This window comes from Ptychodera flava, chromosome 13 (assembly GCF_041260155.1).
Source record: "Ptychodera flava strain L36383 chromosome 13, AS_Pfla_20210202, whole genome shotgun sequence".
Lineage (NCBI taxonomy): Eukaryota > Metazoa > Hemichordata > Enteropneusta > Ptychoderidae > Ptychodera > Ptychodera flava.
In genome coordinates this window covers 28179761-28251849 of record NC_091940.1, presented here as the reverse complement: position 1 = coordinate 28251849, position 72089 = coordinate 28179761, and the positions used below count along the sequence as shown (strand labels likewise).

The 72089-nt window shown below is 37.8% G+C and overlaps 2 protein-coding genes and 1 long non-coding RNA gene across 3 annotated transcripts; all 3 read left to right on the top strand.

Moving 5' to 3' along the window:
• Positions 1 to 26766: 26766 nt before the first annotated feature.
• LOC139148046 (zinc finger protein 26-like) lies at positions 26767 to 29344 on the top strand. The gene is made up of 2 exons (XM_070719316.1): positions 26767 to 27385; positions 27642 to 29344. The coding sequence occupies exons 1-2, from the start codon at positions 26950 to 26952 to the stop codon at positions 28682 to 28684; spliced, it is 1479 nt and encodes a 492-aa protein (XP_070575417.1). The 5' UTR covers positions 26767 to 26949; the 3' UTR covers positions 28685 to 29344.
• Positions 29345 to 38285: 8941 nt separating this feature from the next.
• LOC139148047 (uncharacterized) lies at positions 38286 to 62100 on the top strand. The gene is made up of 3 exons (XR_011555861.1): positions 38286 to 38534; positions 57203 to 57378; positions 61631 to 62100. It is a non-coding gene; the product is annotated as an uncharacterized lncRNA (long non-coding RNA).
• A 161-nt stretch (positions 62101 to 62261) lies between these two features.
• Positions 62262 to 63221, top strand: LOC139148547 (histone-lysine N-methyltransferase PRDM9-like). Its single transcript, XM_070720034.1, has 2 exons — positions 62262 to 62266; positions 62396 to 63221. The coding sequence occupies exons 1-2, from the start codon at positions 62262 to 62264 to the stop codon at positions 63219 to 63221; spliced, it is 831 nt and encodes a 276-aa protein (XP_070576135.1).
• The last annotated feature ends 8868 nt before the right edge of the window (positions 63222 to 72089 follow it).

Here is a 72089-nt window from a genome sequence, read left to right as displayed (position 1 = left end):
CGCTGATTAGTTTCAGCTGTAGCTAGCTCGCAAAGTCGACAACATTAACGGAGTCAGATGACACAAGAGCGGCTTTAACTCTGCATGTGGGTCAAAATAAATTAACAGAAAATGCCCAGTTATAACACACTACCCTGCCTGGTTTGAAGCATTTCATTGCAGGAAAACAAAAATACTTAAAGCTTGTTTCAAAAAAAGTTTCAAATTGTTACAATACAGTACAACATACCGTGGCCGAAAACGACACAAACCCTCTTCAGTTTGTAATTGCGTCGTTCTGTTTGACCTGCACTCTTCAGTTTGTTATTGCGTCGTTCTGTTTGAGCTGCGTCGTTCTGTTTTGATCTGCACTCTTCAGTTTGTGATTACGTCGTTCTGTTTTGACCTGCTTCGTTCTGTTTTGACCTGCACTCTTCAGTTTGTAATTGCGTCGTTCTGTTTGAGCTGCGTCGTTCTGTTTTGATCTGCACTCTTCAGTTTGTAATTGTGGCGTTCTGTTTGAGTTGCGTCATTCTGTTTGACTCTGCGCTCTTCAATTTGTTTTGAAAATAACACGGAAGTACTGGAGCAAACATTTTTGTAACAAACATTGAACGGTCATTTGGAGAAGACCATTGCAACGTGCGAGTCTGTTATTTCCATTATATTATCAACGAACCTAAGAAAACCGTCAAAATTTCCTAAAATTTCAGAAGCGAACGACAACTGGGCCCCAGAAACTGAGCAATACGCGACGCACTGTCACGCCCGCTGTAAAAAATTGGCAAATCCGGGGATGTTTTCAGAAAAAAAGTATCTCAATTTGACCTACAAGTGCTCCATTTTATTTTGTGATTGATTATGATTTACGTTTCAGCTGTAAAGTTACGATAGTTTGAGTTCTTAATCTTATTATTCATATTCACGGGCATGTGAACAAACCATTACTGTGTATTTGTAGTCCGTCACGTGGTTCAGCTGGACCAATCAAAATGCGACGGGCAGGGCATGGTAATATAATGAGTAATAACCTCTAATTATTGTGTATATTGTGAGTGCGTATCATGTTTGATTTTGTTTTATGTAAAGTGTTGATTAGCCTTGGCGAAAGTAATAAAGAAAAAGCAACTCCAAACATCGTTCATACCTGAATTGTTTGTGTATGATTTTGTGTATGTGTGTATCATGTTTAGCTGTTTTATGTAAAGGGTTGATTACCCATGGCTAGACGTACCCGTAATTTACGTGTCTTGCTGTTAATTCGCATTGGGGCGGAGAGACTAACGTTACCCCTGCGATCCTTTGAAGTTACGTTTCGAAAACAAAGTTTTCTTCATCATTTGTTTAAAGCCCCAGTATTTGTAACTTTTAACAATTTTTTTCATATTTTTGATTAAAATGACATCCTCAGTATATGAAAGTAGACCATAATTAATACTGACTCGCATGGTTTGCATGCCCAGCCCGCCTCACGATTAACAGTAAAAGGAGTGAAAAATGACTTCTTGTCCGGACCAGAAGTCAGCTTTGTTGACACACGAAACGAAACGTAATCACACCACCGCGCATGCTCAACCACATCTACGCAAGATTTACTGTGGCGTCCGTAGAAACTATACGCTCTTCGAAAAGGTCTGGTCCATCGAAACTGGAGACTCAGCTAAAAACGCGCGAAAGTTGGTGAAATACCGGAAAGATATAATATGTAAGTGTTTACAGATTGTTCCGACTATAATGAGCCATGCAAACAAACGTCTTGAACAGCTAAACTAACGACGGAGGCAGTCGATTGTAAGCTTCATGCAAGGCATTGCACGTTGTGACCGACGGTATGGAGATCAAGTTTGCTGAATGAATTGAGAGAGAAAAACATATATGAATAAAAATTCAACACTTCACCATCGTAATCATTGAACTAGTCGTTTCTTCAGTATGGAGTATAATAAAATTTCGTTGAAAATAAATGACGGGACTGATTCTACTCCGTCTACTCGAACGAAGTTTTGTGTACGGCCAGGCTAAGCTGCAGGCAACACAGCCTATCAACTTCGCATATCGTTGCCGTAATTGAAAACGCTCAGAAAGGAAAAATTATATCTTGAATGCAGTACAAAAGTCTTACTTATTAATTTAAAAGTATTTCCAAATAATATCGATCGTAACGGGTATCTAATCCTCACAAGGACTACAGTGGTACAAATATCAGCTAGCTGCGATGCGAGGGAGCTCCAGGCATGGTAGAAGTTCGAACACAAGAGAGATCCCGGCCTCACTGCAAAGTCGTCCCCTGCGCACCCGGCCCGACAGCAAACTAAGCGCTTGGTTTGATTCTGTTGTTTACATATTTTTGTATAAAATTCATGATACATATATCTGACTTTCACAACTGTACAATTTGCTTAGGACTGTGATTTTGGCTGTAGTCTACAGACGATCGGAAGGAGCTAAGGCAAGCCCCAAATTTGGCATACAGTCCATGTAGCCGACAATGAGATGCAAATGATATGCGGTCAAGGTCTCCTCAACTAACTTTCAGCTGGTTCTTCACTTTCGACTATTTTTATAGTATTTTTTACAAAGGCACAGACTTATTCTACCTGCAACTTAAAACAGATAGTGATTTTGTAGCTCATTCTTTACTATTTTTCATAGTTTTTGGTAGCCGGTAACAGACACTTCGTGTTCGTGTCGGCTACATGGACGATCTGCCCCAAATTTGCATGGACAATGCCCGGGACAATTATAGACGCAGCTCGATGAGAAAGTCATTCACATAAGGGGAGAACCATTTGATTTCTTGGGGGGAGGTATGGAGGATTTTGAGAAAAAAAAATTGTCGCCAGGTGAGATAGAAGGAAAAAAAAATTGATCCTGCCATGGCCTGAGAAAAAAAAAATTGTCATAACAGACAAAAGTGAAAAAAAAAATTGTCACAATGCACCAGAAATTAGCAAAATTTGGAAACCCTGTTCTCATGTATTCTTTGCCGGCGCGCCGCAAATGTTTTTACCACAAGCAATTCTTATGTTTTTTCCCAGCACTTATGATATAAGCATGCACTACATAGGTCTACTTACACCTCAGTGCACTCAATGTTTTCCTTCCCTTTCCTGACCCAAGAAATCATATTTCAGGATTTCTGTTGCAATATCTCAATGGCATAGGCACTATCTAAAGGGGACTTTTTGACTTCTGTAAATTGTGAAAATTTTAAAAAAACAAGACAGGAGTCAATAAACTAGTGTTAAAATCAATATAGTATTCTCTCAATATAAATATATTAGGAAGATGTAGAAGTTGACAATGAAAAATTGAGGAACAACAAATGTAATGAAATACAAGGGAGAGGGTCACTAAAAAAATTGAAAACTTCAGGGGGCGTTACTCAAAATGTGGAGAGGAATAAGGGGGACGGGTTACTCAATTTATTTTGGCGAAATAAATTGAAACACATCTCAGATTGCACCATTGCACACATCCATTTCTCAAAATTTTCAATGCGAGAGGGGGGCACCCCCTCTCGTGCTCTCCCCCCTTGGCTTTTCTAACAGTGTTACTGGTAAAAGACAAATTTAAAATACCTATCGGATTGCACTTAACTGCACCTTGGCGCACATCAATTTCTCAAAATTTTCACAGGATCTAGGACAAAACTGAACTGTTGTGAATTCATCCTTTATTATCACAGAGACATGTTTCCATTTACCTCACTTCAATGACCATTTTGACAGTTAAACATACCATATTCATGCTTTTCATTAGAAGCTGGCAGCTGGAGATGACACAAGAAGGTCACAAATTTTCCGTTCCTGTATATTTATTTATCTTCAGTCTCTGGCAAACAGAACTGTTTTTCACAAATTGTATTGTCATCGTTTGGTTGTTGAATATTGTGACACAAACACTGACCATGCATAAATGTAAAAATATTGCAGTGTTCAATGTCATTTCAAACAGTTTTGCCAAATGCAAAATAACCTGAAACTCCTCTCAGATTGCACCATTAAACACATCAATTTCCCAAAATTTCCAATACGAGAGGGGGAAACCCCCTCTCGTGCTCTCCCCCTTGAGGTGTTCTAACAGTTTCACTTAGTAAAAAAAAAAAAAAAAATTAAAAAACACCTCTCAGATAGCACCAGACTGCACCATTGCACACATCAATATCTTAAACTTTCCATGCAAGATACGGGAAAGTCCCTGTGACACTTTCCCCCTAAGCCTCTCGCGTGTTCTCCCCCTGTACTTTAAAATTCTGCCCGGTCAGATATCCTAGTGAAAACCTTGTCATAATACCCATCCAAATTAAACAATATACTATATGGTTAGATACTGCGTGAGCTTTTATATCTTTATTTTATTGTGACTTGCAATTTCATTTTGATGGGTTCACCTTTTTTGAACTATCATGAGATAACTGATGATAGTCTAGCAGAGTACATCAGGATTTCAAAGGTGTTTACTGTTAAATTGCTGTATTTTGTAAATTTTACAAATACATGTATTTGTATTTAACTTTTCTAAGTGGGGGGATCAGTCAAAATTTCAGAGTTAGAGAGGGGAGTTACTCAAATTCATCACGGTTGACGAGGGGGGGGGGGTGTGTCACTTGAAATTTCTGAGTTTCAGGCCGTAAATAATGACGGCTCCCTTATATACAACGCATCACAAACTTGATGACAAAGAAAAAAAAATTTGCATTGCTACTCCATTTGAAAAAAAAATTGATGCAGCTCTGACAGTAGAAAAAAAAAATTGCTGTCACTGTAACAGGAAAAAAAAATTGCTCCCATACCCATTCCTCTATACCCCCCCAAAATCAAATGGTTCTCCCTAACCTACATGAAGTGATCAATACAAAACTTTTAAACATCACTGGTTCTGAAAGTTTATGCTCAATGGTTCTGACCTACGGACTTTACACTGCGGCGTTGTTGTTTTTTGTGTTTGGCCGGCTACTAGTCCTGTAAGGCTGTACTACATGGAGGTAGTACACTGTACAAGTGCAGCGGGGCCGGGCCGAGATTGGTGTGGGGCCTGCAGCAAGGTAAAGTTGACAGCGTCCATTGCAGAATGCCCGCGTGTTATCCTTTCGCGTTTGGAATGAAATTACCGCTGTATTCAGAATGCCTTTTTACCAGTATAAAAGCTCAAAAACTGATGCATCAAGAGCCAAGAGTCTGTAAATTTCTTAGCAGTAGCTCCATTGTTTTTTTCTAAATTTTCGCTGAGATACAGCAGTGCGTATACAGGTCCCGATCGTTGTGACTCAGGCGTTCACAGCTGTTTAGGGAGCCGTCATTATTTACGACCTGGGGGTCAGAGGAATTACATTAGAAACTCCGAAATTTTGAGTCACACCCAGCCAACCATGATGACTTTGAGTAAACCCCTCTCTAACAGAAATTTTTGCTTACCTGAGCCCATGTAACAATATGTAGATATAAAAGCTCACCTAATAAGCAGTCTTCGACCATATAGTATTGTTAAATTTGGATGGGTAGCATGTCATTATGGTATGGTTAAATGTCCAAATGGTTGTTGAACTCAAGTCAATTAAAATATACATTCCTATGGTAATATAAAGGATGGATTCACAACAGTTCAGTTTTGCCCTAGATCCTGTGCACTTATAGTGATATCTGTCGAGAACATTTCTCCATGACCGGCCTCTCCTTCCACCTCTGGTAACGACTGCAGAAAACTACTGTGTGACATCATCATCACCACTGTCGATCCTCATCTTTACTGTCGCTGGTGCCATTGAGTACATGAACAACGATATCATTCTCATCGTCACTATCTTCTCTTCATAATAAGTATTGCTAGTAGTATCAGGTACTTGGAGTTTTTGCCTTGCTTCATCTAGTTGATATTTATTTGTTCTGGTAAAGTATTTATTTTCCTTTTATTTAATATGTATCAGAGTAAAATATTTATTGTCAACTCATCATTATGCCATTGAGGACAGAGTAAGACAAAGAAAAAACATTTTGAGCACCCCCTTACAGCTTTCAAGTTTTGAATGACCCCCAGGTCGTAAATACTGACGGTTCCCTTACTTGCTGCCAAAGGCCATCGCGTTCACTGCATTCGACAGCCTACCATACATTGCCAAACTATGTTGCTTCGATTTCGCAATCACCTCGCCGCTAAAGCATGAATCAGATGAAATTTATTACTTCAAGTTACTCAATTTTGATGGCTATTTGCCTGCAGAAGTGAGCAAAGTGTATATAGTGTCGTCTTGATTTTACATCGGTACCCAGAGTTCTGAGTGACCAACTGCAGGGTGTGTATGCCGACTGCAGTTTGAATAATCCGTATATAACGCGCAAGGTACCAGAATAGAATGTCAGCCGCCTCTGCCAAAGTTCTTTATCCTCTGAAACACAGTAGCAGTACGTATTTGAACAGAGAAGAACAAAACAAAACCATTCGCAGGCCTTTCAGCCGGCGACCATGGGCGATTAGGGGAGAACCATTTGATTTTTTTTTGGGGGGGGGGTATGGAGGAAATGGGTATGCGAGCAAATTTTTTTTTCCTGTCACAGTGACAGCAATTTTTTTTTCTACTGTCAGAGCTGCATCATTTTTTTTTCAAATGGAGTAGCAATGCAAATTTTTTTTTCTTTGTCATCAAGTTTGTGATGCGTTGTATATAAGGGAGCCGTCATTATTTACCGCCTGAAACTCAGAAATTTCAAGTGACACCCCCCTCGTCAACCATGATGAATTTGAGTACCTCCCCTCTCTAACTCTGAAATTTTGACTGATCCCACCCCACTTAGAAAAGTTAAATACAAATACATGTATTTGTAAATTTACAAAATACAGCAATTTAACAGTAAAGACCTTTGAAATCCTGATGTACTCTGCTAGACTATCATCAGTTATCTCATGATGGTTCAAAAAAGGTGAACCCATCAAAATGAAATTTCAAGTCACAATAAAATAAAGATATAAAAGCTCACGCAGTATCTAACCATATAGTATATTGTTTAATTTGGATGGGTATTATGACAAGGTTTTCACTAGGATATCTGACCGGGCAGAATTTGAAAGTACAGGGGGAGAACATGTGAGAGGCTTAGGGGGAAAGTGTCACAGGGGCTTTCCCCTATCTTGCATGGAAAGTTTAAGATATTGATGTGTGTGCAATGGTGCAGTCTGGTGCGATCTGAGAGGTGTTTTTTAATTTTTTTTTTTTACTAAGTGAAACTGGTAGAACACCTTAAGGGGGAGAGCACGAGAGGGGGTTTCCCCCTCTCGTATTGGAAATTTTGGGAAATTGATGTGTTTAATGGTGCAATCTGAGAGGAGTTTCAGGTTATCTTGCATTTGGTAAAACTGTTTGAAAATGACATTGAACACTGCAATATTTTTTTACATTTTATGAATGATCAGTGTTTGTGTCACAATATTTAACAACCAAACAATGACAATACAATTTGTGAAAAACAGTTCTGTTTGCCAGAGACTGAAAATAAATAAATATACAGGAACGGAAAATTTGTGACCTTCTTGTGTCATTTCTCCAGCTGCCAGCTTCTAATGAAAAGCATGAATATGGTATGTTTAACTGTCAAAATGGTCATTGAACTGAGGTAAATGAAAACATGTCTCTGTGATAATAAAGGATGAATTCGGATGCGAAAACGAGGCTGCACTACGGAGCAGAGCTATCGTTTCGGTCTGTACTAAAGCAGTTGTTTACCTGTTATTTTGGCTATTTTGGTGCAAAATTCAGCCATTAAGTCTTTGATAAGAGGCTTGTCGTTCGAAAGAAAGAAGTTCCGAGGAAATATCTGAATACAGCGGACAGAAATTTGGTGGCACAAGTTTTGAACTTTCGGGCTTCAAGAACCGGGCCGAGAGTTTTGACAATGACAAGTGGACAAAATTACGTAAGCAGATCCTTTGCACAGGTGCTGAGTGGAGAAGCAAATACCAATGAAGGCACACACAACGTCAAACCGGTCTTTTTGAAACATCATGATGTTAGCAGTGCCGAACCCAACACCTCTTCTTTATCAGGACCTGAGCTAATTAAAGCTATGGCAGAAGTGATCGATCCGGTAGGTATCACCGGAATTCAACGAATCAGGGGACTATGGCAACTGTATGTGCAAGACAACGCGGACAGAATTATTCTTCTGACTAATGGGCTGAATCTCCGCGGTAGGAAAGTAACACTTTACGATGAAAATCCATTCATCTCATCGAGAAGGGAGCTTTTGGACCGTATAGTAGTCAGAAATTTACCATTGTCAGCTGATGATTCGATAATAGTACAGAAACTTCATGAAGTGGACATAAATGTAAAGTCGATCACAAGAGCTAAGTGGAGGATCGACGGAAAACTAACAAATATCGATAACGGAGACCGTTTTGTCTTTGTTGAGAAGTTGAAAAAGCCAATACCATCGGACTGGCAAGTTAGAATGGGGAACTTTATTGTAAATCTTCTGTATAGAGAACGACAAGACAGGAAATCCCCCGAAGAGCAGAGTAAAGAACCGTACTGCTATAATTGCCTACAGTGTGGTCATGTAAAATCAGTATGTCAAAATCCTGTGGTATGTAGGCTTTGCAAGAGCAGCGGACACATGCGATCAACTTGCCCAATGAACCAGGTGGACTTTCAAAGTATGGCCAGGAGCCCGGAGAAGTCTGAGAGTGAAAGTCGGGCAGAAGCTGAAACAGAAGAAACTACAGTGAGCGAACAACCGAGAAAGGAGATCGCAAAAGGAATTGCACGGTCAGAAAGGAGCAGTCGATTCAACCGAAAATTACAAGCTTTGTAGCAGATACGAGCAAAACAAGAACAATGGCGGGAACAGGTGATGCAAAGCGTAAGCATGCCAGCACATCAACAGAGTTGTCGACATCGACTCAAATGTCAGATATAGACGCTGAGTCCGAGAGATCAGCTTCTGAAGTAGCTGCTAGTGATTTGCGCGGTACAGAACAAAGACGAAAAAAGAAACGATGAAGAGAAAGAAACCTCAACGTCAACGTCAAAGAAGGCGATAAAAGCTTCAAGTAAGATTTTCATTCTAAAAACACCATGCCTATGTTGCAAAATGACTTGCATTTTCTGACGTTAAACTGTAGAGGTTTAAGGGCACGTGACAAAAGACAACAAATATTTCAATGGTGCCGAGAGCAAAGAGCGGACATAGTAATATTGCAAGAAACCTATTGGGACGACGATATTTGAGAGAAATTAAACAAGAATGGAAAGGTCTGATTTTCAATTCGTTCGGTTCACATCATAGTCGAGGGGTAGCAATCATGATAGATGAAAAGTTTGAAAGTGACGTGTTGTATTCAAAAGATAGCTATGATGGTAGAAAAGTGCTTGTCTCTCTAGAGATTAAGGGAGAGGTGTTTACTATTGTAAATGTTTATGCTCCAAATCAATTCAGAGAAAGAGAGCAGTTTTTCACTTCCTTAAAGCATTGGATTGATAAACATGCCAATAACAACGGTTATGTTCTGATAGGAGGAGATTTTAATACAGTATGGGATGCAAAGCTTGACTCAAGAGGATCAAAATGCCACACAGTGCAATCACAAAAGCTAACAAAAATAACGAAATCTTTCAAGTTGTGCGATGTTTGGAGGGAATTAAACCCCAATAAATCGCAATTCACGTGGAGACAAATGACAAGAGGTCTTGCGAGTCGATTAGATTATTGGTTGATCTCGCAAGAGCTTCTGTCCTGTGTTAAATCTGCTGACATCCGCCCTGCAGTAAGGGCAGATCATAATGCCGTGTCTGTAAAGTTCGTTTTGCAGCAAAGTCACAAGGGCCCAGGGTACTGGAAATTTAACACCAGCTTGCTTCAAGAGAAGGAATATAAAAGTAAAGTGAATGGGGTTATAAATAACACTATCGCTAATCATATAAAATGAAAGATACGAGAAATTGCTTGATTTAATAAAATTAAAATTCGTGAAGTCAGTATCAAATATGCGAAAGAAAGGGAAAAGAAACGGAAAGATAGGAAAATAATTCTCCGGGATAGAATAGAAGAACTTGAAAATTTAATTTTTATGGGAAAAAACAATAAGGAAGTTCTTCTGAAAGAATATGAAGATAAAAGGAGGGATCTAGAACAAATATATATAAACAAACTACGTGGGATTCAAATTCGCTCCAGGATAAAGTGGTACGAGGAAGGTGAAAGAAATACCAAATACTTCTTGGGATTAGAAAAGAAGAGATCAAGAGAAAAACAAATTGATAAATTAGTATTTAAGGATAGAATAGTTACAAAGATAGATGAAATATTAATAGCAGAAAAAACGTTTTATGAAGAATTATATACATCAAAAAGTGCCGACGATGCAGATGTTAACACATACATAAATTCCATCTATGTCCATTCTAAACTTACGCAAAAACAAGCACTAATGTGTGAAGGGCCAATAACTGAAAGGGAATGCATGGAAGCTCTGTCTCAAATGAAAAAAAATAAAACGCCAGGTCCGGACGGGATTCCCATTGAATTTTACAAAGCGTTTTGGGAAAGTTTAAGCACAATATTAGTAGATGCATTCAATGAAAGTTATAAAGAAGGAGCATTGACACTGTCACAATATAGTGGTATTATCACACTTATCCATAAAAAAGGGTCACGACTTGATTTAAAAAACTGGAGGCCAATAACCCTACTGAATCATGACTATAAAATATTATCATGTGTCTTAGCAAATAGAATGAAAAAGGTTCTACCAAAAATAATCAATACAGACCAGGTGGGTTATATCAAAGGGCGTTTCAGTGGGCAAAATGTTCGTCTAATTCAAGATATTATAGATTATTCAGAAAAGAAGAAAAAAGAAGGAGCGATTTTATTCTTAGATTTCTGCAAGGCATTTGATACTGTAGAGCACAATTTTATGTTCACTGCCTTGGAGAAGTTTGGTTTGGGAAAAAACTTCGTAAAATGGATTAAAATAATCTATGCAAATTGTACCAGTTCAATAATTAATAATGGTTGGATAACAACATCTTTTAAGTTACAAAGGGGAATCAGACAGGGATGTCCTCTTTCGGCCCTGCTATTTTTGATAGTTGCTGAAATTCTCGCACAAGCGATAAGAAATGAAGAAGATATTGGTTTTAAAGTTAATAAGACAAGCATTCAAATAACACAATTAGCAGACGATATGCAAGTATATGTTAGTAAAGAAAGGTCATTAACAAGATTGTTAAATATAATTGACCAATATGGAAAGTACTCGGGATTGAAATTAAATAGAGACAAGACTGAAGGATTAAAACTTGGAAAATGGAGGAAAAGAAATGATTTAGGTTTGATTCCATGGCCAGAGAAACCGATTAAAGCACTTGGGGTTTACTTTGGATATAAGAAAGATGAAGTGAAAAAATTAAATTGGGATAACAAACTTGACAAAATTGAAACCTTACTAAATGGATGGAAGAAAAGATTCTTGACAATATTTGGGAGGATTACAATCATAAAAAGTCTGGCATTGGCAAAAATATTATACTTGGCTTCAATGATCGACACCCCAGAAGACATAATAAAAGGCTTAATTACATATTTACAGATTTTGTTTGGAACGGTAAAAAAGGGAAAATTAAAAAAGAAATTATTATTAATAAATATGAAAAGGGAGGTCTTAAAATGGTTGATGTCAAAACAATGATTAAAGCGCTCTTGTGTAGATGGGTTCAAAGATTAGCAAAATGTGGGAATGAATCTTGGAAAGCTGTTGCTGAGTATCACTTTAAAGACTTTGGTGGTACATCATTGGTTTTTCATTTAATCTTGATCAGAAAGGTCTCTGTTTTATAAAGAAAAGATTACCAGTTTTTTATGCCAACGTTTTAATGAGCTGGTATAATGTTGTCATGCAAGATGATACATTGAGAAAAACGCCAAATGACATAGGTGAACAGGTCATTTGGGGAAATCGCTTCATTACATGTAATAAGAGAGTCATGTTTTTCGTAGAATGGATTGAGTCAGGTTTTATCTATGTGGCAGATCTATTCGAAAATGGTGTTTTTATCAAACAAAACAGTGTATTAAGTAAATTGCATAGCAAGAAACAGTGGTTAATGCAATATATTACTCTGAAAAATGCCATACCACGTGAATGGAGAAATATCATGTTGATGGCTAAGAATGCATTATTTGTTCGAAGAAAAAACAAAACAACACTGAGAAAAAATTATCAAGGAAAATATAGAGATGTATACCAATTCACATGCAAAGATTTATACTGGAATCTATTGGAAAAAAGTGCTGTCACTTCATATGCACCTATGATCTGGACCAACAGATTAGGAACTACATATAACTGGAAGCTTATTTGGACAATAAAAGTGAAAAACATGGTTGTAAAAAAAATATCCCAATTTAATTATTATCTGTTACATGACAAAATACCACACAAGTTAAATTTATGGAAATGGAAAAAAGTACAACACCACAGTGTGAATTATGTCATGTCGTTGAAGACTGCCAGCACTTTCTCTTTGATTGTAAGGCTGTAAATAATTTTGGATCAAATTGATGGTAATATTGAATAGGAGGTATAGAACACAAATAAAGCTGATGTGGAAGCATGTAATATATGGATATTTTTAGATTGTGAACCGTTAGCAATATTCAATCTTGTTATAATGGTTTCAACCTTTTGTGTGTATAAAGAAAGAATTGTCAATCAAGGAAACATATGGAGATTTCTGAGAGAAGAGTTAACTTATATCAGTATGATAAGGCAAAATAAGGATCTTGAAGAACTTGTGAATTTTTTCTTGAGAGATAATACAAGTAGTAGATGACAACAGAATATTTAAATAAGTGATATAATGATATGTAATATGGAGAAAATTGAGTTTTTTGAAAGGTTATTTATGTTGATGATGTATTGATGATGAATAAAACTTTTATTTTAAAGAAAAAAAAAAAAATAAAGGATGAATTCACAACAGTTCAGTTTTGTCCTAGATCCTGGGAAAATTTTGAGAAATTGATGTGCGCCACGGTGCAGTGTAGTGCAATCCGATAGTGTTAGAAGAGCCAAGGGGGGGGGGAGAGCACGAGAGGGGGTGCCCCCCTCTCGCGTTTAAATTTTGAGAAATGGATGTGTGCAATGGTGCAATCTGAGATGTGTTTTAATTTATTTCGCCAAAATAAATTGAGTAACCCGTCCCCCTTCTTCCTCTCCACATTTTGAGTAACGCCCCCTGAAGTTTTCAATTTTTTTAGTGACCCTCTCCCTTGTATTTCATTACATTTGTTGTTCCTCAATTTTTCATTGTCAACTTCTACATCTTCCTAATATATTTATATGAGAGAATACTATATTGATTTTAACACTAGTTTATTGACTCCTGTCTTGTGTTTTAAAATTTTCACAATTTACAGAAGTCAAAAAGTCCCCTTTAGATAGTGCCTATGCCATTGAGATATTGCAACAGAAATCCTGAAATATGATTTCTTGGGTCAGGAAAGGGAAGGAAAACATTGAGTGCACTGAGGTGTAAGTAGACCTAAGTAGTGCATGCTTATATCATAAGTGCTGGGAAAAAAACATAAGAATTGCTTGTGGTAAAAACATTTGCGCCGCCTATGGCGGCGCGCCGGCAAAGAATACATGAGAATAGGATTTCCAAATTTGCTAATTTCTGGTGCATTGTGACAATTTTTTTTTTCACTTCTGTCTGTTATGACAATTTTTTTTCTCAGGCCATGGCAGGATCAATTTTTTTTTCTTCTATCTCACCTGGCGACAATTTTTTTTTCTCAAAATCCTCCATACCCCCCCAGAAATCAAATGGTTCTCCCTTACCCAGGCAGTGTGGCGTGCATGGCAAGGCCCCAGGAATGTTGTAGGCTCGATGATGTCATCAGTATCGGCGTTCTCGGTCACGTGCACAGCCTACAAGTTGTCAACAAACCCGCGCGGCAATCCAACTCGATCGGGCAATATTTAGCGTTTGTATGTCACTACAGGAGCACAGTTTTGGCTTATTTCTTTATTGAACAACATTTCACGATGGATGTAAGAGAATAACTTGTAATTTCGAACATAAAAAAGGTCAAAAGTTACAAATTCTGGGGCTTTAATATTCATTTTTATTGATAAGACGTGTTGAATGACTTTATGTACTAATATGTTGCTCCACTGAAGTTTGTGGTTCAAGTAGGGAAGGTACGTCTACGGTTTGGTCTTGCTGTGTTTGTGTTTGCTCATGTGAATCAGAGTGCGAGATATTGTAGCTTTTGTAAAGTCTGGCATTTATAAGTGTATCGCATACTTCTGTTCCTTCTGTATGCGATTAGGCCTATGGTTGCTTTTGGAACATGTTTTTAGTGTTTCGTCTTTTTCAAGTTCACTCCAGCTTTCTATTACGTCTTGTTTGATTCTTGTCGTTTCGATGTATAATGTACTGTCATGGAACCAGTAGCAGCCGAGGTGTTTCGATTCTTGCTAAAATCATATTGATGGCGAGTTTGAAATTTATGCTCCAAATCACGAGAATGGATAAGCTTTTTATTATAGGAATCTTATTAGTATTATGACCTTTCCACTCGTAGACAATGCACGAACATATTCGAATGATTGGGTTGTAGGCATTTAAACCAGACCGAAAAGTCCCGAACCAAAATCTTTTGGCCATACTGTCGCATTGACTAATTAATATTCATGAGGCGATGCCCTCGGTTATGAGCATGCGCATTATGTGTTCTTTGCTCTCTTATTTTAGAGATAACACGAACTGCTAAGCATTCAACGGTTTCTCACTTCTATCAACAGCACTGGATCCCCAAGATACGATATGCAAATATGTTAACTGTTTGAAGTTATTGGTAAGCCATATGAGCATCCAGGCCAAGCCAATCTCCAGAAATCCCGCGTAAATGAAGCATCATCGTTCACTGTTACTGGCGTGGACTTAACCAGCACACTATACGTCTCATCGCCTCATGCCGTTAAGGTAACTAAGACTCAAGTTAATGTGCTTGTTTGTTCACTAGTGTTGTAACGTGAGCATTTTACCTCGAACTTGTTGTATCAGACTTACCGACGGCCTCATTTCTTATGAGCCTTCCACTAATTCACTGCGCAATGCTCGCTTCCTCCGATGCTTATCTCCGACAACGCTTCTTCTATATATGTGCCTCTCTGCGTCTAGTGAGTTTCGGAAACTATCGACTCAACCTATGTGCAACAGGCATAGAATGATCCCTCATTCCAAAACACGCTACATGGTTTGGTTGGTTTTACGCCCCGCTAGCTGTATCTTTAAACATTATTTTTATGACTTTAATTTCAAGCTATAAGTTTGTTAGAATGCACTAATTTTGGTGTGTCTACACTTATTACTGACAGGTGCCGCCAACTGGTAAATTTCATGAATTTCTCAAAATCATCACAAAACATGTTTTGAAGGCTGATATACTGATTTTTCTTATTTTTGACCTTGACCCAAAATTTGGAGGGGAAAGTAGAGCTGTTCGTTACTGCCCTCCCATTGGCATACACGGAAAATATGCCCTCCCACTGAATTTTGATGCCCACTGCCCTCCGGTATCTTCAGTCTGCCCGCTCCCCGCTGCCCTCTCCCCACTACTAAAATTCCCCATTGTCAACTATATGCCGACTAGGCAACCTAGATTAACACAAAGCCATGCCAGTAGTTAGCAGTATACTTGGAACATTGCTCCCCTCTAAGTTAGGCGCTTAATTTGTGCTCAAGTTCTATCAACCGCGCCGCTTTCCCCTCCCTCCACGTATTTTCCGGTGCCCACTGTCAAAATTTTCTCCCCGCCCGCTGAAAGTAATGAAATTTCTTCCCCGCCCACAGTAAATATCGATATTTCTCCCCGCCCGCTGATTAGTTTTGTAATTTGCCCGCCCGCTGAAGAACTTCGCACGAACACCTTTTTGCACGAACAGCTTAGTTGGCGGCACCTGTACTGACTTCCACAGTCACCTGTGGTCTATTCAGCCCATCGTCTATGCGCCCGTAGACGTGTGTACATATGCTGAGAAGAACCTCAGGCATACTAGTATACACACGTCTATGGGACGCATGGACGCAGAGCGGAATAGACCACAGGTGACTGTGCTACTGTCGCAACTCTATTCCTGCTTCACTCTGTGTCTTACTGGGGAATAGCCTCAAGCTGTCTGTTGCGAACAGTAGTCGTACGTTGTCCAGTCCTTACCAGATATCGGAGGTAGCACAGGACCGTAATACTTTGTGTAATTGAAGACGAACACGCTGGTAGAATTGAGATTGATGGCTTTATTTACTGCACGGGAACTCAGCCCGAGTTACAACTTAAACTGTCTCATCATCGTCTCTCATCGTCTCTCCCTGAATGAATGTCATTTCTCATTTATCACAATTTTAAGCTTACTCTCTTACGTAATCTACCTTTACTCAAACGGAAATACACATTGTATTCTATTTACACACCATCTCGTGATACAAGAAATGCTGACTCTTCATGATATGTTGACTCTGCAAACTTACAGTCATTGTCGGCACTTTTATTGCCACCTGGATAGTCGCCTTGAAACATCACGCGTTGTACATGTGTACAATCACGTCACTTTCTTAAAGTAAAGATGCTGACGTGTAAAATGCTGACATGGGAGGTATTACAGCATAAATCAATATCATAAAACCCTGTTTGTGTCACTCGGTACTAGGTAGAAAATATACGTTCGATGTGAGAAATTTAAGACTGTGACACTACCTACCCTATGGGACTGTATATGCAAAGATAAGGTGTGAGGGCGGAACCACCTATAATGCACAGAAAACTCTTTCAAGTGCGACAGACACAAGAGCTCTTAGCAGTGGCGGGTATATCGGCTACTGGATCAATAGATCGAGCAGACTTTTCAGTTAACGAGCGCCTGTGGCGGCAGAGTAACCTTTTAGGGAAGAGCAAAACATTTTCCCGACAAGTGAAAAACATTATTTAACGGCGGCGGAAGTTAAAGTATCCCACCTGCATCATCCAAGTTACCTACAAAACTGGCGGGCGTTGATGAGTCAGTGTCTCTGAGATAACGACACCTGCCTGACTTCATCAGTGTTACGGGCACGCAAACGAGTCAAAACGTTGAGTAGCTGCAATAATCGTAGTACTTGCGCCGGCTTTTTTCTGTGGTGTTAGCTGTGTAGCCGCCATCGCCCGTTGCAGAATTCAAGATTTAAAACAATGTGTGAACTCTTGTTGCTGAACTTCGGTGAACTTGAATATTGAACTGTATGCACTTTTTTCGAGCGAAGCCACTCTGCGACTCTGCGAACTTTTCAAAAAAGAGGTATATCTTGATTGACTTCATCAAAGTCGATGAAACCTTATATGTACATTGAGGCATATGATAAAATGTCTATGGAAGTTCTTTAGCATTTTTTACAAAAGCAAGTTACTCATTTGCATATTTAACTACCTTTCCCATTCAGAGATATAAGGCTTGAAGTATCTAAAAAGTATTGAAATGTATTAGTATATTAATGAGACAATTATGTTGTATAATTGAAAGATATTTTTCAGCTAATTTATGGATATCTGATGAGCGCTCACAGTTTGACATATATACATTGAAGTGGTGATATAATGACAGCAATTTAGTATTTTTACTTCAGCTAATTACATATTTATATACTTAATGACCTTTTTAATTAATCTGTCGTGAATAGTGTTCAAGATGTTGATCATAACACTTTCGATGAAGTTGCAAACATGTGGCAAAAGATCAAATTCACAGGCAATGCAATATATACAGAAACACGTTAGTACTTTCAGTTCATATCTGGTTTAATGTTATGAGTCCTTGTTTATTTCATTAAATTGTTTAAGTGTTTTACTTCTTTGTCTGTTCATTATAAATATTCCGCTTCCTCCACATCTTGCGTAGTGCTTCTACTTAATGATCAATATCCCTCTCTGACACACAATTTATGGTTAAAAATCTCCAAAATGTCCTCTTAATGTTACAAGCGACCTTCAGCTGGTAGGGTAAACTATCAAATTGTGAAGAAAATGTTCTTGCTGTTCTGACAGGATTAAAGGGAACTTCAGACCACAGTACGCGTAGATGGAGTAAATATATAGATCAGGCGACACAGGAATTAACGTTGCGCTCGAAACTTTATTTCCCCAGGTCAGCCTGATGGCTGCCTGGGGCAACCCTTAGCTCCGAGAGCCTGGAGATATGCTCACTCCAAGGCTCCCAAAGTCCGACTCCCAAATTTACAATACTTTGTCGACAAGAAAACTTGCCAACGCTTGTTTCACAATGATTAATACGTAGTATGCATGAGACATGTCACAACGCCATTGTTTTAAATCCAAGCTGTGAAAATATGAAAAGTGATACTTAACAGCTACAGTTCTGATAAAAGTTCGACTACATTGTCTTTCTATTGTCCAACCTTGCGTGAGACATTTCATGCACAATCATATGAATTCACGAGACATGCGGGTGCCTGGAATGGCGTTGCCATGGAATTTAAACAGAAGAGACTTGAAAATGTAAATTTGCCGCCATTTTTGAAGAATTACACCTCCGGTAAATCGTGGGAATTCAAGCCCAAGTGGCGAAATGTTGAAATTTGGCGAATTACTAGAATGAAGATTTACAGTAACCGGTGCAAATTATAGAAACATGACATCGTTCTTTCTCCCGCAAAGGCTTGCCCTCAAGCCTTATAAAAGGTGTCTCAAATATGGATAGAACACAAAAATATTATATTTTCACAAAATACACAAGGAAAGTACAGAATTTCAGAAGAACATAAAGTGGAAAGTACAATTTTTTTGTTTGTAATTAGAAATATGACATCGTTCTTTGAAAATAACGAATAATGTATGTGTTGCAGTGCTGATAGCAGATGTATACAAACTGTATCGGGCAATGTCCGCGGTTATGTCTGTGATCAAATTTTCTCCCAGTGAGATCCGTTTCTAGCACAATTTCGATTACCATATTGACGATGTTCAAATTTAAAAAACTAACTATTCAACTCTCCAACCCCCCCAACCCTTCGTATCGGAGACGTCTACGCGTAGCACTGCAGCGTCGGTAATTCTCGTAAAAACACTCCCAACCCCCAAACCAACCCGCGTAGATGAGGCTTCGTATAAAATAAAGACAAACGACTATAAATAATTAGATTTCTCTGTTGAACAATACCAATATTTGGAATTAAAGCGAGTCTACTATACTAACTATTTGACCACAAAAAAACGCCTCGAACAATTGTCAAATTCAGTTCGCAGACAAAAGACGCAGTTCCAACGATCATACACAGTTCTCTTGTTCAACTTCGGCAAATCTCGAATCTGCTCACCCTTCAAAATGTTGATACTGTTATCTTCTCATGGTTGATCTACCTTGACGTGCAGTAACCGGTGCAAATTATAGAAACATGACAAAACCTTGATTTATCTTCTCAAGGTTTTGTATTTCAAGGCCGTTTAGTAAAGAAAATTTGGCTACTCGCGCTCTGTCAGCATTGGACAATTGATCTATGTATCTATGTATCTATGTATCTATCTTATATATATATATATATATATATATATATAATATATAATATATATATATATATATATATATATATATGTTATTCTCTAATATTTTCTTCGTTCAGCGCAGTGATGTAATGACTGAGTCACTACGAGTCGAAGACGAGTGGTGACAAAGTCATTATGTCACGAATATTTTCCGAGCTGAAAGAAGAAAAGTATATAAAGGGAATAATATACTTATCACATGCACGAGCCAAGAATTATTTATTGTTTGCAAGGTGCAATAAGTTTTTCACAACGATTTCACATGTAAACTTTTGAACTACTTTGGGAATAATATCAATCCGCAGTGGGCAAGTTGTCAATCATTGCGAGGCGTCCGTCGCGTGAGCGCAGCCGAAGCGGGAACACAGCGTTCACGTTCATATTGAGCAAATGCCAGACGACCTCTCAGTCTACACGTACCTTCCGCAAAGTTATACACTATTTCAAAGATAGCATAAGCCTAGGAATTTTCCTCAGACAAAGTTACGCCATTTTTCGACTGAACCTCAACAGCGCGAACACTGTAGAACGTCGCGCCTGACCGCACCTGACCCCGGTTACAATGCTTACAGAACCTACGGTAACGCGACCAGCTTTGAGTTCGATGTTTCCGAAAGTTATTCACGTAATTCCTTAGGAATATACAGGCGGTACACTCCTGTGTTTTCATTGTTCGGATAATTTTTATCGAAGTCTATGAAAATATCGATTTCATTGCATGACTTTTGGAGGCCTGGACACCGCACTTGACCCCTTGTTACAGTAGAAAACGTATGAAAGTACACAGTGTCTGCCGCATGAAAGTACAGTGTGTCGAAAGTTCAGGCGTCGGCGTGGTCTATGAATCCCCATATTGGCGACAAAATAAGGACTAAAAATTTACCTAGTGGTTGTATTTTGTCAGACTCTAATAATCATGACTCACTATTACGATAGTTTGACTTCAACACACATTTTGATCTTGGGAAAAAGACGGTCGCCATGTTGTTTGTATACATTGACAAGCACACCAAAGATCGACATAAAAAAGGTCCGATGTACCAAAATTGATGACATAGACACGGTTTGACGGGATGTAGAACGACCAGAGAATAAATTCCGTATTTTTTTTGTTCGGAGACGACAAACTTCAAACTTGGCCCATGCAAGTGATATATATATATATATATATATATATATATATATATATATATATATATATATATATATATATATATATATATATATATATATATATAATACACAAAATTACTCATGTGCAAAGTAATGGTATCTGTTACTTAAGTTTCATGCATCCTGCAATCGTCAGACAGAATCATCAGAATAAGAGAAAGGATTCTTACATACGTACGTATGGTATATACATACATATACATATATAAGTGTTGAGCTATTAAGAAATCTTTCTCTTCTTATATAAAAATGACTGCCTATTTTTGGGTCAAAATTTATAAATTTGTACATAATTTCTATCAATGGCAGCGAGACAGTGTCCTTGGCGCTATTTTTATTTTGCTTTCAAAGATATTGCTAAAGACAATCTGTAAAATACGTGTTACTACTTAATAGTTTGACGCTATTTTTGCATAGTTTTAAGATAGTGGCTAGCTGTACAGCCGTCTATATAACTTAAAATTAAAAATCATTTAATTGCTTATACTATTAGGTTTAGCTATTTTAGTGCAGCATAGTTTTCATTATCATTTATATTACAGTTGTGAGTACTGCGGTACTTCTGATTTCCCTCCATGTACAGAATCAGCTTATACTGAACATCAAAGTATGATAACCGATTCATGCAATTATATCTTTAGAAGCTTGTATATAGATAATGCTAATGTTCTCTATCAGTTTATGGGTCATACATTCACAGAAATGAAAATTGTCAAAAAATGTAGATAGGGAAATAGCAATAACTAAATTTTACATTTTCATTATTCAAAATCACTAAATTTCACCAATTATCATTATGTGCATCACGTTGTGTTTACGTGAGAATTATTCAGTTATCATAGTTTGAATCGGTTATCATAGTTTGATGTTCAGTATATTCAAACTTTATATTGTACTTCCTGTCTGACATCAAGATTTTAATTTTTTTAACTTTTGTTCATGGCGAAGGTTTGATCAAAGAAACAAATGTTTTGAGAACCTTATATGAGGGTCCAAGTACGGCGCGCCAAATGTTTCAAAAATATTTATCGTCATTGAGTAAAAATAAACTGTCAAATTTTCTCTCTAAAAAAATCTTAAACGTGTATGAATAATAAAGAAAAAAGTTCTTTCGTCCATATCATTGCATTTTTATTATGTATCTTTCATAAAAATAGCATTCATTTGAAAAGACTGTCATTAAATATTTGAATGTGTCTGTACAGATAAAGATGACGTGCAACTGCCTTTCTTGATTGAAATAAAAATTCAATGGAATTACGGAAGAAAATAAAACGAGAAAAGTATTATTGCAAAAAAGGGCAGAATATTATATAATGCTAAATTGTAAAATATTCTTTAAACTGTAATGGTAAGATACCGTAATGAGAAGATAAACTTTTCAAAAATTTGGAAATACCACACTCCCATACTTATTGACGTACACATAAATGTGTATTTGAAATAAAGGTGCAATGAATGCTGATTATAAGGGAAAAAACGAAAAAAAATTAAGCACACACACAAAAGATATTGAAATGATTAAAAACAAAACCACAAATAGTACTTGCATTACTACCAAAAAACAAAACGAATCACCATCAGGTCTCACCTAAAAAAAGAAATAGAATCACAATTGAAAAGTCGACCGAGATCGCGCCGGCGTTGAGGCTGTAAAGAAACCAAAACGAGGTCAGCTTGGAAAAAACCAAAGCGAGGTTACAAAAAAAAAAAAAAAGAGGTTACCAAAAAAAAAAAAAAAAAAAAAAAAAAAAAAAAAAAAAAAAAAAAAAAAAAACCTCAGTAGAAAAAAAAAGAGGCCCGTTCGAGAAAAGAAAACAGAGTGGGTCACTCCGCAGAAAAAGCCCAACATGAAAATTGAATAATTGTCAACGTCATGATTGTTACAGTTTAATGCCAGAGGGTTTTGGACTATCACACTCGGATGTTGGACAAGATATTTGGGGTATTTCAGCGATAACTCTCATCTTCTAGTCTTCAATATCATCTCATTGACGTCCAAGTTACCGACACGTCCCATTCTATATTAAACAGTTACCAGTTTTGGTTAAAAGTGGACAAAACACTCGTAATGGTTCGTCGGCTGCCAGCGGTCCCCTCGCTCCAATGTACACTCGAGATGGTAAGCCAGCGGCCGGCGGTCCCATCACTAGTACAGTAGGCCTACACGCCGGCAACCAGCGATCCCTCGCTGTAAAGTGTGGGGCCCCCTCTCCTAAACCATAGACAGTCTGTGCCCAAACCCCAACAAAACGATGGCTAGCCGCTAGCCCACGGTTACGTGTGGTTCGATACACAGCGGCCGCCGTGTGGGTATGCATAAGTAAAATTGCACACCGCGCAGCGGCCTCGTTCTGCATGGCAGGGCTGTGTGCTACCGGCGTGACACGGCCTCCCGTATAACGCCAGTAACACACAGCCCTGCCGGCCATGCAGAGCTAGCAGCGGCCGCTATGTATCGAACACACACGTATCCGTGGGTTTAGCCTCTAAACGGAGTGTGGCAAAGGCAAAAATACTCGGGCTGAAACACTCCATTTAAATTTAGCTCTGGGTGGCAGGGCTAGGCTGTGAGTTACCTGCGTTATACGGCCAGGCCGTATAACGCTGTTAACTCACAGCCCTGCCACCCAGAGCTATGTATAGGCTACTGCACAAATATTGTAGCTCCATGTATTGGACTGTGTGGATATAAAGATTTCTGCAATGGGGATCGACATGTCGTGTATGTGCCTGTCTAGCCCTGCGAGTATAGTGAGAGTGTCTGGCGTTGCGAAGGCCGGACACTCGCGCCATACGTAAGGCTTGTACAGTTGCGTTGCTCGTCTTGTCGAACACGGAAAACGATGGACGTTTCTCTCAACACGCGGCAGATTTCTTCAAAACTATTCATTTTATCATGATTTGGGTGATCTTTGAGGATAGACGAGGAATTACCAAACAACGAGGTGGTTTATTATCATGGTATTTGAACCGATGTATCGAACCACACGTATAAAACTGTGTAGAAATCATGTGGGCCAAACGGCGATGACAGTGCGGCTCGGTGGAAGGCCTGCAGTGGGCTCCCTGCCATACCGCGCCTAAGGCATCGATATGTTCCCAGTGTTGCTATGAAGGGTCATGGGTTGTACGTCTCGCTCGTGATCCGACCTGTGGACTGCCTGAAATTGGCGTAGTTACTTGACTCTCTGGAACTATCACTGTTAACTTGGACGTTCCTCAGGTGATATTGCCCACTTCATTTCATCAAGTATGGTTTCAAGTAGAGCAGGGCCCAGCCAAACAGAGCTAGGTTTCAAGATGTCACGTTATCACTGAAATGCTCAATTAATATTTCGTCAAACATTGGAGTATGTGGTGATTGGATTCCCCGCTGTTGGGGATTCATCGATCGAAGGAAACGTGAACCACGAGTCTTTTGAATAATATAATTGTAATTTCGGGCTTGTTGTTTTTTTTTCTGTGGCGAGTGCTCGTTTTTTTTCTTTTTTTCTTTTTTTTTTTTTTTTGCTGTGGCGGCGAGTCCTCATTTGTTTTTTTCTTTCCACAGGCCCACGCGGTTTTTTTTTGTATCTCTGTTCATGGCGTTTTTTTATTTTTTTCGTTTTTATTTTATTTTATTTTATCTTTTTGTAGATGAGATCCACTTTTGTCTAGAGCCATCACTGCCGATTTTTTTCTCCGATTTTCTCTCTTTACTGTCAAAGCGGCTGGTGATTCATATTATATTTTGATTATCTATAATACGTTTATTATGAGACGTAGTGCTTTTTAATTTTCTTAAGTACATAAATAATTTTATGTATGCACGACTTTCTTTGTCTGATTCTTTTATAATGATTTTCTGTATGTGGTTCACATTTTTATTTTTTGTACTATTTTTTCCGAGTGGTATTAGTGATTTTTAGTGATTTTCTTGTGAATTTTGTGGACGTACCACTGTATAACATATTTTTCTTTTTTTTTGTATAATCAGCACCCATTGCACCTTTTACGCGAACTATTATACGTGTATATATGTCGATAAGTATGGATGTATGACTTTTTCAAATCGTTGAAAGTTGTTTATTTCCTAATTACGCTTTAAAGATTTTTTCTCAAGTTAAAATGAAGTATTAAATGACATTTCTGTCTTTTGTTTTTTAGTTATACTTTTCTTACTTATTTCCTTCCTAATGAGACCGAATTTTTATATCAATTAAGAAAGACAGTTTATTTTTGCACTGAATCGATAAATATTTTTGAAACATTTGGCGCGCCGTAGTCCAAGATTGTCCCTGAAGATATGACTGCATTCAATTTTTAGCTACTATAGACTATAGTCTATAGAAGCTATTGGGATGGGTATCCGTCCGGCGTCCGTCGTCAGTCTGTATGTATGTATGTATGTATGTATGTATGTAGTATGTCCGTTTGTGAGGCGTCCGTCCACTCAAATATCTTGAGAACCGCAGTACTTACTGATTTGGTATTTGTTGTGTAGATGAAAAATATGATTTTGAGAAACTATTTTTTTTAATTTTTTGATATTGTTGAAAATAGGCAAATTAATGCCAAAAAAGGCGTTTTTGGTAAAAAATCTTCTTCTTCATAACCGCTGGTCAGACAGCTTTGTTATTTGGTATACAGGTCCCCACGGATAACCCAACTTAGATTTGTTCAAATTGTGATGAAATATGCAAATGTGTATTTTTAAGGAAATTTTTTGTCATTTTTGGTCAAAATTTGACTTACATTGTATGTAATTCTTGTACTGTATAAACCCTATCAATTCACCAAGAAAAAATAATTAATATGATTTTAAATAATTGAATTAATTAGGAAATCATCAAAGCCAAAATAATGTTAGTGTAGTATTATCAGAAAGTTCAACTCTTTTTGACAGTTCACAGTGAAATGCTTACCATCTTGGAGGATTAAATCATGTAAAGGCAACTTTCCTGAATCCCAACTTTGACATATGCTGAAGCATCATTTATTGTGCCCTGTATGTTATCTAAAAGAAATTGCTCATAATAGTTTGTCATGATAGGGTGGTCAAATAAATAGAGAGAGAGAAAGTTCTAATTTCAATTTATGGTTGACTTGGTAAGGATAAAATAAAATTACTTTTTGAGGAAAAACTAGAGTGGTCAATTAAAAGAGTGGTCAAAGTGATAGGGTTTTTATGGTAAAGCTAGGCTGTAAGATTCCTCATGTGCTATTTATAGCAATTGTGCAATCTGTGTAAACAGTGCAATGAAAGTGTTACATGATTCCTTATAATGCTTTTGATGACCTTGAACTTCTTAAGTTTCAAACATCTGTCTCTTCAGTGTGCTTTCTCTGAGTACGCACAGTCTCAACTTATTCAACAGAACTTACTTACAATGTTAATCTGAAAGTTAAAATGTGCTTGCTTAATAGGATGAAAATACTGATAAAGATAAGCAGCTTAAGATTCTTTATAACCTGACAGATATGCTGTTTTTCATGACGTAAATCTTGATTTAACCCAACTTAGATTTGTTAAAATTGTGATGAAATATGCAAATCTGTATTTTTACGGAATTTTTTTTCCATTTTTGGTCAGGCCATCCTGAATGAGCTATCAAAGATATCCACCTTCTTTATCTGTATTCAATACATGTGTCACAAAAAGTTATTCTCTACATAACACAGCAGAGCTCTGTCGACTGTTGAGTCGCTTGTTTTTCGAAACCGCTGGTCAGACAGCTTTAATATTTGGTTTACAAGTCCCTAGGATGACCTTAGTGAGATAATTTCATACTGTCAGGAAATACTTAATTTTGTATCCATTTCTATAGTAGCTTCAGGGACTTTGGCCCTATGTTTATGAAATATTTGACAGGCGATACGATTTATGGTCAAAGATACTTTGTGATGTGACAACTGTGAACCTGGAAATTTCGCAAAGTCACGATAAAACATAAAATTCACGAAATTTTCTCATTACATTGATGTTAGAACTCTTAGACAATTATTAAAATTATTCTTATATTTCAGAATATTCATAGACGCCTGTTGTAAATAACTCTTTTTACAACGCAAGTTCAACCAGCAAGGGAAGAAATGTACGGAAAACGTATATGAGACGACTAGCTTTGCTGAATAAGAAACCTCTCTCGTCCAAGATTGTGACAAGACTTTTAGATATATAGAACGTGAACTAAGTCATAAGTTGACTAACGGAAAGAAAATGCCATTGGTTTGTAAAGAGTGTGGAAAGAGTTTTACACAGGATGAAAACATGTTACACCACACACTGATTCAGACTGATGAACAGAAGTTGGTCTGCAAAGTATGCCGTAAGGTCTTCAACAGCGGTAACAACCTCAAAATCCACGCTGCGACACACAGAAGTGAAGAGCCATTTGACTTCAAAGTGTCTTGTAAGGGTTTGGTAACAAGTGGACATCCAAAAGTTCACATCAGGACACATACAATTGAAAAGCCATTTGTCTGCAAAGTATGTGGTAAGGGTTTTACACAGAGTGGAAATCTTAAACTACACAACAGGATACATACAAATGAAAAGCCATTTGTCTGTAAAGTATGTGGTAAGGGTTTTACACAGAGTGGAAATCTTAAACTACACAACAGGATACATACAAATGAAAAGCCATTTGTCTGCAGTGTGTGTGGAAAGGGTTTTAAAACATAGTGGTAGTCTCAAATATCACATCAGGACACACACAAATGAAAAGCCATTTGTCTGCAAAGTATGTGGTAAGGGTTATACAAATAGTTGTAGTCTCAAATATCACATCAGGACACATACAAAGGAAAAGCCATTTGTCTGTAAAGTATGTGGAAAGAGTTATGCAATGAGTGGACATGTAAAACGTCACATCATGGCACATACAAATGAAAAGCCATTTGTCTGTAAAGTATGTGGTAAGGGTTTTACACAGAGTGGAAATCTTAAACTACACAACAGGATACATACAAATGAAAAGCCATTTGTCTGCAGTGTGTGTGGAAAGGGTTTTAAACATAGTGGTAGTCTCAAATATCACATCAGGACACATACAAATGAAAAGCCATATGTCTGCAAAGTATGTGGTAAGGGTTATACAAATAGTGGTAGTCTCAAATATCACATCAGGACACATACAAAGGAAAAGCCATTTGTCTGTAAAGTATGTGGAAAGAGTTTTGCAATGAGTGGACATGTAAAACGTCACATCAAGACACATACAAATGAAAAGCCATTTGTCTGTAAAGTATGTGGTAAGGGTTTTACACAGAGTGGACATCTTAAATGTCACATCAGGATACATACAAATGAAAAGCCATTTGTCTGCAAGGTATGTGGTAAGAGTTTTACACAAAGTAGAACTCTCAAAATTCACATGACAACACATACAAATGAAAAGCCATTTGTCTGCAAAGTATGTGGTAAGGGTTTTACACAGAGTAGTACTCTCAATAATCACATCAGGACACATACAAATGAAAGGCCATTCGTCTGTAAAGTGTGTGGAAAGAGTTTTGCACGGAGTGGAGATCTAAAACGTCACATCAGGACACATACAAATGAAAAGCCATTTGTCTGCAAAGTATGTGGTAAGGGTTTTACACAGAGTGGTACTCTCAATAATCACATCAGGACACATACAAATGAAAAGCCATTCGTCTGTAAAGTATGTGGTAAGGGTTTTACACAGAGTGGACATCTAAAACGTCACATCATGACACATACAAATGAAAAGCCATTTGTCTGCAAAGTATGTGGTAAGTGTTATACGCGTAGTAGTACTCTCAAAATTCACATCATGACACGTACAAATGAAAAGCCATTTGTCTGTAAAGTATGTGATAAAGGTTTTGCACATAGTTCGCCTCTCAAAGTTCACATCAGAACACATGCAAATGAAAAGCCATTTGTCAGCACAGTATGTGGTAAGGGTTTTACACAGTGGAAATCTTAAATATCACATCAGGATACATACAAATGAAAAGCCATTTGTTTGCAAAGTAAGTGGTAAGGGTTTTACATGTAGTAGTACTCTCGAAGATCACATCAGGGTGCATACAAAGGAAAAGCCATTTTGTCCAATTTGTGTGGAAAGGGATTTGCACGGAGTGGAAATCTAGAACGTCACATCAGGACAAATACAAAAGAGAAGCCACATGTCGGCCAATTATGCTTTTAGGATTTTACTTAAACAGAAGTCTAAAAGTTCACACCAAGACACATACAAATGAAGGGCTAAAGGTCTTCGAAGTTTGTGGTAAACATTTCAATTTAGTTCACGTCTCTCATATTACATGAGGATTCACCAAAAATGAAGAGTTTATTAGTCCTCACATACAATGTAACATCATTGCAAATCCTCCGTATCTCAATGAACCCCAAGAAAAAAGACACCGGGATACAAAATTCGTCATACATGAGGAACCATTTAAGGTACAATATGCTATTACAATTGTAACTGATCAAAAACGGTGCTCAGCTTTATCCTAATTTCGATTGTCGTACGGCACGGAGCTCGCACGGAGAGGGGACGCCAATTTGTTTGTTTACCCTGAGATTTGCCATGTCAACAGTCGTCGCGCGCGCGACACAGCTGTCACGCCACGCGCTCACCACCTGTTTGGGGGGTAGTAGACCGTGCACAGTGCCGGCGACGTGCAGAATGTTTGCTAGAGCTTGGCCAAAATACGAGAACTTTAACAGGAAATCCATGGGAAAACATTACAAGACTCAACATATTATTTCCGTATTTTGCAACCAGAATACCCGTGTTCCTCAAAGCCTTTGAGTTTTTACGTTGGCGACATCGCTTTGCAGGCGGGGAGCGGCAGCCATTTTGTTTGTTTACGTTATTTACCAACAAACTGCTAATAAAATGTAGTTCAGGAAAACGCCAAAACCGATAATGTTTATCGTGCATATCTCAACGTTTACCATGAAATATCATAGCTGAAATTTTACGGTGAATGTCATTGGTATATGATAAAATATTAATGGAGGACACTTTTACTTTCGTATCGCAGATTGTATCGCTAATTATGGTATACAAGGTTGCATGGTACTGCCAAAGTGTGTGTGTGTGTGATCAACAGTTGCAACAGTTCCCAACCTTTTGATACTTCAATGGACAGTGTACCAATTTTTTTTCATATGCACTTGACTATGAATATCACAAGCTCAAGGTCCATAAAAGCTTTGAAATATTGTGAATACACTCACTCTGGCTTCCCACGTGTAACCAAATGAGAGCAAAGTGTCACTTTGACGCTATGTATTTTAATCTTTTGTTAAGTATTTTTATACTGCTAAATTTGAGTAGTCATCGAAATATAATATTAATTCATGAACTGATTTAAATGTACATACCATTACACAGTTTACTGTTATATGGGTGAGCTGTAAACAGCGTTTCCCTATTTCGTTTGCATTGCTTTGTACTGGAAATAACTACCTAATACCAGCTGGTATTCAAAACAAACTTTTCAAGTAGTTTTTCAGGTACTTCTGTTGTAAGCTACCCAGCAATGTTGTAAACGTTTTGGTACAATCAAAAGCATCACTTTTCGAACAAATTTGGAATTTGTCAGCAAAGTTCTGTTCATGTAGATCTGTGCGGCTGGACTGTAAAAGGGAGAACGATTTCCCTTCAGTAGCTGTTGCATGCTTTATTATGCATTGAGGGGAGGGTTAGAGTTAATGTCGCTGACGGAAAGATTCCTCAGCCAACTTGCTGTTAGCTGCAATTTGCATTTTCTACCCATTCATAGAAACCTTTAACACACTCAGATTCGAAAATCATGATAGAAAGTTTCCATTTCTGTATATGTAAGCCAATTTGAAAGTGTTATGTATACTTGGAAGGCACAAAGAAGAACTGTGATTTGTTGATGGTCATGTCTTGTTTTCATGTTTACCTTCACACTCAAGATATGACTGGTCAAAAATCAAATTGCATGAAGGTAGGAAGTGCCACGTGGACAGATATTTGAACTGTTTACATTTTCCCTAATTTACATCTTGTGGAGGCTTATTTTAAAGCTCTTTTATTCGAATTGTGATGAAATATGCTAAGTTTTAGTCCCCACGGACACTGTCCGGGGGATTTATAGATTTGGTCATGTCTGTGCGTCCGTCCGTGCGTCCGTCCGTTCACGCAGATATCTCAGAGATGCCTGGAGCGATTTCATACAAACTTGGTACAAGGATTACTCCATATGTCATACAGATGCACGTCGATTTGTTTTGTGATACGATCCAATATGGCTGCCAGGCGGCCATTTTATTACGATTTTTTCATGTACAGAGCCATTACTCAGGCATGTTTCAACAGATTTTATTCAAAGTTGGTACAAGGACATTGACCTATGTCATACACATGCACATGGATTTGTTTTGTGATACGATCCAATATGGCCGCTGTGCGGCCATTTTTTACGATTTTTTCATGTACAGAGTCATAACTCAGGCATATCTCAACCGATTTTATTCAAACTTGGTACAAGGACATTGACCTATGTCATACACATGCACATGGATTTGTTTTGTGATACGATCCAATATGGCCGCCGTGTGGCCATTTTATTACGTTTTTTCATGTCCAGAACCATAACTCAGACCTGTATCAAGCGACTTTATTCAAAGTTGGTACAAGGAGATTGACCAAAGATATACATATGCACGTTAATTTGTTTTGTGATACGATCCAATATGGCTGCTATGCGGCCATTTCGTTGTGATTTTTTCATGTACAAAGCCATAACTCAGGCATATCTCAACCGATTTTAATCAAAGTTGGTACAAGGACATTGACCTATGTAATATATATGCACATTGATTTGTTTTGAGATACGATCCAATATGGCTACCATATGGCCATTTTATTACGATTTTTTCATGTCCTGAACTACAACTCAGACATGTATCAAGCGAATTTATTCAAAAGTATTTTGATCACAGACCTAATGAAGAGGACTCTTTTCTCTCTCAGGACCTGTAATCAAAGTACCCATATACAAGTGGGGACTGTGTCATCAACGATGACTTGTATTTTTGAGGCTTATTTTGCTAATTTTGTCAAAAAATCTCTAAAAAATCTTCTTGGTATTTTGAAGACAATTTTGTCATTTTTTGGTGAAAAAATCTTTAATTTTTTTTTCAAAACTGCTGGTGAGACAGCATTGATATTTGGGATATAGGTCCCTAGTGATGACCTAGTTCACATTTGTTCAAATGGTGCTGAAATATGCAAATTTCAATTTTAAGCCAATTTTAAATTTTTGTTAACTTTTTTTTTACAAGAAATGCTTGTCTTGTAGTTGTGATCAAGATGTGATACATTCAAATTATAATGAAACCGGAAAATGTTTTTTAGCAATTTTAGACATTTTTATCAATTTTTTTCCTCAAAAACTGTTCCTGTGATATCTTTGATATTAGTCTTAGTTTTAGTAAAATTTGAACAAGTGCAACGTTAAAGAATGACCTATGTTTACCTCAAACATTGTAAGTCTAGTCGGAAGCATCAAGCTTGTGTACAGCATACACAAAAATGGATATACAGTACACCTTGTTGTTATTCTCGCTTCTATACTATGTTTTTCATGCAATCTTTTAAAACACGATGTCCAACTTAGTCTCACTCTGATTGAATAATTTTTTATCCGTTTTAATCACTTTATACTATCGTTCAGCAAAAAATATTGATGTGCGCATGTGTGTATGGCTCATTGAGGAAGAAGAGTGTGTGCTGTTAGGCAAATAAACACTTAAAGATACATCGGAAGTAAATGTACATTGTGCATGCCAATACCTTTGTGATTGTTTTGTAACAAATGGACCCAATATGATTTTCAGTAGTGTAACAGACAAAATATACTCCTGAAAGCGGGATCAAGTTGCACAATGGAAGTCAGGGTTAATATTGTGCCAAAGAGATAGTAAGATTTTTGAGTTTTGTTTACCCAGTTTCATTATATGAATAATTCTAGGTACTGCTGCCAGCAGTGATTGGGTAACAATTGCTAGGAATGTACTACTATGCAATAATGATTTGATACAAAATTTAGAGGTTAATTTTTCATCATCTTTAGTTCACATATAAGAGCATGGTAAATGTCTTAACTATATGATTTTTGTATGTGTTTTTTGGTAAAGCACACTTGTCTTAGATTTTGACTAGAGAGTTGAAAGGACACTGTTTTCAGATGCCACTGGTCAGAGCTGTGACAATTTTGCTACTTAATTTTCCTAGGATGGCCTTATTAACGTGTAGTGAAAATTGTACAATAATTGGTATTATTAGTGGTAAAACAATAATTTACCACATCCAAGAAACATATAGAAAATGACATTAACAATATAGTCACCTTGATGTACCATGAAGTGGTGGTATCAAGTTCTTTGAAAATTTGAGAAAAAATTGCATATTCACATGTTTGAGAATACAAAGATCAATTTGACCTACCTTTTTCAAAAACCAACTTCTATTAAGTAATCTCATTTGCGTTGTAAGTTTCTTGTATCTACAAAATTGAAATAGAGGTGAAATTTGCCTATGTAGATATTTTTCGCTTTTTTCATTTTTGATAACTGAAAGTGTAAAAAATATGATAAATTATCTACAACTGAGATACACGTACCACTAGCAGATCGCAAATACAATTCATTGTTGTGTTTAGTTGATAGTTGATGTGTATTGTTTGGATGATTTTGTATAACAATCTTCAATTTTGATTTTTAGAAAATGGATTCTTCATTTTGGTGAAAATTTTTGTCACGACCCAGTTAAACTTTTCTTTTCAGGTCTGTATTGGTATTCCCATTCAGCTTTTTTTCAAATCTTAATAATATCAGCAAATACTGTAATTTTTAGCTCATGTTGGTTTTATATATAAATACCAAAAAGAGCTTATATGATGAGTCTGAGTGGCGTCTGTATGTCTGTATATTTGTGGGTATGTGCGGATGTATGTCCGTCACACACAAAGGCTCCCATACCGCCAAAGCTACCGTCTCAGTATTTGGTGTACAGGTAGATGTAGGGGTTGAGATGTGAATTTGTTCAAATGAACACATCAGTGTCAAAAATGTGCAAATGAGGTAAGAAAAAGGGAAATTCTGCAAATGTTCATGAGTGGTCGCATGCCAATGGCTGAAACAGGATACTCCACTGACCTGTAGTCATTTCCTGTCATTGTTTATGAACTTACATATTAACAGACCTGCTCAAACTAAGAGACGGACCATTAGATCTTGGGAGGGGGTGGTCACAATGAAATTGTGAACATTTTTTTTTACAACTGTTACTGTAAATTTCTAAAAAAAAATTTCCAAATGAGGAAAGCTGTGCTAATTTTTTTTACCAAGTAAATTTTCAGATTAATAATTGTTTTTAGTTCGACGCTGTCTGAGGATACAATGTACATCCATATCACTAGTGCAAATAAGATTGCGTGCTGTAACTACTTATGGCCCAGTGATTTATATTGCTGATAGATTTCGCGAAATGTTGCAGATCATCTTTTGACAAGCTGAGAAGCTATTTGCAAAAAGTGTGGTGAAATTTCAATATTTGTGTTTTTAGGACAATTTTTGCCCTTTTTTGATCATCAATTTCTCTGTAGCAGTATGTCAAACCTCTGTTATTCTTGTTGTTTTTCTTGTTGTACTGTGCAGAAACCATTGTCCATAACATCAACGTAGAATTTTCCTGCAGTGAACAGATAGAAACAACATTTATTGTTGATCTTTGGTACCCATACTGGTATGTACCAATTCTGATCAAATGTGAGCGACACCGTATAATTGCGGTATTTTTTGTTATATCCAGTATTAAAAAGGATGTTATATTTCAAAAATCACTCGTTATAATTCTTCAAAAGTTGTCATGAAGGTTCTTTCAAAGAGATTCAATGAATTTTTGTATATTTACATATCACATGAGCATTTTTTAATATTTTGTTTTTTTCACAAATGATGCTTTCACCTACATTAACTTTGAGTACGTGACTTTTGAGACGGCAGACCAATACGACTTTGCAATATACAGTCCGGGTCATTTTCACAATCGGCGACTCATTATGATAATGTATTCCGACTTTTAACCGATCAGTGACCAGATGACGTCATTTGTAAAGTACAGGTCACGCCATGTCACAAACCATGCGCCAAGTGAGATCGGCTCTCCCTGTCATTAATCAACCGTTTCTTCCACGCAGGTTTCAGGGCGTCTGAAGAAAATGTGGATAGACTAATAGGATACTCTAAAATGAGGGAAAGGAGTGAAGGCAGTAAAAAAATTGCGACCCTTTTCAATTATTCCCCATTCCAAATCTTACCCTAAAATAATTGCCCCTTTTAGAACGTAACCTTTGACCTCATTTCCATAAGTACGCACATCTTTGACGTCATCAGATTTGGCTATACCACTTGTAAAATGGTGCCAAATATTTCAATGGATTTACGAAATTTACTGCCGTTGGCAAATGTTGACGTCAGGGCTTCTAATTGCTTGTCTCGCAACTTCCCAATATGACATTTTAATTTTTGTTCAATGCACCGGCGTTTTCAACGCTTCACTGTAGACTTTTTGAGCCATGGACATTCCGCCCCAGTGACTATAATAGCACAACGGCTAAATTTAGTATCTATTAGGGCAATTACGTAATAGTACAAGCCTAAGATATTTGATATGCGAGTAGCGAGCTACCAACACCGATATCACTTGTTATCTCATACTAGGCATGTCTGTTACGAAAGCTGGTTCAATGGCAGGCAAACTGGAGAAAGGTTGAGTGGAGTTTTCAAAACCAATCAAAAAAATCGAAAATAACGAAAAAACAAGAAGTCCCTCGCTGGCTCATTTTCCTGCTCACTGAGCCGAGCTTCGCTCGGCTCACTTTCTGAGGGCGGTATTATGGTCTGAGGTCAGTGTTAGGTGAAGCATGGAGGTGAAGCCGCCGAGGGGCTGGGAGAGAGTTAGCTCTGCATGGCAGGGCTGTGTGTTACCGGCGTTATACGGCCTGGTAACACACAGCCCTGCCATGCAAAGCTAGGAGAGAGTCTACTCAACTCGTAATTCCCCCAACTATACAAGCGCAACAAATGGGTGGGAGTATCCTGTGTAGCTGAAGCAGCACGACTATGTGATTCTTAAATCTGGCGTTAGAGTCAATAATCGACGAGTACGAGAGATGGCAGAACCCACAGACCGGCTGAAGGACCACTGAACCAGCAGCACGATCAAATCTTTGGTAATATGTAGCGGCGCATCGAAGATGTACTTCAGCGGATGGAGGTGGACCACACGAGAGAGAGAGAGAGAGAGAGAGAGAGAGAGAGAGAGAGAGAGAGAGAGAGATGAAATGAAAATGAAATAACTGCCATTCGTTCATACTGGACAATGCGGAAAACATTATGTATGATGTATGGTATTGTACTGTTTTTTGTGTGCCAATTTTATATAAAATAAAATAAGTCATTTCACTTTACATTATTCACTATGGGAAAATTATGCACATCTCCTCAAGACGAAATGAATTATATCTCTAAGTTAGAGTCTAATATTAGAAGGGTGTTGAAGTGGACGATGCCCGCCATGCTGTTTTATCGGATAATATCGGATAAAATTGACAACATTGTTTAACTTCTAAGTTAGAGTCTAATATTAGAAGAGTTTGGAAGTGGACGATGCCTGATACGCTGTTTTAACGCCCTTCTAAGCTAATTTACGTCACGTCCTGTACAGTACTACAATTTTCAAGATGGTAGGATGAATTATTCCGACAATCCAGGCTGTAAAAATGACGGGCTGACCTATTTAGAGCTATGTAGCTCTTGCTCGCTACCAAAAAGAAGCCCCAAAGTTCCCCTGAGCGAAAGAATGTCATATGCAATTTTAATGGTATAGATGTTGAGTGGCATTTTCTGCGATTCAAGACGTTTGATGAAAACAAAAATATTGTTCAAAATTGTTGTAAAACCTGATACGATATTAAAGCTTAATCTGCGAAACAAGGCTTTTATCAACATAATGGAAGCATTATGCATTGCCATCGGCAATTCACTTTGAAACCTCGCCCGTTTCCTTAAGTCAGGTTCCCTCACCACATAACGGCATGTCCTCATCACATAATGGCATGTCATCATCACACAAAGCTATAACCTCACAACATAATTGTATAACCTCATCTTATAATGCTATAACCACATCACATAATGTCATATCTGCATCGTGTAATGTTTAATTGGGGTGACATATAGTTCTCATACATCATAAGACAGCTATGGCTTTCCATACGATAGGTCTACAATTATTTTACCGGTTCCGTGATGCAGTGCCCGGGGATTTGGCCGTAGGGTATACGCAGGGTATGATACTCATAGCACTGAATGGCAGATTACACCCTACCAATATTTTCGTCGCTGATGGTCAGAATAGACACGGAGCATTACACTTTCAGTATTGGACAGCGTAGCGAAGCTACTGCAGTGAACTGCAATAAAACTGCTTAATACGCTGATTATTTTCAGCTGTAGCTAGCTGGCAAAGTCGACAACATTAACAGAGTCAGATGACACAAGAGCGGCTTTAACTCTGCATGTGGGTCGAAGCCCAGTTATAACACACTCCCCTGTCTGGTTTGAAGCATTTTATTGCAGGAAAACAAAAAACTTGTTACAAAAAAAATCAAATTGTTACAATACAGTATAACAACATCAGCGAGCAAATGGACCTACTTGCGAATGAGAACAGACAACTAACACTGCTTTAAAAAACTCGATAATCTTGACTTTGAAAAATAAAAAATCGATGTTTGTCGAAAAATTAAGTACTGTCGCACACAATACCACACAAAGATAAACTCATTTATCTTTTGTATTTTATCTTAAACTCAAAGATTATTTTTCAAAGTTAAGTTTATTGATTTTTTTAAAGCATGTGTTAGCTATCTGTTCTCATTGGCAAGTAGGTGCCCATTTGCTTGCCCACGTTGTTATATTGATATAATTTTAAACGTGTGTATAACGATAAGCGCTCGACTATAATGTCAAAATTACTTGTCTGTAATTTTAATGTCGAAACATGCATTTCATTAAATAAATGTGCAAACAGAAATCATGCGGACGGCTTTTGAGACATAAAGTGAGCAGCGCCCATAGTAAGGCTGTGGCCGCTCGGCTGTCATGTACACCTTACACCCCTTAGGGTGTAAGTGCGTATGGTTAACAGTAGAGCTGAGCGGCCACAGCTGTCCACATGATTTCCGTTTGCACATTATTTAATGAAATGCATGTTTCAACATTAAAATTACAGACAAGTGATTTTAAAATTAGTCAAGCGCCTGTGGTATAACCAGTAATTTGTTTTTCGGCAATGAAATGTTTCAAACCAGATTGGCGTGTCAGTGTAGTGTGTTATAACTTGGAAGTTTCTGTTTATTTATTTATATGGTGTTTGATATAGCCACTGAAATGCACTGCGGCATAACCGGGAAAAAGTTTATTGGTGACCTTCGTCCTGAACGTCGGCGTAAATAAAGACAGGAAACGTTTGCAGGGTGTGATACTCATTCTCTATTTGTTGTGGTTCAAGCGACCTCAAACCAGACTAAACAATCAACGGTTTCTCACTTCCATCAACAGCACTGGATCCCCAAGATACGATATGCAAATATGTTAACTGTTTGAAGTTATTGGTAAGCCATATGAGCATCTCCCGCGTAAATGAAGCATCATCGTTCACTGTTACTGGTGTGGACTTAACCAGCACACTATAGCACTATACGTCTCATCGCCTTATGCCGGTAAGGTAACTAAGACTCAAGTTAATGTGCTTGTTTGTTCACTAGTGTTGTAACGTGAGCATTTACCTCGAACTTGTTGTATCAGACTTACCGACTGTCTCATTCTTATAAACCTTCCACTAATCCACTGCGCAACGCTCGCTTCTCGACAACACTTCTTCTATATATACACCTCTGCGTCTAGTTAGCTTCGGAAACTATCGACTCAACCTATGTGCAACAGGCATGGAATGATCCCTCATTCCAAAACACGCTCCATGGTTGGTTGGAATGCAGTCCAGTCATGTCATCGGATATGTCTACTGACCTCTTAAGTGCATGTTTGGTTTTACGCCCCACTAGCTGTATCTTTAAGCATTATTTTTTTTACTTTAATTTCAAGTTAAAATATGTTTGTTATAATGCACTAATTTAGGTATGTGTAGACTTATTACTAACTACCACAGTCATTTGTAGTCTATTCGGCTCATCGTCTGTGCGCCCCATAGACGTGTGTACAGTGCCTGAGAAGGCATACTACGTTTCTGGATGTGTAAACGTCTTTGTAATGGTTTCTTAATTAGTTGAGTGTCTTTTAATTGTTGTGTTTACGTTTAATTATAGTAGCGAGTAGAGTACTGTCCTTGGTACATGCACTTAAGAGGTCAGTAGACATATCCGATGACATGACTGGACTGCATTCCAATGCGTCTTTTTGTATTAGAGTGTGTAGTCATTTATCACTTCTTCTGACAGTTGTTTTTGCCAACGTGGCAGTATTAGTATTAAGATGATATTAAGTAGGGATATTAATATACAGACTAGGCAATCATAATGAGCAAACTATCGTATGTCATTGGCTTAAGGCTCTATGTGCAAAAGTGGCTTCTGATTGGCAGAGAAGTCATACTTAAGCCAGTGTTTGTGTGATTTTGTTGAGTTAGCATCGGGCGCTACTCCACGCACAGGGGAAGGATGCTGTTATGCCCAGCAGTAGTAGCAGAGATCTCTAAGCTATGGACTTAGAGTTTTGTAAGCAGATAGAACGGAGTTGCTGATAGAACAGAGTTGCTGTATGATTACGAGACATCTCAGACGTCTCAGCGGCAAGGCTTGCAGATATTCTGAGCAGCTGCTGACTCAATCTGATTAAAAACAGATGTAGAGTACGGCGACGTCTCTGTACTTGCGCGGTTTTCTCTTGTTGTAGCCTCTCACTACGAGGCGACAACAAGAGAAAACCGCGCAAGTACAAAGACGTCGCCGTACTCTACATCTGATTTTAATCAGATTGCTGCTGACTTAGCCTCGAGGGGCTTCAGCATTGATCCAGCGGCCAGTGTGCCGACAGCTAACCCCACAGCGACCAGGTTCCTGTTAAGCGAGCAGAGGGGTAAGTCCAGTTAAGGACTTGGTTAATGGCTGTATGCTGCTCGTTCCTGTTCCCAGAGTATCACCTTAAACTCTGGTCTTGCTGCCTTAGCCTTGCCAGACTGTCTTAACAGAAAGACAGTTCATTCCAGTACTCCGTAGCTGTCAAATAGTTCCAGTGGCATACTTGGCATTCCAGACATTCATTCCCTGCTGAGTGGAGCTACGTACGATCCTGAGTAAAGTAAGCAGAGAGTTTAGAGAGCAGAGAGTTTAGCAGTGAAGCTGTTGCTTTAGTTCCAGTAAGCTGTTGCTGTCGTTCCTGTTGAATGATGTATTTAACCATTAAAGAATATAAGCCGAATGGCAGAGAGCTGTAATACACGACTCCCAGTGTTTTATTGGCCTGGGTTGGGCCGTTAACCTCAGCAGAACTTCGCCGGCAGGTACCATTAAGTCAGAAACCCTTACGGGGCCTCTAAGCAGTGTAGTATTACTCAGGCCGGCTACCACTTTCCTATTTATAAAATCACAGTTACGAGTGTAGTGATACATAGCGGCCGCCGCGTAGTATGCATAGAATAATAGGCATACTGCTCGGCGGCCGCTATGTATCACTACACTCCTAACTGTGTAAAGCCCTGTACGAACCCGACTCACGACACAAAGGCCAGAAAGAGAAAAAGTGTCGCACTAGTATACACACGTCTATGGGGCGTATCGCCGCAGAGCGGAATAGACCACAGGTGACTGTACTACCTACCCTATGGTACTGTATATGCAATTTTGAACAAGATAAGGTGTGAGGGCGGAACCCCCTATTAATATTATGCACAGAAAATTCATTCAAGTGCGACAGACACAGGAGCTCGTTGCAGTGGCGGGTATATCGGCTACGGGATCAATAGATCGAGCAGACTTCTCAGTTAACGAGCGCCTGTGGCGACAGAGTAACCTTTTGGGGAAGAGCAAAACATTTTCCCGACAAGTGAAAAACATTTACAGTACATTTACCAATGATTTTGACGATGAGATACAGCTGGATATTGATACACTACCTAATTAGGTTTGTCAGTTTGCTCGCGAATTTACCCTTTTAGTGGTCAACTTTTACAACTTTGCGCCAACATCAGACAGACTAAAACAGCAGGTGACGCAGCAAGATGTTTGTAAACTAATTTACTATGTAGTATGTTTATATCTTTACAGCAGCTATCAGTTTCAATGGTGACACACACAGAGACTGGTTGCCTAGTTTTACAAGCAGTTCAAATTCACGGAGAGGTGGTAAAAGAACGACGTTACTGCAAATTTAGACTCAGAGGACAGTGTTCTTTGTAGTTGAATATCAATAAAGTTCATGACTTAAAAAATAATAGAGTGATGTGTAAAATGAACAAACTTTACTTTGGACTGCTTGTAAAACTTGGCAACCAGTCTCTGTGTGTGTCACCATTGAAACTGATAGCTGCTGTAAAGATATAAACATACTACATAGTAAATTAGTTTACAGACATCTTGCTGCGTCACCTGCTGTTTTAGTCTGTCTGATGTTGGCGCAAAGTTGTAAAAGTTGACCACTAAAAGGGTAAATTCGCGAGCAAACTGACAAACCTAATTAGGTAGTGTATCAATATCCAGTTGTATCTCATCGTCAAAATCATTGGTAAATGTACTGTAACGGCGGCGGAAGTTAAAGTATCCCACTATGCAGCATCCAAGTTTACCTACAAAACTGGCTAACGTTGATGAGCCAGTGTCTCTGAGACAACGATACCTGACTTCATCGGTGTTACGGGCACGCAAACGAGTCAAAACGTTGAGTAGCTGCAATAATCGTAGTCCTTGCGCCGGCTTTTTCTGTGGTGTTGGCTGTGTAGCCGCCATCGCCCGTTGCAGAAGTCAAGATTTAAAACAATATGTGAACTCTTGTAGCTGAACTTCAGTGAACCTGAATATATCAAACTGTATGCACTCTTTCCGAGCGAGGCGACTCTGCAACCCTTGACATTCCAGCCGGTATCTTTAGAGACGCCCGCTAACTCAATTTGAGCAACGCATCTAACTATCTGTACACCACCACTTTTTAGCTCACGTATTCACACACATGAACTAATGTCGCACCGATATCTGTCTGTCTCTGTGTGTGTCTGTATCCGTGTGTTTATGTGTCTTTCTCTCTGTCTGTCTGTCTGTTACACTATATCTCAAGAATTTCTGAACAGATTCAAGTCAAATTTGGTAGACAGGTAATATATGATTATGGCAAGAGCTGATTAGATTTTGGTTAGAGTGGCTTGTATATATAATGCTAATGCGCATACTTAATAACTTTTGAAAAACAGACATACAAATGAGAACGGCTGCACAGAATTGGTTGACATTTGCTACAAATGTTGACTACACAAGGATTTATCCCATGAAAGACATAACGATGTGACATGAAGGTTAAAGGATAATTTGCGTATTTGACGAACTTTCCGAATTAGGGATATTTATCTGAATTAACCACCTCATAATTGACGAAACGTTGTACATATATTGAAGATACTATGATTTATGATCACTGCAAGTGATCACGCATTTTTACTTCAGCCAATTCCTAATTTTCATATTTAATGAACTATCCTAATTAGGGGTTATATATCTTGATTGACTCGATCAAAGTTGACGAAACTCTCAATGTACTTGGAAGATACCATGATACAACATTATTGAAAGTCGTTAAGTATTTTTACTAAAATCGATTCCCAATTTGCATAATTAATTTTAATTTTATAATGAATTTGCCTAATTAGGGATATACATTTGGATTGACTTGACTAACATTGACAACACTTTCACTGTACATTGTAGAAACTAAAGACCAAAAGTCGATTTAGATTTTTTAGAACATCTAATTACTAATTACTACTATATAGTAAAAAGAATTCAGGTTGACCTATTTACGCCCGGATCATTTTTTCACCCCGTTCTCCAAGCACAGATCGTAAAGAGACCCTGTTTTGTGGCCACACGTTCTCTTCTCATCCAAGAACACGGTGGTACAGTAATATGTTGATAAAAATTCATAATTTTGATAAAAAATGCGATTTTTCAAAATCTCTCGCAAAATCCCGTGTACTCTCGCTTACCCTAACAATTGACGGTGCCCCCGCGCGAGAAATTATAATAAAGGCAAATATAAACAAACACAATCGCATTTAATGAGGTACATTTCGGTAAGTTTCTTGCGGATTATTCTGACATTCACCTGATTTAATTTGTTTGCTTAAATTATCTCCGTGTTTGCGATTAATAATTATAATATTCCGTCTCCAGTGGGGGGCTCGCGACCGACTTTTGTTTGTAAGTGCGCCCGACCGCTATACGTGACCCCGTCGCTTACCCTATGTTCTAACGGAACAAATTCAGCACAAACGAAAACCGCTAATTTCAAGTATCTCTACGCGTATAATGTCCCGAAACATGTTAATTTACTCCAGCCATACCTTTATTTACTCGTATCCTCTTTAAAATTGTGAATGGGTTTGCTTTACTGTTAATTAGCGACATCAACGAACACTCCGGACAAGCCGCGGAGTAGCACCCCCCGACCATGTTTTGCCTGTGCAAACAAACATTACGACCAGCTACACGGGGCACAGTAGCTCAAAATCCGTGTGTCCTCGGATTATCCTTCGGGATGTTACTAAGACATCATACGTGCAATCAGAGGGCAATTTTTATCACAGAAATGGAGAAAGCTACCAGACAATTAAACCATGCAAATTGCTACTGACGGACTGTTTAAAGTCATCTCCAGCTTGTGATTATACAGGTTCTATCACAAAGTGCGGTATTAAAAACTGCAAAACCTGTAGTATGTTCATCACTACAGAACAGTTCAGTAGTAGTTTGACAGGTAAGACCTATTCTACCAAATGTCTGGAACCTCTGAATTGCACAACAAAAAACGTAATCTATGGAATTGAGTGTTCATTGTGCGGGCTCATTTATGTTGGTGAAACAGGAAACAGCTTACGATCTAGAATGAACGGACATCGCAGTGGAGTGAATCGATCTTTGGATGTGCAACTTTATAAGCATTTTAACCAGGACGATCACTCCACTTTGTCTATGCGTGTCCGTATTCTTGAAAAATATACCATCCACCAACAGCCCCACACTTAGTTCACCATTCCGTAGACAGAGAGAATACCACTGGATTAGACAGTTAGGTACCGCAATGCCTTATGGTTGTAATGACAACATCAAAGATATAGGCAATCTCTCAAGTCCTGGTTGTTCAGAAGTGAATGTGATGGGCCTATTTGAGTCTTCTGTCCGTAGAAGACGTAGTCATGGACATAGGCGTTACCATCGGCCTAAATTGGATACATCAGCTACATCCAATTGCCATGACAAATTTCATGAACTGCTTCTTTTATTGCAGAAGCCTTTAGGTCTCCATCACATTCGTACTTCATTATTTGCTCTTTCCATCAAGGACTTGAGAAGGTTGCATGTCTATGCATTGGGATTGTCTTTGACAGATCCGAACAAACAACCGTACAGACTGGTTAGTATTATTGCTGACATTGCACTATACAGACTATACAAGCCTGTTCGTGCTGAACCTATGACTGATGATCATCGTCATTTCATACATCTTCCATTTACTAACAAAGGAATTGATGCCATTAATATCAGCAATATACTACACAACAAAAAGGTTACATCAACTATACCTGTATACTTTAAGAACCAGTCTGTACCTATTCTGTCATATCAATACACCAAGACAATCTCCAATAAAATTTCAATTACAATAAGGCATTGCGGCACTTAAAAATTGATGAATTCCTTCAAACACCAGCATCCTGTGACTGCTCTACATCTCCCTTCAAATATACTCCAGTTGGCCATGTCATCACTGGTGATCTGAACTTGGTTGAACATCACCACCTTCGTAAGATATTATCTTGTGGACCCAAGTTCAGAGAACCTCGCAGGATCAACTGGAACCATAATTTTAAGATCATTATGGACTCAGTTGAAGATTATGCCAGGAAATGGGCTAAAAGGGAGGATGTAGAGTTGGACACACTGTCAGAATGGGTCAAATCTGTGAGGAAAATAGTGCGTGGCCGTATTGGTCGACTAAGATCACATGTTTGCAGAAGACCCTATTCTGTATTTAAAGATCCTGATGCTGTTAAGTGTTTGAATGATATCCATGACAAATATGTTGTCGTCCCTGCTGATAAAGCTGCCAATAACATTGTATTTGTCTGTAAGAAGTATTATTTTGAATGTCTTATAGACGAACTTGGTGTAACTAAGACCTCAACCAACTCCACTTACAGACAATCAATGTTCAACAAATCTGAAATTTTGGCAAACCATAAGTCATTCATGGATAATTTTAATATTACAACAAAGGATGACCATAATAAGTTGCCTAGCTTATACTGGATACCAAAGCTCCACAAAACACCTTACAAAGCTAGGTTTATCGCAGGATCTTCAAAATGTTCAACAACAGAGTTATCAAAGATACTGACTTCTGTTCTTTGTACTGTTAAACAGGGACTTCAATCATACTGTGATGTTGTTTTTCTCGGAGTGGTATAAATCAAATGTGGATATTAAAAAATTCGAAGGAACTCTTGGAAAATTTGAAATCAAGATCTGTTTCAAAAAAATAATCTATCTAAAACTTTCGATTTTTCCACATTGTATACCACAATACCACATGATAAATTGAAAGAACGCTTGAAAAACATCATCAACCAAGCATTTTTCTACAAAAACGGTTCACGCCGTTACAAATATGTGGTATTAGGGTATAATTCTACATATTTTGTTAAAAATACAACTAATGCTAAAGTGTTTTATACCGAGAATGACATTATCAGTATGCTTGATTTCCTCATTGACAACATATTTGTTGAATTTGGAGGACACATTTTCAACAGTGTATAGGAATTCCCATGGGCACTAACTGTGCTCCCTTACTTGCCGACTTATTTCTGTTCTCATACGAGGCAGAATTATCCAGAACCTTATCAAGCAGAAAAAGGTCTGTCTCTGTAGCTCGTACTTTCAACCTAACATTTAGATACATAGACGATGTTATTTCATTGAATAACTCTGAATTCAGTAAATATCTCGCTATGATTATCCTCCAGAATTGGAGATAAAAGATACTACAGAAACGGCCTCTTCTGCTTCATATCTGGACATTTTACTTGAATTTGACTCCAATGGTCACCTTTCTACTAGGCTATATGACAAGAGAGATGATTTCAACTTTAGTATAATTAATTTTCCACACCTCATCAGTAATATTCCACTCTCACCTGCTTATGGGGTATACATTTCCCAGCTTATACGATATGCAAGAGCATGCAGTTCATATGGTGATTTTGTAGAGAGACATGGCCATCTCTCTTTCAAACTGTTAAATCAAGGTTACACCAGAGCAAGACTTGTCTCTACATTCAAACGCTTTTTTGGCAGGTATCGCAAGCTGGTAGATAAATACAATATCTCTCTTCGACAAATGATCACTGATGGCATCGGTGACATGGGCCTTAGTTAGTGACCACTACCTATCTGACTTACAGATTGATATATGGCGGGTGCCACATGTGGGGCAGGATGCGCTTACTATTTTCGAAACACCTGACATCACTTCTTTGTCTTTTGGCAGAGGTCCATATATCTTTCTTTCATGAATTTGACTTTGTTTGTACCGTCTATTTACTGTCTGTTCTGTGCTGTTTTGTGTCTATGTTTACAACTATTGTCTTACAAATTTGACCTAGTGTTATTGGATTATGGATTGGTATGATTGCGATTATTAACCTGTGACCGAAACGGTATACCCTCGTAAAAGAGGCGTAGATTTAGACCAATAGATAGGAATATGATAGGAGCCATGAGCTTTTAAAAATTATAACATTCAAACAACATGAACTATTCAAAACTTCCAATTTTTAAAAGATATTTCGATTTCGCGCGCGTCGCCCAGTCGGTCGCCCAGACGTACGATGAGGTCAACGAACTCCTGTGTATGTTACAAGCCGATGAAAGGCGCGCCGTATCTCCTGGCCTGGGAAAACGTACATATATGTGCATATCGCGCAAAGTGAGGAGTTTGTGAAAGGATGTTTGGATAATAATGTCAGAAAGATAAAGTTTTACAATGAGTAGGATGTAGTGTATTTCTTTTCAAGTATTGCTGTCAAATTGCCGTGATTAAACACATCCAGTCCGGCCGGGGCTGACACCGGGATGGAGTGGCGGAGGTCGATCATCACACGAAAGGACGTGGAAATGTTCTGATGCGACGTAGTCCGTCCCTTGGTTTATTCTCAGTGCATGGAGCCTAAGCTTATTATTTACGCGATTGGAAATGTGTGATTTACAAAATATCCGCAAAAAAGTAATGCGAGATAGTAGTAAGAAAACTTTACATGGTATGATCTATCAACGCCAACGCCGGTCCCTGGGTAATTATTGTCGAGGCCGGGTGATCGTACTCAAACATCCCCGGGCTCTCGCTTTGTTCAAAGTTGCGACTTGGCGTCAATGAATGACTTTCCTTCAGGATGTATCATTGGATGATATTTTAAAAATAAAGCCCTCCCATATCCGTCGGGTTGATTGTCTTCTCTAAAACTTGCGCAATGCATGATTGGTCCTTTCCGAATATTGTCTCAATTTTATACCACATGGGGGGAAGTTCATCAACAATAAGGTCTGTGAGTGGTTCACAAATTGCAACTTTCATCTCATAAAATTGTCAATCAAACAGTGTGGCGTCCAACAACGTTTTGTCTCCGCACTCCAGGGTGAAAAAGAATCACTTTGCGAGCAGACAACGAACATTTTAATGAATTGATCATTTTTCAACATTAAAAGTTATATAAATGACAACTTTAACTCACAAAAAACTCACAAAGATTGAATGAGGGAAAGTCCTGACACATTTCCATGAAATCCAGGATAACTATTTGCACTTTTGTTTGTTGATAGTTATAATTTTCAACACGTCTGTATCTTTTCAGGTCATAAACAACACTTTACTCGTTCCTTTAGCAATGACTCATACCTTAACATCTGCATAATTTATTCTTCAACACACAAGTCACTTTTTTTGGCTATGGTATCTCCACTCTCTCTCGAAAGAAATTATGACATCTTCAATATCATGAAAACAGTGTAGCACATTAGGTTGTTTATTTCAAATACTACATGAATATGCAGGCAAACATCAGTAGATGAAATTTTGTTCAATGCTATACATGTATATCATTGATATAGGAAATATACCAGTGTATCCAGAAATACCAAGTGTACAAATATAGCGTGAAATAAATTTGGCATCTACTTGAATTTTTAGGGTTGCCCAGAAATAAATATTAAATAAACATTATTTATTGCTTGGTATGCTTTTAACAAAACTGATGAAGAATGAATGAATGAAAGTCAAGGTGACATTTTACGTGTAGCTGTGAATACCATGTTATAGGCTACAGTTTGAAATAAGATAACTCAAGGTGAAAATCAGCAAGCCGTAGATCTATTATTGACCCTATTTGAAACTGTCCCTCAGCTACAACATCATGAATTCACCTGGAGATTCAAGAATCTCACCCACCTAAATCTAACTGTACCCTTCTAAACACAAGTTGCCTGAGCTCCAATGACCGAAGAGACACAATGAACACAAGATGCTGGAGAATCATAATTTGTTGGGAATCACATGTATGGTGTAGCTCCGCCCACCTTTCCTTTACTAATTATTTAGATTATGCATTGGGCGTGTCATTAGGTAGTCGTGTCATTCATTGATTCTAATGATTATTCATACTACACTGTATATATGGACCTGTGATAGTAATAAAGGTCAAGATTTGAACTTGGTCATACTAAGACACAATACAAAGCTGTCTCCGGCCTATTCTGTCTCTCTCTAACCGAACCTATCCCCAAGTGTGTACCCCACATTTGTTGGTGCCGAGACCAGGATACCAAGATGTCCGACATAGAGAAAGACAAACGTTGCAGAAGGGGCCACCGCTCGCAGATGACCAAACTCATCAACAAGGCTGAAGAAATCGTCAACTCCGATACTCCACTACAACCCAGCAAGATCGATTCGCTGAAAGCTACCATTGCGAGTATGGCGACGAAAATCCAGAAGATCAAAGCCTTAGATGAACAAATCCTCAACAATATCGAAAATGACGACGATTACAACAGAGAATTCGAAGAAGCAGACGATTACGTGATTAAAGTCAACGAGGACTTGGTGAGATTCGAGGGATTTCTACAACGCCTAGCAAATCCTTCAACCCCAGCCAACACCAGCAGTCCCACACCAGAGAGCACTCACGTAAGTCAACCCCCAGATTCCAGTCAACAAACGACAAGAAAAGTCATCTTACCGAAGCTGACGCTGACTCCTTTCAGTGGTGACATTCTCACCTGGCAAAGTTTCAAAGATGGATTTGATGCTGCCGTCCACAACGATACAAGTTTAAGTGGTGTCCAAAAATTCCGATATTTGCGGGCACATCTCCGTGACGAAGCAGAACGAGCCATCCAAATGTTACCACTGACCAATGACCACTACCTGCAAGCAGTCGACGTACTCACGAAAAGGTATGGTAAACCTCAGACGATAATCAACGCTTACATGAAGGCGTTATGGCAACTCGAGAGGCCAACCGGAACTCTGAACAGTTTAGTAACATTTCACGACAATATGGAAGGTTACATTCGCGGACTGAACGCACTCGGCAAATCAGATGACACTTTCGGAGATCTGCTGATTCCGATAATCCTAGAGAAACTGCCTGCGAACGTCCGAAAACAGATCTCCAGAGACAAGGGAGATGAAGCTTGGACATTAACGAGTCTAAGAGAATCAATTCAACGAGAAATAGAAGCCGACAGAGCAGGTGAGACTACTATTGACTTTGAACTCGATCTTACCGATCAACCACCTGCTACCGCCGCCTTTCTGACAACAACTCGTCAGAAGGCATCGAAACCACAGCACTGTGCGTTTTGTAAGAAGACAGGGCATAAACCTACAGATTGCACGGTTGTCACCGACAAGACAAAACGACTAGAAATCGTCAAACGAGACAAACTGTGCTTCAACTGCCTTAGTGGTACTCATCGTGTTTCAGACTGCAAATCGAAATACAAGTGCCAGGTCTGTAAGCGCAAACACCACACAGCAATATGCACCGGAGAGACACCAAAACGCCCAGCCGCAACGAGGGATGACGTTCGTACCTTGGTATCGTCCGATGTCAGCCGAAATTCATCGGTGCTACTGAAGACCGCCATCGCAGACATCAAGGCTAGAGGATCAACGATGTCTGAATCGGCAACGCTACTCTTTGACGACGGGTCGCAGAGAAGTTTCATCACTGAACGTACCGCCAGAGCAATCGGTATAGACTTTAATAACTGTGACTCTGAGCTCATAAACGTCTCCACACTTGGAGCGAAATCCACTGGTTTACGATCAATGAAGATTGCAGAAATTACGGTAATTATACCTAATGGTTGTAATGTTAATATACGTGCTTTAATTGTACCTCAGATAACTACACCACTTAGAAACCATTTGAAGTCTAGTGCTAGGATTGTCAGATTATCGTATTTGCGAGAGTTGGAATTAGCACACCCTGTATCTGATGCGTACGATTTCGAAGTTTCAATTTTGGTAGGAGCAGATTTCTATTATTCATTTGTTGGCGATCACGTTATCCGTGGACAGGGACCCACTGCTGTGTCTTCTAAATTGGGTTATTTGTTGTCTGGGCCCTTGTCACATCCAAATTCCAGTTCCCTCCCCACCTCTACTGTAATGCATGTTGCCACACATACTTCTGGGGAAAATAGCTTGCTTCAAAACTTCTGGAATGTTGAGAGTATTGGCATTACTGACGACCATGTTAGTCAACAGGAAGTTACGTATGACAGTTATACCAAAAACAAACTTCGCTCTGAAAACAACCGATACGTTGCTAAACTTCCCTGGCGCCAAGACCACCCCGCATTGCCGACAAATCGAAATGTTTGCGAAAAACGAACCCGCACGATGGTACAAAGATTAACACCGGAGATTAGACAAGTGTACGACAAACTAATCACAAATCAGTTGGAACGCGGTTTCATAGAGATAGTTACTAATGATGATGTAAGTTCAGGCCATTATTTACCTCATCATCCCGTAAAGAAAAATTCCGATACAACGCCTATCAGAATAGTTTACGACTGTAGCTGCAAGGTCGGAAACAACCCCAGTCTAAACGACTGCTTAGACGCAGGGCCATCGCTACTAAATGATCTTGCTTCGATTATGCTCCGTTTCCGCATGCACAAATTTGGCGTTCCGCAGATATTGAGAAGGCATTCTTACAAGTAGGCCTAGAGGAGTCCGATCGTGATTTCACAAAATTCATGTGGTTATCGGACCCTGACGATCCAAACAGTCCATTTTGTATTTACCGCTTTAAAGTCGTGTTGTTTGGTGCCGCATGTTCGCCGTTCATTTTGAACGCAACCGTCAAGTTTCACTTAGAAAATGACGGATCTGAAACTGCCGTAGATCTAAGCAAAAATATCTATGTTGATAATGTTTTGAGTGGACGCGACTCTGAACAGAAACTCATAGATTATCATACCGAGGCAATAATCTCATAAATCAAGCGGCATTAATCTATATCAGGCTTAACTGCGAATGGGCTACTAACTGCGCTGAGTTGAAAGAAATTGTTGCAAAGGCAAATATTCCGTGTTCAGATAGCATCGCAAATGTACTTGGTTTACGCTGGGATACAGAATCAGATGCACTTCGCTACCCAGATAAAGATTTAGACAAAACAACAGAAAGCGAACCACTTGTTACGAAACGAGAAATTGTTAGAGCAACTGCAAGTTTGTACGATCCTCTCGGTTTCATTACTCCCGTACATATCAACGCTAAGATTTTCGTCCAGAAATTGTGGAAAGCACAAGTTCAGTGGGACGAACCGCTACAAAGCGATCTTCGAAACGAATGGGTTAAGATATGCCACGAATTACAAACAGTTTCCGAAATACAAATCCCACGTTACCCATTCAACTCAGATACCAAAGAAAGCAAATTCGAATTACACGCTTTTTCTGACGCTAGCAAGAAGGCCTACGGCGCAGCAGTTTATTTACGCAATCCGCAGACGCGCGAAACTGCCCTTGTACTTTCCAAAAGTAGAGTGACTCCAGTCAAACCTTTGACAATACCACGCGCAGAACTCATAGGAGTTTTGTTAGGATCTCGTCTTCTGAAATTTGTTCACTCCAGTCTCAACGAACAAATTAGTATTGACAAGTGTTATTTGTGGTCTGATAGTCAGGCCGTCCTATACTGGTTGCAAAACAATAAGAAGTTGCCATGTTTCGTTAGCAATCGAATTACTGAAATCAAGGCCAATGAACTCATTGGTGAGTACAAATACTGTCCTACAACTGATAATCCAGCCGATCTATTGTCTCGCGGCATTCTGACGTCACAACTAGCTGAAAGCACGCTATGGTGGCGTGGACCACAATGGCTAAAATTGGGAGATTGGCCAGTTTGCGAAGTCTTTGATAAGTGTGTACCCCACATAATTTTATTATTTGATCATTTCTTCCCGACCTTCCTTATTTTCATTTTCGGACAAATGATACTATAATATGGAAGGGATTGAAAGATATCAATCATCAACTCTTTCTGTATATTACAAAATAACTAATAACTGAAAAAAACAAGGAGAGGCTTAATCACGTCATGGTCTCCAAACCGATTCTGTAAAATAGTTTACCCTAATTGCCTTTTTGGGAATGTGCAACTTTGTAATCAACTTGCTGTGTGTATTTCAGGTGAGATAAACACTTGCGAGTGTAAAATTGGCGTCATCCTCATACTCACTTCAGCTTCACAGGGCAGGTATGGATTTTTTTTTGTGAGATGCTGCGGTGTCATTTTTTTCACTAGACTGACGACGGTCAGATCTGACTACTCCCGACAGTACAAGCATCATATCATGCATTTCCAGTTATCTCTTTCACAAACATTCATTCAGTAGGGTTTTGCGAAGCATCTTGTTTACATATACAACAAACTTTCCTAATTGGAGATATATATGTGGATTGGTTTAATCAAAGTTGACAAAACGTGCTGTGTACATTGAAGATTTTACGATATTATATATTATTATAGCTTTGTCAATACCAGTGAATTTTGTGACGTCATACCCATACATTATTACTGATAATGTATTCCATTATTCAGCATTGCGGCCCCACAGCGAGCAAGTTTTGTTTTGGAAAACGAAAAAAGGACTGCGCATTTAAAAGGAGGGAAAGTATCGGATAAACCATGTAATACACAAAACCACAAATCTTGATAATGGTGCACAATATTGATAATAATGTTTTACTGAACGATTTATCACATTTTTGAGTCTTCACGCACGCATTTGTCGTCTGTCTGGCTGGCGCTCCCGCTGGTTGTACTACCACGTTTGTTGACAACATGGTTCGCTTCGTTGCCGTATAGGTGAAACAGAACTCAGTACGTTTGCATACTCCTAGACGATACTGGGTTTGACACATGGCATATTATGTATGTCAGTGGCCATGTAAACGATGCAAGCATGAAAGGCTACTCGAACCAGCCGTAAACGGGCCAACAACGGCAGCTTGCTGTCATCAACCTTGACCGGAAGTGTCTACGGATATACTACGGAGCCATTCAAGGTCTCGGTCCAAGGTCAGCTACTACCAACAATCATGACGACCGTTGACTCTCCGTTGATCTAACATCTCGGCCACCTAATTCTGATGCACTGACTGTAATCGGAGACAACTTTCATTCATCGTTTTTTCATTCATCGTGTTCTCGATATCGCGACGGTACCGAAACCTCCAGTATGTTTGTCAACTGTACCTTTCAAGCACCCGTTTACGTCAAGTTCTGTTGTTCGCCGAAATAAAATAGCTCTTCTCAAGAAGCCATCGAAAATTAAATTTATAGACACAATTATTATTGAAATACAAACATTGAATAACAATGTTGAACTCTGTTGATATCGTTTGCAATGAATGCTGTACTACTAGCGACATAATAATGATCGTATTGATCAGCTGATACCATGGCATGCAGCTCGCTGATCATGCTGATGTCGATGCATGAACATTCCGTTTTCTTCATCTCTGGCATTTCACCGTGTCGGCTTTTTGAATGGCATGATATTTAAATGTGATGTTTCAAGTTCAATATAGACGGTAGGGATGCAGTTACGTTTCATTTCCTTCGAAAATACATCGTTTTTCAATTCAAAATGAACCGTGAAAGTGCTGGTCATTTTTTGTGCTGAACGCGTGTTCAGTGCAATGCACTGTGCAAGTGTGGAGTGCATGTAATATGTACAGAGTCAGGGCCGATCATGCTGGACGACGCTCACTGGCTTCAAACTCAGTTTAAATTTCCTTTTTTATCGTTTTCTACAACTACGTAAATTCACTGGCATTGCCAAAACTATAAAATAATAGCAATAATGCACCCCATCCCGGCTCATAATGGACTCAAGCAAACTTTGCACTCCACTTTTGCTCAGTGTTCACACACGTCAACATATGTCACAGCGATGTCTGTGTGTCTGTCTATGTGTCTGTGTAACTATGTGTGTGTATCTGTCTGTCTTTGCGCTCGATATCTCAAAAACTGCTTATCAGATCAGAATCAAATTTGGTACATAGATTCAGTTTGCAAATGGCGAGAACTGATTAGTTTTGGGTGGTTGTGGTTTGCTTACGTTTGCTCACTAGCATAATTAATGATTTTAGAAAAAACGGCTAAACATTGAGAAGGACTGCTCACAATTTCATGAGACTTGCTACAAATGTTGATCACACTAAGATATATTAGCCGTGGGAACCATTAAGGGGTGACATGAAAGATAGTTGCTAATTCGCGAACTTTGCTAATTAGGGATATATATCTGAATTGACTTAATGGAAATTGATGAAACTTGCTATTTACATTAAAGACACAATAATACGATATCATTAAAAGTTATTTAGCATTTTCTCTTCAGCCCATTCTTAATTTTCATATTTAATGAACTTTCTAATTAGTTTTATATACATGAATTAACTTGACCACAGTTAATGAAACTTGTAATGTACATTGAAGATACGATGATACAAAATTTTTGAAAATTATTAAGCACTTTTACTTCAGCGAATTTCTTATTTGCATATTTAATGAACTTTCTTAATTAGAGATATATATCTGGATTGACTGGACTAAAGTTGACGCAACTTGCTATACACATTAACGACACTATCACACAAGATTATTGAAAGTCATTAAGCATTTTTCTTCAGCGAATTCCTAATTTGCATTGTCAATGATATTCGTTAATTGAATGAATGCTTTATTTCACCAAATGCTTCACAGTATGTACAATAATGAAAATTATCAGAAACTGTGTATTACTTAAGTTGTACAAAGTCAAAGAAAAGAAAAGAACACTGCAATATTGTAAAATCTGGTGGGGACAATGAAAATAGTATAAAAGAACTAGTCTATTTCATGGCCCGTGAGTATACTAATAACTTTCAGTACAAGCTTAAGTGTGATGGAGGATAGAAACAAACACAGTTTTATGTAAATTCAGTAAGTGATGTTTCAATGCAGACTTGAAAACTTGTCTACTTGATAATTGTTTGAGATAGTCAGGCAGCGAATTCCAGTGTTTCACAGCTGCATACCTAATGTTATGTTGTGAAATTGTCAAATTTGAGCCTGGAATACGAAAATTTTCAACTTGTGTTAAACGTGTTGGATACGAGTGCTTTGGAATCTCAAAATAGTGTTCAACTGTATGAGGAAGATTGTTATGCTTCAAATCATAAACAAACATACAAGTACAATATTTACTCAGTTTGTAGATATCTAAAATATTGAGATTCACTTGATCAAAGTTGGCAAAACATGCTATGTACATTGATGATTATACCAGGTTAAAACAATATTGAAAGTCATTTCACATTTTCAGGTCATCTAATTTGTAAGTTGCATATCTAATGAGCTTTCACAGTTTGGTATATATGGCTTGAAGGACTGGGCCAAAGGTAATTACACTTGCTATATAAAGTGGTGATACAATGACAGCAGTCACAGAAATTGAATATTTTATTTCAGCTAATTACATATTTATATACTTCATGGACTTTTAGAATTAATGGGGTGAATATTGTTCATTATGTTGGTCATGATAATTTCAATGAAGTTGCAAACATGTGGCAAAGGTTCAAATTCACACATAACTGCAATATATAATGAAACACGTGAGCATTTTCAGTTCATATCTGGTCAGTATTAGACAGCGCAGCAAAGCTTTGCAGTGAACTGCAATAAAACTGCTTTATACACTAATTGGTTTTAGTTGTAGCTAGCTAGCTAGTTGTAGTCGACAACATTAAAGGAGTCAGATGGCACAAGATCGGCTTCAACGCTGCTTGTGGGCAGTCAAAATAAATCAGCAAAAACTGCCTAGTAACAAACTACACTGATACGCCAATCTGGTTTGAAACATTTTATTGCAGGAAAACAAAAATACTTGTTACACACCAAGTTTCAAATTGTTACAATACAGTATGAGAACATCAGCGAGCAAATGGGCACCTACTTGCGCATGAGAACAGACAGCTAACACTGCTTTGAAAACTCGATAATCTTGACTTTGAAAAATAAAAAAATCGATGTTTGTCGACAAATTAAATACTGTGGCACACAATAGCACACATAAATAAATAAATTTATCTTTTGTATTTTATTTTAAATGCAAAGATTATTTTTCAAAGTTACGATTATCGAGTTTTTTAAAGCATGTGTTAGCTATCTGTTCTCATTGGCAAGTAGGTGCCCATTGCTTGCTGATGTTGTTATATTGATATAATTTTAAACGTTTGTATAACAGTAATTTGTTTTTCTATAATAAAACGTTTCAAACCAGATTGGCGTGTCAGTGTAGTGTGCTATAACTGGGCAGTTTTTGTTATTTATTTATACGGTGTTTGATATAGCCACTGCATGCATTGCGGCATAACCGGGAAAAAGTCTATTTGTGACCTTCGTCCTGAGCGTCGGCAAGGGGCGTAAATGAAGACAGGAAACGTTTGTAGGTTGTGATAATCATGCACCATTTGTTGGGGTTAAAGTGACCTCAAACCACACTATGCAATCAACGGTTTCTCATCTACGTCAACAGCACTGGATCCCAAAGATACGATATGCAAATATGCTAACTATTTGAAGATATTGGTAAGCCATATTAGGATCCAGTCCAAGCCACTCCCCAGAAATCCCGGGTAAATGAAGCATCATCGTTCACTTTTACTGGTGTGGACTTTACCAGCACAATATACATCTCATCGCCTCATGCCGGTAAGGTAACTAAGACTCAAGCTAATGTGCTTGTTTGACCACAAGTGTTGTAACGTGAGCCTTTATATCGAACTTGTTGTATCAGACTTACCGACTGCCTCATTCTTATGAGCCTTCCACTAATTTACTGCGCAACGCTCGCCTCCTCCGAAGCTTATCCTGCTTATCTCCGACAACACTTCTACTCACAGTTACGTGTGGTTCGATACATAGGGGCCGCCGCGTGGTTTTTCTAGGCATACCACGCGGCGACCGATATGTATCGAACCACACGTAACCGTGGAGTCAACCTATGTGCAACAGGCATAGAATGATCCCTCATTCCCAAACACGCTCCATGGTTTGGTTGGTTTTACGCCCCACTAGCTGTATCTTTAAGCATTATTTTTATGAGCTTCACTTTCAAGCTAAAATAAGTTTGTTATTATGCACTAATTAAGGTGTGAGTAGACTTATTACTAACAACAACAGTCGCCTGTGGTCTATTCCGCTCATCGTCTATGCGCCCCATAGACGTGTGTACATATGCCTGAGAAGAACCTCAGGCATATGTACACACATCTATGGGGCGTATAGACGCAGAGCGGAATATACCACAGGTGACTGTGCTACCTACCCCCTGGGACTGTCTATTGAATTTTGAACAACACAAGGTGTGAGGGCGGAACCACCTATTATGCACAGAAAACTATTTTAAGTGCGACAGACACAGGCGCTCGTTGCAGTGGCGGGCATATCGACTATGGGATCGATATATCCAGCAGAAAATCGATCGGTCTAGCAGAGTACCCAGCTAACGAGTGCCTGTGACAACAGAGTAACCTTTTGAGGAAGAGCAAAACCTGTTTTCCAACAAGCGAAAAAGCAGTATTTAACGGCGGCGGAAGTTAAAGTATCCCACTATTCAATATCCAAGTTTGACTACGAAACTGGCGGGCGTTGATGAGTCAGTGTCTCTGAGACAACGATACCTGACTTCATCGGTGTTACAGGCACGCAAACAGGTCAAAACGTTGAGCAACTGCAATAATCGTAGCTTTTCGCCGGCTTTTGCTATGGTGTTGGCTGTGTAGCCGCCATCGCTCGTTACAGAAGTCAAGATTTAAAACAATATGTGAACTCTTGTTGGTGAACTTCAGGGAACTTGAATATGTCGAACTGTATGCACTTTTTTCCGAACGAGGCTACTCTGCAACCCTTGACATTCCAGCCGGTATCTTTAGAGACGCCCGCTAACTCAATTTGAGCAACGCATCTAACTATCTGTACACCACCACTTTTTAGCTCACGTATTCACACACATGAACTAATGTCGCACCGATATCTGTCTGTCTCTGTGTGTGTCTGTATCCGTGTGTTTATGTGTCTTTCTCTCTGTCTGTCTGTCTGTTTACACTATATCTCAAGAATTTCTGAACAGATTCAAGTCAAATTTGGTAGACAGGTACTATATGATTATGGCAAGAGCTGATTAGATTTTGGTTAGAGTGGCTTGTATATTTAATGCTAATGCGCATACTTAATAACTTTTGAAAAACAGACTTACAATGAAAACGGCTGCACAGAATTGGTTGACATTTGCTACAAATGTTGACTACACAAGGATTTATCCCCATGAAAGACATAACGATGTGACATGAAGGTTAAAGGATAATTTGCATATTTGACGAATTCCCTAATTAGGCATATTTATCTGCATTAACTCCATCATAATTGACGAAACTTTATTCATCATTAAGATAGATACTATGATTTATGATCACTGAAAGTGATCACGCATTTTAACTTTAGCTAGTTCCTAATTTTCATATTTAATGAACTATCCTAATTAGGGGTTATATATCTTGATTGACTCGATCAAAGTTGACGAAACTCTCAATGTACTTGGAAGATACTATGATACAACATTATTGAAAGTCATTAAGTATTTTTACTAAAATCGATTCCCAATTTGCATATTTAATGAGTTTTCCTAATTAGGGATATACATCTGGATTGACTTGATCAACATTGACAACACTTTCACTGTACATTTGTAGAAACTATAAAGACCAAAAGTCGATTTAGATTTGTAGAACATCTAATTACTAATTAACATATACAACAAACTTTTCTAATTTGAGATATATATCTGGATTGGTCTAATTAAAGTTGACAAAACGTGAAGAAGATTTTACGATATTATATATTATAGCCCAAACAAAGGACCATTTGCCCGACGTAAAGGAGGGTAAATGGTCTACTGCCTCGAGAGTACGTAGTCCCTTGTTCGGGTTATACTGTTTATTACATGCCTCTCTTACACATTCTCGCGAGCCAGAACATAATTTCCGCGCCGCTGACCTACGCTAATCTGTTGCCGTAAAGAGGCGCGTGGTTTACGATGATGCTCGTACATAGTTTTCACTCAAAATGTTTAGGTTTATTTGCAAATGACAATCACATACTTCTTTTCCATGTCAGACGAAAATCCGTTAAAATAGAACAATTTGGTTAATTTACTAGTTTACTTTCAGTCGAAGGATGTCTATGCAACCCGTGATGTCATCATCGAGTTACCATTGAATCCCGGAACGAGCGACGTTCCATATACGAGGCATGTAATAAAAATTGAAGCTATTTAGCATTTTCATTTAAGCTTATTATGATTTGCCTATTTAACTAACTTTCCCATTTAGGGATATATATCTGGATTGATTTGACTATAGTTGAAGAATATTGCTATGTATATTGTAGATACCATGATATAATATTATCAACAGTCAGTTTTGATTTTGTAGAACATCTTATTACTAATTTGCATATTCAACGACCTTTTCTAATAAGAGATATACATTGATTGATAAAGTCGATGAAACCTTACATGTACATTGATGGAATATGATAAAATGTCAATGTAAGTTTTTAGCATATTTTAAAAAAGCAAGTTACTAATATGCATTTTTAAGTACCTTTCCCATTCAGGGATATAGCTTGAAGGGCTCTAAAAAGTATTGCTATGTATATTGATGAGACAATTATGTTGTATAATTGAAAGATATTTTGCATTTTCATGTCAGATAATTTATTGAGACGACAAACTTCAAACTTGACCCGCGCATGTGATATATATATATATATATATATATATATATATATATATATATATATATATATATATATATATATATATATGATATCTGTCTCTTAAGTTTCATGTATCCTGCAATCATCAGACAGAATAAGTGGAAGGATTCTTACATACTTACGTATGATATGTACATACATATACATATATAAGAGTGTTGAGCTATTAAGAAATTTTTTACTTCTTATATAAAAGTGATATGTACAGTCTATTTTTAGTAAAAAATTATAAATTTGTACATAATTTCTTATCAATGGCTGCGAGACAGTGTCCTTGGCGCTATTTTTTATTTTGCTTTCAAAAATTTTGTTAAAGACAATTTGTAAAATACGTGTTACTATTTAATAGTTTGACGCGTTTATTTGCATAGTTTTAAGATAGTGGCTAGCTGTACAGCCGTCTATATGACTCAAAATTAAAAACCATTTCATCGCTTATACGATTAGGTTTAGATATTTTAGTGCAGCATATTTTTTAATTGTCATTTATATTACAGTTGTGAGTACTGCGGTACTTAACTCATTTCCCTCCGTGTACAAATCTGTTTATACTAAACATCAAACTATGATAACCGATTCATGCAATTATATCCCTAGAAGCTTGGATATAGGTCATGCTAACGTACTCTATCAATTTATGGGTCATACATTCACAGAAAATGAAAATTGTCAAAAAAATGTAGATAGGGAAATAGCAATAACTAAATTTTACATTTTCATATTTCAAAATCACGAAATTTCACCCATTATCAGTATGTGCATCATGTTGTGTTTACGTGAGAATTATTCAGTTGTCTATTCAAACTTTATATTGTACCTCCTGTCTGACAAATAAGATTTTAATCTTTTGAACTTTTGTTCATGATGAAGGGTTTGATCAAACAAACAAATGTTTTTGAGAACCTTATATGAAGGGCCAAGATTGATCTTGAAGATATGACTGCATTCAACTTTTATGAAATATTTGCCAGGCCATACGATTCATGGTCAAAGATACTTTGTGATGTGTCAACTGTAAACCCGGAAATTTCGCAATGCTGCGATATAATATAAAATTCACGAAATCTTCTCATTACATTTATGTTAGAACTCTTAGACAATTATTAAAATTATTCTTATATTTCAGAATATTCATAGAAGCCTGTTGTAAATGTCTTTTTACAACGCAAGTTCAACCAGCAAGGGAAGAAATGTTCGGAAAACATAAACGAGACGGAAAGTTTTTTCTGAATTAAGAACCTCTCTCGTAAAAGATCGTGACAAGACTTTTACAAATATAGAACGTGAACAAAGTCATAAGTTGACTAAAGGAAAGAAAATGCCATTGATTTGTGAAGAGTGTGGAAAAAGTTTTAAACATGATGAAAATAGGTTACACCACACACTGATTCATATTGATGAACAGAAGTTTGTCTGCAAAGTATGCCGTAAGGGCTTCAACAGCAGTAACAACCTCAAAATCCACGCTGGGACACATACACGTGAAGAGCCATTTGGCTGCAAAGTGAGTTGTAAGGGTTTCGCAATAAGTGGACATCAAAAAGTTCAGATCAGGACACATACAAATGAAAAGCCATTTCTCTGCAAAGTATGTGGTAAGGGTTTTACACGAGTGGAGATCTAAAACGTCACATCAGGACACATACAAATGAAAAGCCATTTGTCTGCAAAGTATGTCGTAAGGGTTTCACACATAGTGGTAATCTCAATTATCACATCACGACACATACAAATGAAAAACCATTTCTCTGCAGAGTATGTGGTAAGGGTTTTATACAGAGTGGAGATCTAAAACGTCATATCAGGACACATACAAATCAAAAACCATTTCTCTGCAAAGTATGTGGTAAGGGTTTTACACAGAGTGGGCATCTATCAAACGTCACACCAGGACACATACAAACGAAAAGCCATTTGTTTGCAAAGTATGTGGTAAGGGTTTTACACAGAGTGGAGATCTAAAACGTCACATCAGGACGCATACAAATGAAAAGCCATTCATCTGCAAAGTATGTGGTAAGGGTTTTACAGAGAGAGGACATCTAAAATGTCACATCAGGATACATACTAAGGAAAAGCCATTTGTCTGCAAAGTATGTGGTAAGGTTTTTACACAGAGTGGGCATCTAAAACGTCACATCAGGACACATACAAACGAAAAGCCATTTGTCTGCAAAGTATGTGGTAAGGGTTTTACACAGAGTTATACTCTCAAAAGTCACATCAGGACACATACAAATGAAAAGCCATTTGTCTGCAAAGTATGTGGTAAGGGTTTCACACATAGTGGTGTTCTCAATTATCACATCACAACACATACAAATGAAAAGCCATTTGTCTGCAGAGTATGTGGTAAGGGTTTTGCACATAGTTCGCTTCTCAAAGTTCACACCAGGACACATACAAATGAAAAGCCATTTGTCTGCAAAGTATGTGGTAACGGCTTTACACATAGTAGTACTCTAAAATGTCACATCAGGACACACACAAATGAAAAACCATTTCTTTGCAAAGTGTGTGGTAAGGGTTTTACACAGAGTTATACTCTCAAAGTTCACATCAGGACGCATACGAATGAGAAACCATTTCTCTGCAAAGTATGTGGTAAGGGTTTTACACATAATAGTACTCTTAATAATCATATCCGGATACATACAAAGGAAAAGCCATTTGTCTGCAAAGTATGTGGAAATGGTTTTGCACGAGTGGGCATCTAAAACGTCACATCAGGATACATACAAACGAAAAGCCATTTGTCTGCAAAGTATGTGGTAAGGGTTTTACACGTAGTAGTTCTCTCAAAGATCACATCAGGAGACATACAAATGAAAAACCATTTGTCTGCAAAGTGTGTGAAAAGGGATATGCACGGAGTGGAAATCTAGCACGTCACATCAGGACACATACAAATGAAGGCTAAAAGTCTTCGAAGTTTGTCGTTAACGTTTTTAATGTTGTTCACGTCTCTCGTAATACATGATTATTCACCAAAAATGAACAGTTTCTTAGTCTCCACATACCATGTCAGGGGGACTATAATATAGGTTTGGTCATGTCTGTGCTGTGCATGCATGCGTGTGTCGTGCATGCGATGTGTCCGTTCACGCAAATATCTCAGAGATACGTGGAGCGATTTTATTCAAACTTGATACAAGGATTACTCCCTTTATCATACATATATTGAAGGCTTGTTTGTTTTTGATACAATCTAATATGACGGCATGATTGCCATTTTGTTTCCTGTATTTGATATTTATAGCCAGTACGGACAGGTTTTGAACAATGTTTTTCAAATTTGGCACAAAGACAAAGCATTATAACTTACATTTGGACATAAATCATTATAACAATAGCTCCAATATTGCTGCAAAATGGACATGCTTCATTTTGTTGATGGTGTCTTTAATGAATGAAAATGCGCTTTAATATGACCTGTACTGTTGTTATGTTACTGTTGTATTGAATAAAAAGTGGCCGCAAGAACGAATGTCAGCTCTGGAAGTTTGTAAGGCAATTACTTTGAATCTGACTCTGAAATTTCCTGACTTTCACAATCATAGTTCAAAACTGTGACAGTCCAAATTTGACAGTTCAAAAAAAACCACGGCAGTTCAATAAATGCATCGCATACAGTTTTGTTAAATGCATTTTTGTTGTAATTAGCTTTCATAATTCTGTTGTTGAATAAAGGTGAACTACGGGAAGAGCAGCCACCGTTTATGCAGAAAAAATATTTTTATTAATCAGTCATGCAGACAAACTTCCAATACAAGTGGAGACTATGTCATTGTGAATGTCGTAATTGAAAAGTGTGTGGTAAGAAATAAATACTCATTAGGAATTCCTCTGACTAGATTGGTTTCATATGAAAAGCCATTTTCGTAAAGTTCTAGATTATTTATCAATAACATGATTGGAACTAATTTGGGATAATTGGATGGTGAAGTAATGTCGATTTAATCTACAAATGTAGTTTCATCTGCTTTTCTTTTCACACTATACACTTGTTTTATGAGTAATTTGCAATATTGCAACATTCAGTTATAGGGCACCAAACACTTTTGAGAAATTTGAAAAATATGAAAATCCAATTATCCCAAATTAGTTCCAATCGTGTTCAATACAGAGTATGTTGTCCAAGAGAAACGCTAAGATACTATAGCCAACAAAAGAAGGGACATATTATAATAAGCTCCACTATCAGGATTATGTAGCTAATATGATGGTAGGTATTATGTGGCCTCTTGTTGTCTGTTGTATTTCATCTGTCATTGTCTGTCAACTTTGATCTTCTTCTCCGAAACACATTTCAGATATATATTTTTATTTTTATGAGCAAGTCGTCCAAAATATGTGTGCTTTTGGTTTGTAAACATGATGAGGATATTTGCATTTGCTAATTAATGTTATGGCTATATGGCGTACGCTGTACGCTGTAGAAATAGATATCACAAAAATTGTTTGGTAACTGAGCTTATCTATATCTATAGGAAATTCATAATTCGCATAAGGTGAATCATTCCATTTGCATCTCATTTACATGTCGTCTGTATGTATGTATGTATGTATGTATGTATGTATGTATGTATGTATGTATGTATGTATGTATGTATGTATGTATGTATGTATGTATGTATGTATGTATGTATGTATGTATGTATGTATGTATGTATGTGCGTATGTATGTACGTATGTGCGTACGTATGTGCGTACGTATGTACGTATGTATGTATGTATGTATGTATGTATGTATGTATGTATGTATGTATGTATGTATGTATGTACGTACGTACGTACGTACGTACGTACGTACGTACGTACGTTATGTATGTATGTATGTATGTATGTATGTATGTATGTATGTATGTGTGTGTGTGTGTGTGTGTGTGTGTGTGTGGTGTGTGTGTGTGTGTATGTATGTATGTATGTATGTATGTATGTATGTATGCTACCGTCTTAGTATTTGGTGTACAGGTGCACCCAGCGGTGGAGATGTGAATTTCTTCAAATGAACATGTCAGTGTCAAAAATATGCAAATAAGGGAAAAAAATAAAAAATCCTGCAAATTGCTAAAATTCAGTAAACAATGATCAGATTTGTTTGAAACTTGGTATGTAGGTTCCTTTAGGTAGTCTAAATTAGATGTGTACAAATTGGGAGGCAATTTGTGTTTCTATTTTAGGGTAATTTCTTCACTCTTTAGTCAAAAAATCTTTTTCTCTGAAATCACTTGTCCGATCGCCTTGAAAGTTGGACTATCACGTTCCTCAGGATGACCTCAGCAAGTTTATACAAATTAAAGTGAATTTTCATATTTGGAATTTGGGGCAATTGTCCCAATTTTTGGTCAACATTTTTTTTATCCAAAAACTACTGATCTGATAGCTTTGATATTCGGTATACAGGTTCCTGAGGTTGATCAAAATCTGATGTATACAAATACTGATGAAATCTGCAATTTTGTATTTTTGGGCAGTTTTTCTCATTTTTAGCTAAAAAACTTTTTCTGAAAAAGTACTTGTCTGATTGCTGTTATATTTGGTATACAAGTTTCTAGGGTTAATCTTCGTAAGATACATTGAAATTAGGTTGAAATCGGGAATTTCGTATTTTAGGGGCAATTTTCTGCTATTTATTTTTTTCTCTATAAACTACTGATCTGATAGCTTTGATATTTAATATACAGGTTCCAAGGGTTTATGGAAATATGATCTTATGGAGATATGATCTTTATTTTGGGGGCAATTGTTCTCGTTTCTGGTCATTTTTTTTCTAGAAAATTACTTTTCTGATTGCTTTGATATTTAGTAAACAGGTTTCTAGGGTTTATCCTAATATGATATATTTAAATTAAGTTGAAATCGGTAATTTTGTATTTTGGGCCAAATTTTGCCATTTTTGGTCAAAAAATTTGTTTCTGAAAAACTTCTTGTCTGATAGATTTGATATTTTTTAGACATGTTCCTGCAGATGATTTTAAGTAAATATGTTCAAATAATGGTAAAATCTTTAATTACCGTATGTATTTTGCAGCTATTTTTGCCATTTTGATCATGCCGACCAGAAGTGGACTATCGAAGATTTCCTCCTTCAGCAACGCATGTGTCACAAAACGTTATTCTCTACATAACAAAAGGAGCATTAAATTTTCAGACAAATATGTTCAATTTTGTGTTTTCAGCTCATATTTGGTATGTATATAAATACCAAAAAGAGCTTATATTTCCTAATTGTTGACGAAAAAAAATTCTTGTACAGAAATAGTCTGATTTGAAATTTGGTTTGTAAATCCCTACAAATGTTCTCATACGTAGATTACTGTGTCAGAATGAGATGAACAATTGCAATATTTTTTTATTTTTATTTTTTGTTGTCGGTAAAAATATCTTTACAACAACCACTTCCAATGCTGGTTTGAAATTTAGCATGAAGGTTTTAGTGAGTGGTAGAACCATAACTTATTCAAATTGCGTTGATATGAACAAAGTTAATAAATTTTGAGAAGAGATTGTCTTAATTTTGCCGATTTTATACCTAGAGGAACATAGAGTACGTAATGGGGTGATTTAGTTAGTAGGTAAACTGTATTAGGAGTTGAAATGCAGTAAAAAATTCACTAGAAAGCAAAGGTGAAAGTGAAAGTGATTTTAGCTGGTTTGGTCATCAACAAATATAGCCCATAAATTTGTCAATGTTGAAGAGTATCAAGTTGTAAATAGCCACTTCTTGCCATCTGGCCATGGAAGAAAACAATGTATACTTTTCCCTGTAGGGTTTCTGAGTTAATGGTTGTATGTCGAAATTTTCAATGTATCTAGTGTATGAGCGAAATGTAAATATTGGTGGCATGTTATATTCTTGATGTCCCTGGTCCAATTGCAACAAATTGAGAATTGCTGCACATTTTACCTGATATTTGTGCTAGATATATGTTTAACTGTAAATGAGTATTTGTTCAAATGAAGTCAACATTACCAAATAAAATGCTAATGAGCAACAAAAGTGTACACCCAGTGAAAATCTCAGTTAATACTGGTCAGAGTTTCTTGACAAGGCAGCCATTATACCATATTTTACAAAAAAGTGTTGCATTGAAGTCACCATGAGTGGGGTGGTATGCAGATCTTGTAAACAACCAGTATTTCATTTACAAGATTCAGGATAACATAATTATATTCACAAAAAGTGTCATCTGTATAGACAGTAAACTTTGCTGCTTAAAGGGACATTAGCTGTAACTTTTGACTAATTTATCACTACTCTGTTTTAATGTATCAACTACAGAATTTTACTATATTCCGATCATCATGACCAATGCCCGGTGTCTTGCTTGCCAAGACGGCCTGTATATGTAAAATGACCATTGTTATTGTTGAGAAATGTATTCTAGTCCGGAACTGAACAATAAAACAATAACAATGCAGATTATACTCATAAAGGGTATATTTATGAGCTAAATATTAGTAATTTCTCAATGTTTCAGGGATTCACACCAGAAACTGCAGATGATACACAGAACAAACAAAATAAAAAAATGACCAAAAGTTACAGCTAATGGATCTTGAATCCAATAAGGTCAGGTTACTAATCACAAATTCTTACATCTGTAGATGTAAATATGACAATTTTGTATGAAAAAAACTGCTTATAAATTTGGTTTGAAAGGTTTCTGCTTCTTTCCATTGTCATATTGTATATTTATGGAATTGTTTGTCTGTGTAAGTCACGTAATGGCGTCTATACCAATTCCTGGTTTGATTCTTTAAAATTTGGTTGGACCAGGGCTTTAAAACAGATGTACATATGTAATGCCACAGGCTCCTCGATAGGTGTTTGCTTGGAAGTTTCCCCGTTTGTCTATGATTCTGCAGTACTTGTTTAACTTGATGGCAGTTTAGGATATACCATTATCATGCAGGTGTGGCGGCATCATTACCAGTTGAAGCTCTAAACAATGCTCATTCTTACATGTTACCTTTAATAGTCTCCTATTGTGCAACAATAGACCTTAGAGAAACCAAATACTGTCTACATGAATTCTATGCAATACAATATTATAAGAGGACAACTCTACTGTCGTATGTCAGATTGTATCACTAAGTATGATATACTAGATTGCATTGTATTGCCTAAGTGTGTGTGACCAACAGTTGCAACAGTTACCAACCTTTGCACACTTCAAAGGACAGTGCATCAAACTTTTTTCAAATGCACTTGACTATGAATATCACAAGCGCAAGGTCCATAAAAGCTATGAAATACTGTGTATACACTCATTCCGGCTTCCCACGTGTAACCAAATGTGAGCACAGTGTCACTTTGACGCTATTTTTTAATCTTTGGTTAAGTATTTTTATACTGCTAAATTTGAGTAATCATCGAAAAATAATATTTAGACTGATGAACACTCTTAAATGTACATACCATTACACAGTTTACTGTTATAAGGGTGAGCTGTAAACAGTGTTATCCCTATTAGTGGTGCGGCATGGCAAACCCATTGTGCATCTTGTGATAAAAGCACCAAACTTGGCTCAGATGTGTCTTAATATGTGCTGAACAAATTCAGATACCGAGCCACTGAAAATCTACCAAAGCGTTGCCATGGCAACCATTTTCCCAAAATGGCTACCAGACAGGTATTTCTCACCTAGTAAATGTCAACTGCATAAGTCGTTGGGTAACTTTAGGTTGAATAATTTCAATAAGAAACTGTGAAAAGTGTTATTTGAAAATTATTTTAAATTTCCTTCACCACCTGACTTGTTAAACGGGTAAATACGGGCAAAAAACACAATTCTTATGCATAAAATGCACTGTATTAGATCCTATAAAAGTATGACGCTATGTAAGCAGTCAAGATATGTTAGACCGTGGGCCAGAGGAGTCTACTTGCACCGCCAGGATAACAAACCTATCGTTTTAGAAACCTTGGGATCCCTAGAATACGAAATATAGAATTTTGACAGAAAAAATATAGGGATGCAATAACTGTTGTGGTCGACTTTTGAACGGTACCGCAAAATAACCAGTTTGCTATCCATGTGCCTTTTTCTTGTAGTACATGTAAGTCATCTTCTAAGTTTTTTTTAACGTAATCTAACTTGTAGGATATCATTAGAATGGAAATTTATTCCTCCTTTAAATGACATATGTAATATGCAATATCTTTGATAGATTTTTTTATGAAATGGGACCAAAACTTACCCAATACCCCAAAAATCTGAAATTCTACCAATTGTTTACCTTGGCATAACACAAAAGGCAATGCTTTGTATGACATCTGTTTATTTGCTACAAGGACATGTCAAAATGTGAAATAGACTTTGATAGGAACAATATTGGATGCTATAGGTCTACCTGTCATACTTTGAAGGGTACCGCAAAATTACAGTATTGCCAACTCGCATGCATTTTCGTTTAACCTGTCTTGTTGTAAGTCATCTGCTGAGCTAATTTTTAGTCCCGCGGACGAAGTCCGGCGGGGACCTGTAGATTGGGTCCCGTCTGTGCGTCCGTCCGTGCGTCCGTGCGTGCGTCCGTCCGTCCGTCCGTCATCAACAGTTTCTCAGACACTGCTGAACCAATTTTGTTCAAACTTGGCACAAAGGCATAGCACTATGACCTACAGATGCACATCGATTTATTTTGTGATACGATCCAATATGGGCGCGAGGCGGCCATTTGGTTGCGATTTTTCATGTCTTTGGACCGTAAGTCAGACATCCTTGAGCCGATTCTGTTCAAACTTGGCACAAAGGCATAACATTATGTCTTTCATATCTATGTCAAATTATTTCGCGACACGATGCAATATGGGCGCAAGGCGGCCATTTTGTTGCGGTTTTTCATGTCTTAGGACCATATCCTTGAACAGATTCTGTTCAAACTTGGCACAAAGGCATAACACTATGGTCTACATATGCATGTCAAATTATTCTGCGATACAATCCAATATGGCCGCGAGGCGGCCATTTTGTTTGCAATTTTTCGTGTCTTTGGACCATAACTCAAACATCCTTGAACCGATTCTGTTCAAACTTGGCACAAAGGCATAACACTATGGCCTACATGTGCATGTCGAATTATATTGCCATACAATCCAATATGGGCGTGAGGCGGCCATTTTGTTGTGATTTTTCATGTCTTTGGACCATAACTCAGACATCCTTGAACCGATTCTGTTCAAATTTGGCACAAAAGCAAAACATTATGCCCTTCATATGAAAACCAATTTATTTTGTGATATGATCCAATATGGCCGACAGGTGGCCATTTTTTGCGATTTTTTCATGTCTTTGAACCATAACTCAAACATCCTTGAACCGATTTTGTTCAAATTTGGCACAAAGGCAAAGCACTATGGCATACATATGCATGTATCAATTAAGTTTGCGATAGGATCCAATATGGCTGCAGAACTGCCATTTTGTTGGAATTTTGCATGTCTTTGAAGCGTAATTCAAAGGTCATTACACCCATTTTGTCCAAACTTGGCACAAAGATCAAGCACTATGGCATACATATACATGTCAATTTACTTTGTGACATGTTCCAATATGGCTGCCAGATTGTCATTTTTTTCCGATATCGCTGCCAGATGGTCATTTTGGGATTTTTTCATGTCTTTGAGGCTTAATCATATGCAAATATTTCTTAACCAATGTTGTTGAGATTTGGTACAAAGATAAAGTACTATGGCATACATATGCATGTCTTCTAATTTTGTGCTATGATCCATATGTTCAATAGACAGCCATTTGATTTCAATTTTGGTGTGATTTTTTGATGTCTTTGAAACATGAACATAGGTCACTGTCCCTCATGGATGGACTGATTTTGTTCAAACGTGATACAAAGATAAAATACAATGGCTGCATTCATGTGCACATTAATTTGTTTCATTATATGATCCGAAATGGCTGATTACAACAACATACCCGATCCCATACCATTTCGAAAATTCCACCAAACCATGTGTATAGTATGTGCCTTCACGACACCAGAGGCAGTGAGGGCCCTGTTATGTGTGATGTAATCAAAAGTTCCTTGAGTGGTCATTACCGGCAGAGATGAGTCATTTATTGAACGTTCCTCAGATTACTTTATTATGCAAGTCACAGGCCTGATACACCCGTTGCATCAATGTCATTCCACAGCTACCTAAACCACAGCTACCTAGACACCAAAGGTTATAACAAAATGGACAAGCGGGGACTGTGTCATCAACGATGACTTGTTTTACATAACCTAGCTTGTGGGCTAACATTGGAAAGGGATTTTATTCTTCTTTTAGATAACATATTTTAATATGCAATATCTTCCATAGCTTTCATAAAATATGACCCAAACTTACCTTATACCCCAAACTTTATATTGCAAATTACTGTCACTGCCTATCTCAAATTCTACCAATTTTTACCTAAACATATTAAAAAGGGCAATTCTCTATAGGCCTATGCCATCTGTTTTATTTGCTACGGAGACATATCAAAATATGAAAGAGACTTTTAAAGAAAAAGCATTGGAAAAGGGAACTGTAAAGTCAAAGTATTGCGAATCGCATCTTTCTTGTTAAACGTCA

Excerpts from the sequence above, each read along its gene's own strand:
- LOC139148046 (XM_070719316.1), top strand. The coding sequence starts at position 26,950 with ATGCCATTGGTTTGTAAAGAGTGTGGAAAGAGTTTTACACAGGATGAA. Across the intron at positions 27,386-27,641 it reads TGAAAAGCCATTTGTCTGCA|TATGTGGTAAGGGTTTTACA; the intron begins GTGTGTGTGGAA and ends TTGTCTGTAAAG.